Source organism: Bos indicus, chromosome 15, assembly GCF_029378745.1.
Source record: "Bos indicus isolate NIAB-ARS_2022 breed Sahiwal x Tharparkar chromosome 15, NIAB-ARS_B.indTharparkar_mat_pri_1.0, whole genome shotgun sequence".
NCBI classification, from domain to species: domain Eukaryota; kingdom Metazoa; phylum Chordata; class Mammalia; order Artiodactyla; family Bovidae; genus Bos; species Bos indicus.
Window position 1 is genome coordinate 48743580 of NC_091774.1, and position 61638 is coordinate 48805217.

Genomic DNA, 61638 nt, shown 5'->3' on the forward strand with positions numbered 1-61638 from the left:
TTAGAGGAACAGGCCTTCTGCTAGGGAAAAATACAGTTTTAGAGTTTGAGATAGAGGAGATGCCTGCAGGCTGAGGTTACTGAAAGGGCAGGCCTCCAGAGATGTCATAGTTGCAGTCCCTGCTCTGACTCTCACACTGCATCAGCTGGGCCTTGGAAGGACTCTATCTAAGAGGTTGGGTGGAAGAAAGAGAAGCAGACTCATAGTTTTGGTTATACTGGGCCTAGTATGACCTGAATATTCCCGAAGAAAATGTACCTCTTCCTCAGACCAAGAGGTTTTCTAGCAGGCCAAAGAGCAGTGAAGCTTGAAATGCTGATCTGCATCATAAATAGCCAGCCAAGTAGCTGGACAGCAATTTAAGAGAGAAGTATTAAAAACCAGAAAGTGTTTTTATGCATTTATGTTTTTTTATCATTTGATGATGTTTCCCTAATATCTCTGTTATAAATACATGGGTACATTTTTTTCTGGATATCTTAGGGTTTTATTACTTACATTTAATTTTAAACAATTGATGTTATTGAGGCTTTCCTCTAGCCAGCCCCTCATCCAAGCTCTTTACATCTGAATCCACACAATTATCTTTTATTCCTAACTTCAGATGAGAAAAACTGAGGCATAGACAGAGAGGAAGTATATTGCTTAAAATTGTACAATTTTTGCATAATAGAGCCAGGATTTGAAATTAGACAATGTACTTCCAGAGTCTACAATCTTAGCTGCTGTAGTAAATCAAGTTAATTAATGCTTTAATTCTTACCCATGGAAAGTGAAAAGGGGCAGGATTTGTGGTATTTGATTGGAATTTTTACACCTCTGACTCCTGTCACTATCTACACTGGATTGAAATATTTTCATTACTATATCCAGTGTATGTGTACATGTGTATTTCTGGCATAAAAAAAATGAACAACATGAGAGTCACAAGATAGCCGGGGACACAGCATTTCAGATGTTAATCACTCTGAGAAACTGCTCCAAAGAGGTAGGGGGAAGGCAAGTGTATAGGTGATTTTGGTGAATGGGTGAATGGTGAATTTGGTGAATGGTACATGCAAAATCAAGAACGTATTTTTACAGAGGGTCTGATAAGGGTTTCTGCTAGTCCTGAGGAACAGACATCATCATGAAGAAATTTAGTGCTTTTCTAGGTATGAGGAGATGCAAAAACTGGGCTAATTGGCTCCAGAAAATAGTTATCTGAAGACCTGTCTTGCCACTTTTTCCAGAGCACAGAGTGCCTCATTTCTGTTCTCCACCCTGAACTCCCTTCAGGAGCTGTTGCAGGTCAGCAGCAGCACACAATTTAATCCTTGTAGAGGTAGATGGCATGTGCCAATGGCAAGTGTCCATTTGTAGCTGACTATGTTTTTTTTTTTTTTTTTTTTAATTTAATCTGCTAGTTCTACATGAAAGAGTTAAAGTTTAAGCAGGCAGTCCAAGGCCTTTTAAGGAGGAAGTGAACATCCTCACTCATGCTTTCCTAGCTTTGTGCAGCAATATATGTTACCCAAGAAGTGGCCTTTCTTTAGCTTAAGTCACACAGCACACTAATGATCACACAGCACAATGTCTTACTCAGGGAAATGCTTTTCTTAGGCTCCATGCTAATGATTATAATTGTAACAACCCTTGCCTGGGAACCTGTTTCTTAAGACTTGTACCCCTGATTATACAGCAACAGTATATCTAGCCCAGAAACATTGCCTGGAACCGTTCTCCTTGGCTAATCTTGTGCCAAAGTTATCTCAGGATATATGCCTTGGGAAAGGGTCTGGTGGGATTCTTATAATCTTGAGGTATTCTTTTTATCTATTCTCAGCAGCTAGTTGAAAAGTATATAAGGCCCTGCTTAAACTAGTGAGGCAGGTACTCTCCTGCCCCCTTCTGATGTCTGTGTCAGAAGCTTTCTCGGTCCTGTCACTCCAAATAAAATTTTGCACACAAAGCTCTCAGTGACTGAGACCTGTCTTTGGTCTCGGAGTTATATCTTCTTCGGAGATCACGAATGTAGTGGCACTTTCACAATTCACCGTAAGCTATCATCTTGGGGACTCATCCAGGATCTTCAAGACAAGGTAAGACTACTCAGAGCTGGGACTCTTTTGCTGTTTTACTGTAAAGTCTCTATTAACTTGGAAGCATACACACTGAACTTTTTTCCCCCATCAGCTTTACCTGGTTTCTCTGACCATTTCATAACTGTTTGGGGAATTAAAGCTACTGACCTAATGTGCCAGATTATAGACTTTCAGGGGACTTGCAATCCATGCTGTTATTGTGTTTTTCTAGCAAGACCCTCATTCCAAGTTTTATAGGACACTGCAGGCAGGAACACATTAGGGAACTAGCTGGAGCTCTAGTTCCAGGGTCATCTCTCATCGGAAATCACCATCCTGACCCCAGAGACCCAGAGGCAAATTCTCGTCATGGCTATGCCTCCGGACTGTATGGAAGGAGACATTACTGGTGAGCATGAGATTCCTGAGGACACAGATCAGGGAACCCCAGATTTGGGCAGATTGGAAATGCAGCAGGCTTTTTCCCTTGGTAGCACTAGCTCTTAGAAGACCACAGAAAGCCCTCCAGTGGTCTTGTTTCAACTCGTTAGGTATTCTTTTTGTACAATCTGCTGGACAGGAATAGAAAGATTGGCCTTGAAACTTCATGAACATGAAAGATTATTTTTTCCTCACAGGCTGGCCTTCTATCACTTCCTTTGTTATCACATAGACTCATGTGGCAACTCCCAGAAGGGACATCTTGGGTTTTCTCTTCATCCCTTTGTGACTCCCTTTTTGACTTACAGCTTCGACTGTGGTCAGGAATATGCTCAAAGATGTGCTGCTGCTACTGCTGCTAAGTCGCTTCAGTCGTGTCCGACTCTGTGTGACCCCATAGACGGCAGCCCACAGGCACATAAAAGATGGATGTTTCCCCTAGTGGGTCTTAGCTTGGGAGACATTCCAGAAGGCTACTCTGTTCCACCCCGGGTGGCACCAAAGGAAAAGGGGAAATCAAGGCAAGGTTTTAATAGTGAGAAACTGGACATCAATCTGGGATGCCATCAGGCCTACCCCTGGTGCATCTCCACCCCTCCTCAGTGGTAGAACAGGGAGGGATGATAGTGAGACACCTGTGTCAGTAAGAGACAGGTTAACTTTGGCCAGGGAAGGAAGCTTAGGTGGAAGACCTGTCTCCACACCATCTAGAGCGTGGAGGGACGCCTCTGGTAGAAAAAAGCCACGGCACTGGGCACTGCTTTTTTCTCTCATACAAATGGGAACTAACAGTTCCAGAACCACCCCTTTGAATTGTATCTTAGAAAAACTGGGGTAAGTTTGATCTCCGGAGCCGAAGAAGTCCCTTATATACAGGCTTTCTTTGTTATAAGAGAAGACCTCACCTGCCCAGAGAGACAACCCCTGCTGGTACAACATCTCATCAGCCAGTCTACCCCTGTCATCAGAGCCAACTTGAACACACTCTGGTTTAAAAATTTTAGATATGCCTCTGTCTCTTCATCTTGTTCAAATTGCTGAGTTTGGGGTGTCCTTTCTATATTCTGGCAGTTTGTGGAGTTCTCTTTATTGTGGCGTTTCCTCACTGTGTGTGGGTTTGTACAGGTGGCTTGTCAAGGTGTATGGAACAGTCTTATGGACTCTGTGGGAGAGGGAGAGGGTGGGAAGATTTGGGAGAATGGCATTGAAACATGTAAAATATCATGTATGAAACGAGATGCCAGTCCAGGTTCAATGCACGATACAGGATGCTTGGGGCTAGTGCACTGGGATGACCCAGAGGGATGGTATGGGGAGGGAGGAGGGAGGAGGGTTCAGGATAGGGAGCACATGTATACCTGTGATTGATTCATTTTGATATTTGGCAAAACTAATACAATTATGTAAGGTTTAAAAATAAAATAAAATTAAAAAAAAGAAAAAAAATTTAGATATGAAATTATGACTACAAAAAGGAAGGATGACATTTTTGACATTGAATGGCCATGATATTCTTCAGCCTCTGGAGAAAACTGGTTAAAATGAAATCTTTTTGAAACTGCAAAGCAGGTATTTTTTGCATGTGTAATTAGGAAAAAGCTGGCTTATTAAAATACTTTTTTTGGAGCTCCAACCCTGCCTGAGAAACAGAAACATACCTGGGAAAAAACCTGAAGTTAACTCTTGTCATGTCCTTGAGATACATAGCCCACTCTGTCTGGGACTCCTGCCATGACCAAATTGGTAGAACTTCAAGCCAATGGGAAAAAAAGCAGGGGGGGTGGGCATGCAAAGAGACATTTTAAATTTTAAGCAGAAAACTGTGAGGTCTCTGTCCAGATTTATGTGTCTTAGTGTATCTCCATCCTTGGACAAAATTGCTTAAGGTTAATTGATCAGTGAGCTGTATTTAATTGGCCTAAGGAGAAGAGCTTAGAAAGCAAACAGTTCTAAATTCAAGAAAATTAAACAAAATGAATTTCAGTCTTGTATAAACTGGGAAATATTCACTATTGAATTGACACCTGGTATTGATGTCTGTTTATTGATCTCATTAACACAGATTGTGAAGATACTTTTACAAATGACATAACTTTGGGTGATTTATATTTTCCAATCTACAAAATGATGATATAAAGTACTGTTCATGATTGCTAAAAGAAAGTAAGATGTGTGTTTTTAATAAAAAGGTATAAGAAATGGAATTACATTCTATTAAGGAAAAAGAAAGTAAGTCTAAACCTACAGGTGACTCATCTCTAAAACTGGCAAAGGATGTAATAAGTGCAGAAAGTATTAAAAAAAAAAAAAAAAAGGTTTGTGACAAGTGGAAGAGAGTTTTGTGCTTGGTACATGTTTCTTAAGACATTAACCTGAGCTTTGAATTCTTATCGTTACTTTAACTAAGTGAATAACTATTGTTTCACAGTGAATTAAGCTGGAATTTGGTTTTCTCTCCCTGTTAAAAGAACAAAGTTTTCTTGGAATATGGCTTTTGATAACAAACTATGTCACACATAGAAAAAACTCACTGTGCTTCTACAAAAATTAACCCCTCATCAGGGAGCTTAAAATGGATAAACAATGGCTATAAACCAAATAGTTGGGGCTACGGGAAATCCAAGATGGCCACTTGGCTTTTCTCGGCTCCCTGACAAACTCACTTTCTTTTTTTTTTTTTTTATTAATTAATTTTATTTTATTTTTAAACCTTACATAATTGTATGAGTTTTGCCAAATATCAAAATGAATCCACCACAGGCATACATGTGTTCCCCATCCTGAACCCTTCTCCCTCCTCCCTCCCCATACCATCCCTCTGGGTCGTCCCAGTGCACCAGCCCCAAGCATCCAGCATCGTGCATTGAACCTGGACTGGCTTCTCGTTTCATACATGACATTTCACATGTTTCAATGCCATTCTCCCAAATCTTCCCACCCTTTCCCTCTCCCACAGAGTCCATAAGCCTGTTCTATACATCAGTGTCTCTTTTGCTGTCTCGTATACAGGGTTATCGTTACCACCTTTCTAAATTCCATATATATGCGTTAGTATACTGTATTGGTGTTTTTCCTTCTGGCTTACTTCACTCTGTATAATAGGCTCCAGTTTCACCCACCTCATTAGAACTGATTCAAATGTATTCTTTTTAATGGCTGAGTAATACTCCATTGTGTATATGTACCACCACTTTCTTATCCATTCATCTGCTGATGGGCATCTAGGTTGCTTCCATGTCCTGGCTATTATAAACAGTGCTGCGATGAACATTGGGGTACACGTGTCTCTTTCCCTTCTGGTTTCCTCAGTGTGTATGCCCAGCAGTGGGATTGCTGGATCATAAGGCAGTTCTATTCCCAGTTTTTTAAGGAATCTCCACACTGTTCTCCATAGTGGCTGTACTAGTTTGCATTCCCACCAACAGTGTAAGAGGGTTCCCTTTTCTCCACACCCTCTCCAGCATTTATTATTTGTAGACTTTTGGATCTCAGCCATTCTGACTGGTGTGAAATGGTATCTCATAGTGGTTTTGATTTGCATTTCTCTGATAATGAGTGATGTTGAGCATCTTTTCATGTGTTTGTTAGCCATCTGTATGTCTTCTTTGGAGAAATGTCTATTTAGATCTTTGGCCCATTTTTTGATTGGGTCATTTATTTTTCTGGAGTTGAGCTGTAGGAGTTGCTTGTATATTTTTGAGATTAGTTGTTTGTCGGTTGCTTCATTTGCTATTATTTTCTCCCATTCTGAAGGCTGTCTTTTCACCTTGCTAATAGTTTCCTTTGATGTGCAGAAGATTTTAAGTTTAATTAGGTCCCATTTGTTTATTTTTGCTTTTATTTCCAATATTCTGGGAGGTGGGTCATAGAGGATCCTGCTATGATGTATGTCAGAGAGTGTTTTGCCTATGTTCTCCTCTAGGAGTTTTATAGTTTCTGGTCTTACGTTGAGATCTTTAATCCATTTTGAGTTTATTTTTGTGTATGGTGTTAGAAAGTGGTCCAGTTTCATTCTTTTACAAGTGGTTGACCAGATTTCCCAGCACCACTTGTTAAAGAGATCATCTTTAATCCATTGTATATTCTTGCCTCCTTTGTCAAAGATAAGGTGTCCATATGTGCGTGGATTTATCTCTGGGCTTTCTATTTTGTTCCATTGATCTATATTTCTGTCTTTGTGCCAGTACCATACTGTCTTGATAACTGTGGCTTTGTAGTAGAGCCTGAAGTCAGGTAGGTTGATTCCTCCAGTTCCATTTTTCTTTCTCAAGATCGCTTTGGCTATTCGAGGTTTTTTGTATTTCCATACAAACTGTGAAATTATTTGTTCTAGCTCTGTGAAGAATACTGTTGGTAGCTTGATAGGGATTGCATTGAATCTATAAATTGCTTTGGGTAGTATACTCATTTTCACTATATTGATTCTTCCAATCCATGAACATGGTATATTTCTCCATCTATTAGTGTCCTCTTTGATTTCTTTCACCAGTGTTTTATAGTTTTCTATATATAGGTCTTTAGTTTCTTTAGGTAGATATATTCCTAAGTATTTTATTCTTTTCGTTGCAATGGTGAATGGAATTGTTTCCTTAATTTCTCTTTCTGTTTTCTCATTATTAGTGTATAGGAATGCAAGGGATTTCTGTGTGTTGATTTTATATCCTGCAACTTTACTATAATCATTGATTAGTTCTAGTAATTTTCTGGTGGAGTCTTTAGGGTTTTCTATGTAGAGGATCATGTCATCTGCAAATAGTGAGAGTTTTACTTCTTCTTTTCCAATTTGGATTCCTTTTATTTCTTTTTCTGCTCTGATTGCTGTGGCCAAAACTTCCAAAACTATGTTGAATAGTAATGGTGAAAGTGGGCACCCTTGTCTTGTTCCTGACTTTAGAGGAAATGCTTTCAATTTTTCACCATTGAGGATAATGTTTGCTGTGGGTTTGTCATATATAGCTTTTATTGTGTTGAGGTATGTTCCTTCTATTCCTGCTTTCTGGAGAGTTTTTATCATAAATGGGTGTTGAATTTTGTCAAAGGCTTTCTCTGCATCTATTGAGATAATCATATGGTTTTTGTTTTTCAATTTGTTAATGTGGTGTATTACATTGATTGATTTGCAGATATTGAAGAATCCTTGCATCCCTGGGATAAAGCCCACTTGGTCATGGTGTATGATCTTTTTAATGTGTTGTTGGATTCTGATTGCTAGAATTTTGTTAAGGATTTTTGCATCTATATTCATCAGTGATATTGGCCTGTAGTTTTCTTTTTTTGTGGGATCTTTGTCAGGTTTTGGTATTAGGGTGATGGTGGCCTCATAGAATGAGTTTGGAAGTTTACCTTCCTCTGCAATTTTCTGGAAGAGTTTGAGCAGGATAGGTGTTAGCTCTTCTCTAAATTTTTGGTAGAATTCAGCTGTGAAGCCGTCTGGACCTGGGCTTTTGTTTGCTGGAAGATTTTTGATTACAGTTTCAATTTCCGTGCTTGTGATGGGTCTGTTAAGGTTTTCTATTTCTTCCTGGTCGAGTTTTGGAAAGTTGTACTTTTCTAAGAATTTGTCCATTTCTTCCTCGTTGTCCATTTTATTGGCATATAATTGTTGATAATAGTCTCTTATGATCCTTTGTATTTCTGTGTTGTCTGTTGTGATCTCTCCATTTTTGTTTCTAATTTTATTGATTTGATTTTTCTCCCTTTGTTTCTTGATGAGTCTGGCTAATGGTTTATCAATTTTATTTATCCTTTCAAGGAACCAGCTTTTGGCTTTGTTGATTTTTGCTATGGTCTCTTTTGTTTCTTTTGCATTTATTTCTGCTCTAATTTTTAAGATTTCTTTCCTTCTACTAACCCTGGGGTTCTTCGTTTCTTCCTTTTCTAGTTGCTTTAGGTGTAGAGTTAGGTTATTTATTTGACTTTTTTCTTGTTTCTTGAGGTGTGCCTGTATTGCTATGAACTTTCCCCTTAGGATTGCTTTTACTGTGTCCCACAGGTTTTGGGTTGTTGTGTTTTCATTTTCATTCGTTTCTATGCAAATTTTGATTTCTTTTTTGATTTCTTCTGTGATTTGTTGGTTATTCAGCAGGGTGTTGTTCATCCTCCATATGTTGGAATTTTTAATAGTTTTTCTCCTGTAATTGAGATCTAATGTTACTGCATTGTGGTCAGAAAAGATGCTTGGAATGATTTCTATTTTTTTGAATTTACCAAGACTAGCTTTATGGCCCAGGATGTGATCTATCCTGGAGAAGGTTCCATGTGCACTTGAGAAAAAGGTGAAATTCATTGTTTTGGGATGAAATGTCCTATAGATATCAATTAGGTCTAACTGGTCTATTGTATCGTTTAAAGTTTGTGTTTCCTTGTTAATTTTCTGTTTAGTTGATCTATCCATAGGTGTGAGTGGGGTATTAAAGTCTCCCACTATTATTGTGTTATTGTTAATTTCTCCTTTCATACTTGTTAGCATTTGTCTTACATACTGTGGTGCTCCCGTGTTCGGTGCATATATATTTATAATTGTTGTATCTTCTTCTTGGATTGATCCTTTGATCATTATGTAGTGACCTTCTTTGTCTCTTTTCACAGCCTTTGTTTTAAAGTCTATTTTATCTGATATGAGTATTGCTACTCCTGCTTTCTTTTGGTCCCTATTTGCATGGAAAATCTTTTTCCAGCCCTTCACTTTCAGTCTGTATGTGTCCCCTGTTTTGAGGTGGGTCTCCTGTAGACAACATATGTAGGGGTCTTGTTTTTGTATCCATTCAGCCAGTCTTTGTCTTTTGGTTGGGGCATTCAACCCATTTACGTTTAAGGTAATTACTGATAAGTATGATCCCGTTGCCATTTACTTTATTGTTTGGGGTTCGAATTTATACACCATTTTTGTGTTTCCTGTCTAGAGAATATCCTTTAGTATTTGTTGGAGAGCTGGTTTGGTGGTGCAGAATTCTCTCAGCTTTTGCTTGTCTGAGAAGCTTTTGATTTCTCCTTCATACTTGAATGAAATCCTTGCTGGGTGCAATAATCTGGGCTGTAGGTTATTTTCTTTCATCATTTTAAGTATGTCTTGCCATTCCCTCCTGGCTTGAAGAGTTTCTATTGAAAGATCAGCTGTTATCCTTATGGGAATTCCCTTGTGTGTTATTTGTTGTTTTTCCCTTGCTGCTTTTAATATTTGTTCTTTGTGTTTGATCTTTGTTAATTTGATTAATATGTGTCTTGGGGTGTTTCGCCTTGGGTTTATCCTGCTTGGGATTTTCTGGGTTTCTTGGACTTGGGTGATTATTTCCTTCCCCAGTTTAGGGAAGTTTTCAACTATTATCTCCTCAAGTATTTTCTCATGGTCTTTCTTTTTGTCTTCTTCTTCTGGAACCCCTATGATTCGAATGTTGTAGCGTTTAATATTGTCCTGGAGGTCTCTGAGATTGTCCTCATTTCTTTTAATTCGTTTTTCTTTTATTCTCTCTGATTCTTTTTTTTCTACCATTCTATCTTCTAATTCACTAATCCTATCTTCTGCCTCTGTTATTCTACTATTTGTTGCCTCCAGAGTGTTTTTAATTTCATTTATTGCATTATTCATTATATATTGACTCTTTTTTATTTCTTCTAGGTCCTTGTTAAACCTTTCTTGCATCTTCTCAATCCTTGTCTCCAAGCTATTTATCTGTGATTCCATTTTAATTTCAAGATTTTGGATCAATTTCACTATCATTATTTGGAATTCTTTATCAGGTAGATTCCCTATCTCTTCCTCTTTTGTTTGGTTTGGTGGGCATTTATCCTGTTCCTTTATCTGCTGGCTATTCCTCTGTCTCTTCATCTTGTTTAAATTGCTGAGTTTGGGGTGTCCTTTCTGTATTCTGGCAGTTTGTGGAGTTCTCTTTATTGTGGCTTTTCCTCGCTGTGTGTGGGTTTGTACAGGTAGCTTGTCAAGGTTTCCTGGTTAGGGAAGCTTGTGTCGGTGTTCTGATGGGTGGAGCTGTATTTCTTCTCTTTGTTCAGTCGCGCTGTGGGGAGGGAGGGAGGGATGCTGCAAACAAATAGCACTGGCTTGCGCTCACAGTGCCTCAGCCACACTGGGTCTGCCCCCGCTCACGGTGCGTGTAGCCTCCCTGCCCACACTGCTCGGGCTCTAGGTTGTTCTGCCGGGAACAATCCGAGGCTGGCCCTGGGTTGCATGTACCTCCCAGGTCCAAGCCGCTCAGGTTCAGGCACTCGGGTAGTCCTCAGAGGCGCAGACTCAGTTGGGCCTGAGTTTTGTGCTCTTCCCAGGTCCGAGCAGCTCAAGTGATGAGGTGTTTGGCGAGCGCCAATGCTGCTACTTATCGCCTCCCCGCCACTCGGTTATCTGGGTGTAAAACCGGTGCACCTTCTCAGGCAGATGTTAACCGTCCAGACCCCCAAAAAGTTTTAGTTAGCAAAGAAGCCTGCTTACAGTTTTATAGATAATGTCTCTCTGGGGCTGCGATTGCCCCCTTCCGGCTCTGGCTGCCTGTCACCGGAGGGGGAAGGTCTGCAGCCGGCTATCTCTATTCAATTCTTTGTTCCGTGCGCGGGCCTGGCGGTCTTAGGTTAGGGCTGGTTTTTCGCATGGTAGATATCCCACAGTCTGGTTTGCTAGCCCAAATTATTTCGCTCAGATAGTGCTCAGGGTATTCAGGCCAGATTCTTACTCTCAGCGATGCAGCCCACGCCGCACCTCCCTGCCCAGCCCCTGCTTGATAATGGCGCATGCAGGTGTCTGCGCTGCTTCTCCGCTGGGGGAGTTACCGTAGGACTCACAATCTTCGAGTTTTAATTGTTTATTTATTTTTTCTTCCTGTTATGTTGCCCTCTGTGCTTCCAAAGCTCAGCACAGATTCGGCAGTGAGAAGGTTTCCTGGTGTTTGGAAACTTCTCTCTTTTTAAGACTCCCTTCCCGGGACGGAACTCCGTCCCTCCCTCTTTTGTCTCTTTTTTTGTCTTTTATATTTTTTCCTACCTCCTTTCGAAGAGTTGGATTGCTTTTCTGGGTGCCTGATGTCCTCTGCCGGCATTCAGAAGTTGTTTTGTGGAATTTACTCGACGTTTAAATGCTCTTTTGATGAATTTGTGGGGGAGAAAGTGTTCTCCCCGTCCTACTCCTCCGCCATCTTGGCTCCTCCCCGACAAACTCACTTTCATTTGACAAGAAAAAGCCTTTCCTGGCTTCAGGGTTAATGTCTCACAATGGAGAAGACATGGTTAAAATGTGTTTTCTATAATCTCCAGTGATTGGAGCACCCACTTTGCTGGACAGGTCATACCGACTTTGGCAAAAAAAACTTCACAAGTTGGGAGACTATCGCTTTCATGGGCATCCTCTGTCATTGGGCAAGGATGGCAGAACAGAGGGATCAGTTGCATGAGATTAAATAGATGCCTAAATATGATTGCAAGTTTCATGATTTTTTGTCTGACATATTGCTGGCTTCTAATCTTTGTTTTCACATATAAAGAAATTCTTCTCAAGTCACTGATGGCTTAAAACAGTTTAGTGATTTACACCTGTGGGTAAAATTAAAATATTTTTCTTTTCTCTCTGCCTTGTCCCTCTAGAAATTGAGACACTTGGGTTCTGAACAGCCTCATCAAGGTAAAAAAGACTGTCTCCCGACATATACAAAAATCTCAAAGTATACTGGGGACCTCTAAAAGAAAAATCCACCCAAATGATATCAGGCCAATAGCATCTATTATGTTTCACTGCATATTAAGTTCTAGTTTTAGGAGTTAAGGACTGCATTTACTAAGATTCACTTTTGAGTTCCTTGTGGTTCTGTTATATTGCTAAGAGGTTTAATTCAGTTATTAAAAATGACACCCTGAGTTTGTTTCTAAAGCTTATTTCAGTAACCCATCTTTGAATAAAGGTCAGATGCTCTAGGATCTACAACCAGAAGAATAACAGCAGGCTATAGTCATTTAACAAACTTAAGTCAGATGACCCGGAGATGTCACTAGCCTATACCTAAGTTCTTGACTTAAGTTCTTACTCATGATTTTACTATTGCTACTAACTATATTGTTTTCTATATTGCTTGTTTCAACGTGTTGTCCCTTACATGATCAAGTATGTGACTGAGCCACTGATATAATGATGGTATACAGTTCCATATGAAATCCATAGCTATAATGGTGTGACTTTGTATATAAGAAGAAACAACAAGCGGGAATATTTTCCTGGACCAAGAGACTAGTGAGACAGGTGCTGTCCAGAGACTTTTGCTAGTCACAGGGCCTAGTCTGGTAACAGGACATTGAGTGGTCTATCGATGAAATCTGTGATAGACTTGGGAATGAGCCTTCCCAGCACCATAGGACAAGATGGTCATGAAATGCCCCCCAACCATGGTCAAACTCATGGCCATAAAGGGGCCCTATGACTGGAAACTGGCACTTGCCATCTGCCTCTACAAAGATTAATCATGGACACTACAGCTGCTGACCATCAACATCCCCTGAAAGGGGTTCAGTGTGAAAACCAGAAATTAGGCACTCACTCTGTGTTCTGGAAAAAAAATGGACCAAGCAGGCCTTTGGATGGTTAAGTATTTTCAGGTAAAGATTTTCTTGCACCCAAATTCTTGCATCTTCTCATATTTAGAAAAACACTAAAATTGTTAATGGTGACAGCTATTTTGGCTTATACGTTAATACCACAATAAGAGGCTAAAGCCTACTTGGACAAACTTAGACAATTGGCTACCTGGCTATGCTGCTAAGCTGCTAAGTCACTTCAGTCGTGTCCAACTCTGTGCGACCCCATAGACGGCAGCCCACCAGGCTCCCCCGTCCCTGGGATTCTCTAGGCAAGAACACTGGAGTGGGTTGCCATTTCCTTCTCCAATGCATGAAAGTGAAAGTGAAGTCACTCAGTTGTGTCCAACCCTCAGTGACCCCATGGACTGCAGTCTTCCGGGCTCCTCCGTCCATGGGATTTTCTAGGCAAGAGTACTAGAGTGGGGTGCCATTGCCTTCTCTATAAGTCTCCTTAAAACAGCTGTGTATGTTGTGGTTCAGATTAATTCTCCTAAAATGAAATGGTAAAATATATTTTGTCTGTTAAGGCTCAGGTTGTCACTCTTTCAACTACTAACTGGGTTTGTTATACCTCTATTCAAAATGTATATGAACATGCCAAATGGCTCCATTCTTATAAACAGGGCAGCCCAAGTGTTGACTGTATCTAGACCAAGATCAAAGTTACTACCAAATGTAACCTGATTCCTATTCTTGCTTGGACTGCTGATTACAGTAATTCTTTTACTGATTTTTGGTCTCTGCTTTTTAATCTACTTGTCTAGTTTGTTCCTTCTAAAGGATACAATGACTTCAAAGACAAATTAATGGTGATGTAAAGATTCTGGTCACTCTTCAAAGTGGACTACCTTGATGTTTCACTCTGGTCACAGATGCAATCATGGTTTACAAGCTCTCCTTGGTGGAAAACTATCTTGAGTGTAGTAATTGTAATCATCTTATTCTTGCTGTTTGCTCCTTATATCTGTAACTGTATAATGGATTTTGTATCTAAGCAGTATGAAGCATTTAAGGTTACAAATGATTATTCAAGCTCCTATGATTGTCACAGACTCTTCCAGCTATTACTTGGGGCTCCTGGATCAGAGATCCTCAATATAAAGGTAAGGAGAATATGCTGCCTCAACAATTTATTGTCTGTGCCCCTTACCAGCAGGAAGAAATGATAGAATGATTTCTCTACCCCTTTCCCTGCCAACCATATTCTCCTAAATAAAAAAAGGGGTGAGGAAAGAGTTAAAGCTTAGGCAGGCAGTCCAAGGCCCTGTAAGGAGGAGGTGAACATTCTGGCTCATGCTTTCCTTAAGCCTTGTGCAACAATGTATCTTACCCAAGAGCTGGCCTTTGTTTCCCTAAGGAACTAATGATCACACAGCACAACCTCTTACTCATGGAAATGCTTTTCTTAGGCTCCATGCTAATGATTATAATTGTAACAAACCTTGTCTGGGAACCTGTTTCTCAAGACTTATACCCCTGATTACATAGCAACAGTATATCTCACCCAGAGATGTTGTCCAGAACCATCTTCCTGGCTAATCTTGTGCCAAAGTTATTTCAGGATGTATGCCTTAGAAAAGAGTCTGGTGGTAGTTTTAGGAGGATCTAGCTGTTCATGTTGCCCACATCTAACAATATTCTAGAGGTGGGCGTCTAGGCAACCAAATCCTACCTTTGTAGTCCTTTGAAACTCTAGAATCGGAAAAAAATGGTCAAGTATATAATGGAAAAAGGCTCAGACAGCTTGATGTACCCATCTTCACAGTGAAAAAACATTATTTTTGCAGGTATTAGAATTTACTCTTGGGGCTCACCCCAAGCGTAAATTCTTGGGGTAAATTTACTCCCCAAGTAAACGGGACAGTCAAAACAGTGCCTTAGACAGTCACCGTTACCTGCTTTTAAAGCTGAAATATGTACTCTCCCTAGGCACAATTCTATTTGTCATATATACCTCAAATTATGTAACTTCAGTCAAAGATGAGGATCCATCCAGTCCATCCTAAAGGAAACCAGTCCTGAATATTCATTGGAAGGACTGATGTTGAAGCTGAAACTCCAATACTTTGGCCACCTGATGCAAAAAACTGACTCATTTGAAAAGACCCTGATGTTGGGAAAGATTGAAGGCAGGAGGAGAAGGGGATGGCAGAGGATGAGATGGTTGGATGGCATCACCAACTCAATGGACATGAGTTTGAGTACACTCTGGGAGTTGGTGACAGACAGGGAAGCCTGGTGTGCTGCAGTCCATGTGGTCACAAAGAGTCATACATGACTGAGTGACTGAATTGAACTGAAGTAAAAAAGACCTTAAGTCAAACCGTTACTTTTTCATTAATTTCTCTTGTTTTAGCTCTGACCCTCTGGGATTTGAGATCATAGTTTATCTCTCTGGGAACAACTGCATTTTCAAGTTCTTTGCAAACATTATGCCGTCTTACTTAAAACCGTGTATAACAGATGGGTTACCCAGCTTGGGGAGCCTCAGAAATGCAAGCTGCCTCAAGACCCCTGTGAGGCTGAGTGGATTAATTATACATATTTTGAGTCTCTTCATATAGAAATAGAAACTTTATGCCTGACTAGGGCATAGGTAGTATATAGTGACTTAGTAGAAGTTGTGTGTGTGTGTGTGTGTGTGTGTGTGTGCGTACACACATGTTCAGTCTTGTCCAACTCTTTACAACCCATGGACTGTGTAGCCCACCAGGCTCCTCTGTCCACGGGATTTCCCAGGCAGGAACAGTGGTTTGTGGATTGTCATTTCCTATTCCAGGATATCTTCCTGACCCAGACTGAAGCTTTGTCTCTTTGGTCTCCAGTATTGGCAGGTGGATTCTTTACTACTGTGCTACCTGGGAAGCCCTAGTACAAGATAGGTGACTAGAATTAGCCCTTCCTAAGCTAATAACTAGACCATTCAGGTATGACCTAAATCAAATCCCTTATGATTATACAGTGGAAGTGAGAAATAGATTTAAGGGCCTAGATCTGATAGATAGAGTGCCTGATGAACTATGGACTGAGGTTCGAGACATTGTACAGGAGACAGGATCATGACCATTCCCATGGAAAAGAAATGCAAAAAAGCAAAATGGCTGTCTGGGGAAGCCTTACAAATAGCTGTGAAAAGAAGAAAAGTGAAAAGCAAAGGAGAAAAGGAAAGATATAAGCATCTGAATGCAGAGTTCCAGATAATAGCAAGAAGAGATAAGAAAGCCTTCCTCAGTGATCAACGCAAAGAAATAGACAAAAACAACAGAATGGGAAAGACTAGAGATCTCTTCAAGAAAATTAGAGATACCAAGGGAACATTTCATGCAAAGATGGACTCGATAAAGGACAGAAATGGTATGGACCTAACAGAAGCAGAAGATATTAAGTAGAGGTGGCAAGAATACACAGAAGAACTGTACAAAAAAGATATTCATGACCCAGATAATCACAATGGTGTGACCACTGACCTAGAGCCAGACATCCTGGAATGTGAAGTCAAGTGGGCCTTAGAAAGCATCACTACGAACAAAGCTGGTGGAGGTGATGGAATTCCAGTGGAGCTATTTCAAATCCTGAAAGATGATGCTGTGAAAGTGCTGCACACATATGCCAGCAAATTTGGAAAACTCAGCAGTGGCCACAGGACTGGAAAAGGTCAGTTTTCATTCCAATCCCAAAGAAAGGTAATGCCAAAGAATGGTCAAACTACTGCACAATTGCACTCATCTCACATGCTAGTAAAGTAATGCTCAAAATTCTCCAAGCCAGGCTTCAGCAATATGTGAACCGTGAACTTCCTGCTGTTCAAGCTGGTTTTAGAAAAGGCAGAGGAACCAGAGATCAAATTGCCAACCTCCACTGGATCATGGAAAAAGCAAGAGAGTTCCAGAAAAACATCTATTTCTGCTTTATTGACTATGCCAAAGCCTTTGACTGTGTGGATCACAATAAACTGTGGAAAATTCTGAAAGAGATAGGAATACCAGACCACCTGACCTGCCTCTTGAGAAATCTGTATGTAGGTCAGGAAGCAACAGTTAGAACTGGACATGGAACAACAGACTGGTTCTAAATAGGAAAAGGAGTACGTCAAGGCTGTATACTGTCACCCTTCTTATTTAACTTCTATGCAGAGTACATCATGAAAAACGCTGGGCTGGAAGAAGCACAAGCTGAAATCAAGATTGCCGGGAGAAATATCAATAACCTCAGCTATGCAGATGACACCACCCTTATGGCAGAAAGTGAAGAGGAACTCAAAAGCCTCTTGATGAAAGTGAAAGTGGAGAGTGAAAAAGTTGGCTTAAAGCTCAACATTCAGAAAATGAAGATCGTGGCATCCGGTCCCATCACTTCATGGGAAATCGACGGGGAAACAGTGGAAACAGTGGCAGACTTTTTGGGCTCCAAAATCACTGCAGATGGTGATTGCAGCCAGGAAATTAAGACACTTGCTCCTTGGAAGGAAAGTTATGACCAACCTAGATAGCATATTCAAAAGCAGAGACATTACTTTGCCAACAAAGGTCTGTCTAGTCAAGGCTATGGTTTTTCTTGTGGTCATGTATGGATGTGAGAGTTGGACTGTGAAGAAAGCTGAGGGCCAAAGAATTGATGCTTTTGAACTGTGGTGTTGGAGAAGACTCTTGACAGTCCCTTGGACTGCAAAGAGATCCAACCAGTCCATTCTGAAGGAGGTCATCCCTGGGATTTCTTTGGAAGGAATGATGCTAAAGCAGAAACTCCAGTACTTTGGCCATCTCATGTGAAGAGTTGACTCATTGGAAAAGACTCTGATGCTGGGAGGGATTGAGGGCAGGAGGAGAAGGGGATGACAGAGGATGAGATGGCTGGATGACATCACTGACTCGAAGGACTTAAGTTTGAGTGAACTCTGGGAGTTGGTGATGGACAGGGAGGCCTGGCATGCTGCGATTCATGGGGTCACAAAGAGTCGGACATGACTGAGTGACTGAACTTAACTGAAGCTAGTTATTAGATTAGTACCATTTTGGCTGAGCTATATTCATCTATCAAACTCCAGGTGGTATGGTTTTCAATAGTGAGATAGATTGGCACCAAACATGTTTTTAGACGTGCTACATGCTGTCGCTTCAGTAGTGTTTCAGTCTTTCCTATGGATTGTAGTCCTATGGCTATGGACTGTAGCCCTCCAGGCTCTTCGGTGCATGGGATTTTTCCAGGCAAGAATACTAGAGTGGGTTTCCATTTCCTCCTCCAGGGGATCTTCCCAACCCAGGGATAGAATGCACATCTCTTATGTGTCCTGCATTGGCAGGCAGGTTCTTTACCACTTGTGCTACCTCGGAAGTCCTGTTTTTAAACAGGAGCATCTAAATTATTTTTACTGTTTTTTAAATTAAATCTCATAGAAAGCCAACTTTAGACAGGTGGTAGAGACTACTGCCCTTCCCCCATTCAGGTCTACTTCTCAACTGTGACCTCATCACTGACATCATCTCCCCTGAGCCTGCTCGGGAGAGGGCAGCTGCCACCCCATGGGAGCTGGGTGGCTCCGGGACTACACTTGGAGGTGGTGTCCACAGGACTTGGGTGAGAAGACATCACGGGACACCTACTGGTCTCTGTGCTCAGGTGTGCTCAGTGCTACATCTAGATTTCTTAAGGTCCTCGGGGGGCCTTGAATTCTGCTCTCGAGGAAATATGTCACGGGCTAGGGAAGAAGCAGGGGACAGTCAGCTGGTGTCTGGTCGGGAGCCACCATCACGCATCATCAGAGTGTCTGTCAAGACCCCACAAGACAGCCAGGAATTTATGCTGGCAGAAAATAGCAGCATCCGCCACTTTAAGAAGCAGATCTCCAAACGCTTTCACTGTGATACTGACAGACTGGTGCTCATCTTCACTGGAAAGATCCTCCGGGATCAAGACATACTGAGCCAAAGAGGCATCCTTGATGGCACCACGGTCCACCTGGTGGTGAGGAGCCGTGGGAAAGGCATTCTGCCCGGTCCCAGCACTCTGCCCAGCCCTGCTGGCCACTGCACCCATCGTCCGGATCCATCCACCTCAGAGAGTACTAGGATGCTAGCCAGGCTGGGCCAGCTGGCCCGGACCTCTCCTGAATTAGCTGACTTCTTTGGCCAGCTGGCTCAACTCCTCATGGTTGTGCCTGAGTCCATGGGGCCATCACTGGAAGACCCTGTGGTTCAAGGTCCGGTGAGTGAGAAACCAGCCAATGCCAGCTATGTTCCTGAATCCTCAAGGCCAGTACCGAAACCTGAGCCCGCTCTCAAGGCTCTGGAAAACTTGCAGAACCCGGCCCGGCAACAGGAACTCCTGCAGGTGGACAAGCGGGGGCTGGAAGCCTTGAAGGCAGTGCCAGGTGGGGACAATGCTATGCGTCCGGTCTGCTCTGATATCCAGCATCTCATGCTGTCCACTCTGGCCCCTCTGGTTGCCTCCAAAGGCCACAACCCAGATTCAGAGCCTTGCAGAAGGGGCATCAATCCTCACAGTTGTCCTAACATCACCACCACGGCACCCACAGTCTCCATACCTGCCAGGCCACTGGCACAGGAAGTCAGTGCAGGAGTAGCTGCTCAAGCAAGGGCTGTGATTTCAAACCAGGCCAATGCAGTTTGTAGGACAGGACTATCAGACTTATACTCAGGCCAGGATCTTCCCTCCCAGGAGAGCCAGCAGCCCATCGGGAAAGCCACTCCAGCGAGTCAGCTGAGACCATCACCCTCTGTCTTGCGCAGAGGCTTACATGTCCTGCAGCAGAATCCAGCTCTGCTACACCAGCTGACAACAGGCAGCCCTCTGCGACATCATATGCCACTCCTTCCCATACTCACTAACCCACGGGCACTGCAGGCATTGATCCAGATAGAAAAGGGCCTGCAGATATTGTCCAGGGAGGTACCTGGGTTGGGACCATGTTTATGGTGTCCAGGTAGACCACATGGGGCCAGAGGAGTTTCTGAAACTAGGGGCGGAGGACAGGGTCACAGAGCAGACCCTGTGCAGCCCACCTTGGCTGTTCTTCAGCTCCTCCATGCTCTGGCTAATGCCTGCCCTCAGTCTACCCAGTCCTCATCGTCCTCATGTCCCCTCGCTGAAGACCACTACCAGCAAGAACTGGAGCATCTGAAGGCCATGGGCTTTGCTAATCGTGATGCCAATCTTCAGGCCCTCATGGCCACAGGAGGAGACATTCATGCTGCCATTGAGAGGCTTCTGGGAATACCGGAGGCCTGGGTGCCTCCAGCTGATGTGCCAATGCACCATCCCATGGAGAGGAGGGGGGAAAGGAAAGGGAAAGAGAGGGAGGGGGAGTAGCTTATTTTGGGAATTTCTCCTGCTCAGATCACGTGCACACTTACACAGCCTCCCCTCACATCCCAAGCCTATTCCACATTAAAAAGGATTGCATGGATCTTGTGTCTTGTGTCAGTTTCGGAGCAGGTGGGCAAAGAGAATGTTGTTTGGGGGAGCGATGGATCATGTTACATAGCCTTGGGTCTGGGCTTCACCTATTCTCATAACCATCTCCTCAGAGTAGGGGGAAACCCTGAGTTCTTTTTAGTATCTACTCCTGTCCAATGGGCAATGCAGTTTTCCACCAACATTACCATCATCACCACAATTCCAATTCCACGGTGATTCTGAAGGAATCCTGACGTTTGCTCTCCCTGGAAGCCATGGGTTTCTTCACAGACTCTGAAAGCCACCTATTCTTTGACAGTGTTTCTCTGTCTTGAGGTTGTCTCCTGATATTTCAGAAAAGTTGTTTAACTTGCCTTTCAGTTAGGGCTTCTCCTTTGCTATCCACCTCAATGGAGTAACAGACCTTAATAATAATGTTGGCAGTTCTCCTGGGAGCTGGACTTGGCTACCTCCCGGCTGGTAGCAGCTACTGGTTTCTATAAATTAATTTCTCCTTCTAGGAACTACTGCATTCTATCCTTAGAATACTATTAGAACAACAGAAACCCCCACCCCCCACCACCCAAATTCCTAGAAGAACTTCAAGGAGTAGAGTTTGCAGCCAGGGCTGCAGAATCCTCCGTCTGTTACTTATTGTATGTGAAAGCTGAACTTTGGTCAGAGATAGGAAACTATGGAGAATAGTCCTGTGCTACATCCACAAGTCATCAGCCCAGAGTAAAGGCCATAGCTAGATCCATGTACCCGGCTATTAACAAGTGCGTGGTCCTTGCATCTCGTATTATTTCTGTAGACAAAACATGGGGAGGTGAAATGCTGCTGAAAAAGCCACAACTGGAGAAGAGGGTTGGATGGAGGGTCTTTGCTGAAACAATTCCTCCTTTCTGTAATATCAGTGTTGGAGTGAGATTAAAGGTTTAGGGAAGAAGGAAGGGTGCTGAGCAGAATGGGTGAATCAATTCCCACAGTGTTCACATGAGCATATATCAATCCCCAGAATAACACAAGGAAATATACAGTTCATGAGATGTATAGTTGAATCCTAAAGTCAGACTAGAACACATGGAGGATATCACACAGTCCTATCATCATAATACTGTAGAAAATAAGCTTGATAGCCCTATGTATAAATTTTCAGTCAGACACAAGAATTAGAGGCTCAAAGATAAATGATCTGTACTCAGTACCAGCTATTGATTGGATGTCTACCAGTTGTAGATGTGTATCACAAAATCATACACAATTTCAATCTGACACACAGCCAACACACAGACCTCTATTCACACACAGAAATGTAAAAAGAATTGAAAACCACAAATTAAGATAAACTGGCTTTTCAGTTTTTCTAGGAAATGAAACTAAAATTATTGACTGTATTGCTTAATATAATACAGTTAAGGACTTAAATGTCAGTGTTAGTTTTCACTGGGAGTAAAATATTGAGAATTTCAGAAGTTACTCCTTGGATTTCTTTCAATGTAGAGTACTTGAGGGAGTACTCAAAAACCCAGGGAGCTGGGGGATAAAAATAAAACTAGCAACCACTCTGTCAGAATGAGAAGCCATTCACTTTTGAGAAAGTATAGCTATTCCTTTGAAATTCCTAAAAGATATGAAAGTTATTTTCATCTTAAAGCTAGAGAAACAGACTCCAAGGGGTTAAGTGACTTCCCACACACCTGTGGTTGAAATTCTAAGCTGATTTTCCTGGCTCCAGCATCCTTATTCTGTGCACATGATAGTCAGATGATGAGAGTGTGGGATTCAGAGTGAAGATTAAGGGAAAAAAGATCTGGTCAGATTGGAAAGGCTTGAATTTATTTTATTATTTTTAAATTAATATTAATTTAATTTTTATTTGATATTGGAGTATAGTTGATTTGCAATGTTATGTTAGTTTCAGGTGCACAGCAAGTGATTCAGTTATACATATACATATATCCATTACTTTCAGATTCTTTTCCCAAATAGGTTATTACAGAGTATTGAGTAGAGTTCCCTGTGCTGTATAGGAGATCCTTGTTGATTATCTATTTATATATATAGTAGAGTGTATATATCAATCCTAAACTAATGTATCCCTCCTTGCCACATTTCTCCTTTAGTAGCCATAATTTTGTCTTCAAAGTCTGTGAGTCTATTTTTATTTTGTAAATAATTTCATTTGTATCACTTTAATCAGGATGATGGAAAGACTTAAGGTTCTGCCCAAAGTGTGGAATCTTATGACTGCTAAAATCAGTGGATCATAGTTGTGGTCTGTGGAGTAACTTCTTCAGAAGGATCACTAGAAACAAGACCAAGGGTTGAGCAAAGGACAGATATTCAAATGAATGATGCAGAAGGCTGGAGTAGGTCAGCTACACAAGGGAGCTGAGGAAAAAGTAAGAGATATATGTTGAACTTATTTAAAAGCATGTAGATATAGAAGTGAGAGAATATAATCCAAGAATAAAAGTGTAGTGATTAAAGAATTAAGATGTGTGTATCTCCCTGCTGTGCACTTCTATCTGCTCTATGTGGAGAATAATATCTAGGCAGATATCTTCCAACTTGACTTTATATTTAAAAAAAAATATAGGGGCTATGCAACATTGGATAAGAGAGTAGACAGGAATGAATATCCAGATCACTGCCACTGGAGTGGATATACCTTATACAATTCACTCAATTTCTTGGATTCCACTAAAGTCAAAAGCAACCAGTTCCCATTTTACTGAGCTGCTGATTTTGCAGAAAATACAGTTCAATGATCACTATTCATATCCCAAGCACTAAGCATTTTAATATAGTTATATAGCATAATTATCACAATAAGCCTGAGAAGTAATATAAAAAAGTCCTAAATATGTTTCAATGTAGCTAGCAATATTAGAGAGATTGCATAGCTTTCTCATATTTATTTAGTGAGCATTTTACATGTTAGACACTGTCTTAACTTTTCGACATTCATTGATTTCTCTATTCCTCACTGCAACATTGAAGTGAAGTGAAATGAAGTGAAAGTCACTCAGTCGTGTCCGACTCTTTGTGATCCCATGGACTATACAGTCCATGGCATTCTCCAAGCCAGAATGCTGGAGTGGGTAGTCTTTCCCTTCTCTAGAGGATCTTCCCAACCCAGGGATTGAACCTAGGTCTCCCACATTGCAGGCGGATTCTTTACCAGCTGAGCCACAAGGGAAGCCCAAGAACACTGAAGTGGGTAGCCTATCTATCCCTTCTCCAGCAGATCTTCCTGACCCAGGAATCAAACTGGGGTCTCCTGCATTGCAGGTGTATTCTTTTCCAACTGAGCTATCAGTTAGATGTTAACATTATTCTCTATTTAATCATTGCCCAAACTGAGGCACAGATATTTAGCAGCATGCTCAAAGGTCACAAAACTAGTAAGTGGAGAAGGAAGATGAAAACCTAGATATTCTAATGTAATTTATTTATTTTTTTTTGTGTGTATGCACACACATTTTTTTTTAGTCGAAGTACAGTTGATTTACAATATTTCAGGTATGTGGCAAAGTGATTGGCACATGCATTATTTTTCATGTTCAAAAAATTTAATTTTTATTCTTTCCATTCTTTTTCAAATTCTTTTCCCATTTAGGTTACTACAGAATATTGAGCAGAGTTCCCTGTGTTATACAGTGAGTCCCTGTTGATTATCTATTTAAATAGAGCAGTGTATATATGTCAATCCCAAACTCCTGTCTATTGCCACCTCCAACCTGTCCCCTCTGGTAGCCATAAATTTATTCTCTAAGTCTGTGAGTCTATTTCTCTTTGTAGATAAGTTCATTTGTATAATTTTTCAAGGTTCTGAATACAAGTGATATTATATAATATCTGTCTTTCTCTGTGTGACTTACTTCACTTAATATGATAACCTCCACATACATCCACATTGCTACAAATAGCATTATTTCACTCTTAAATTTTTTTTTTTCTTTTGAAGTTCTTTTATTTTATTTTTTTATTTTTTAACTTTACAATATTGTATTGGTTTATTTCACACTTTTTTATGGCTGAGTATTATTCCATTGTATATAAGTCAGATACTCTGACTTTAGACCATGTGTTTTTAATCACTGCCCAAATTTCTTGGATTTGGATTAGATATACATTAAATGTTCTTGTCCTTTTCTACTAGGACTCACAGAAGATAGTCCCACCGTGGCACCTAGACACTTTTTAAGAACAGGAACTGCTTTGCTTTCTAGTAAATCACAGATGCTTTAAGGCAAAGGTAAAAATATTAGGAGTTTTGTGCAGTAGCAGTATCATAGCTAATGAGGTTTATGCAACACATGATTTTTTCTATTTAAAAACTTCTTCTAAAAGTAAAAATATTATTACCTTTCTGGGTTATTCATAATTGCTCAAGGAGCCTCAGAAGTAAGGTATCGTCAATGTGATTATCAACAACTTCAGTTCATTCCACCTTTCTTTAGCCTTCCAGGGCTTCCTCCCATGGAAACACATTCCACTTATATCAGAGGTCTCTATCCAGGAAAATGCATTCAGATAGCCATACATACTTTTTTCCCCCCTCATTTCTGATCTCTGCTCAGAATTCATATTGAAATTTTCCCCAAGTGAAGCAGTCTTGGAAGTCGACTCCGAATCTCCTTGGTCCTAGCCCCATAGATGATTGGGTTGAGCACAGGAGGCACCAGAACATAGAGATTAGCCAGAAAGATGTGCACATGCCTGGGGACTCGGTGTTGGCCAAAACGGTGGGTGAGGAAGGAGAAGAAAGCGGGGATGTAGAAGACCAGGATGACCCCAAGGTGGGAGCCACAGGTACTCAGAGCCTTGTACTGGGCATCACGGGATGGAAGGTGAAAGACAGCATGGAGGATGAAGCCATAGGAGACAGAAATAAGAATAGAATCCAGACCCATGGCCAGAAGGGCCACGGTTAGCCCATAGACTATATTGACAGTGATGTTGGCACAGGCCAGTCGAGCAATGCCCATGTGCTCACAGTATGTGTGTGCCATGACATGGTGCTGACAGTAGGGCAGTCGTCTCAACAGGAAGATGAAGGGGGAGACAATGGCCACACTACGAAGTATCCCAACAAGGCCGATTCTGCCTATGACAGTGTGGTTGAGGATGGCTGTGTATCTCAGTGGGTTGCAGATAGCCACGTATCGATCAAAGGCCATGGCAAGAAGAACCGAGGACTCTAGAGCATAAATAGAATGGACACAAAACATCTGGGCCAGGCACCCATCAAAGGAAATCTCACCTGCTTGGAACCACAAAATGGCCAGCATTTTTGGCACAGTGGTGGAGCTGAGAGCCAGGTCAGTGAGTGAGAGGAGGCAAAGGAAGAGGTACATGGGCGCATGAAGGGCACTGTCTGTCACTATGACCAGGATGAGGGTGGCATTCCCAGCCAGTGCTACCATATACATGGCACAAAAGGGGATGGCAATCCAGACGTGAGCCCACTCCAGCCCTGGGATGCCCGTCAGGAAGAGAGTGGCTGGGAGATGGTCATCACTGATGTTGGAAGCTGGCATTCTGCTTGGCAAATAAAAGGGGTGCGGGTACACCTGTCCTGTAGCATGAGAGATCTGGTTCCTTCACATAAAATGATGACCTTTCTGTGAAGTAGTCTTTCTTAGGCTGAGAAAAATATTTGTTATTAACTTGCTTAAGGATCTTAAAATACTCCTCCACATATTTTATGCTTTCCCTTCTGCTGATTTCTATACTCATCAATCATATTTTGAATTCTATATCCCAAGCAGCAAGCTAAGTATTTAAGCATCTGTTCAACCTGATGCTTCAGGGATCATCTCCTACGTTCTTTTCCCATGCCTACAGAGACTTCTTTATTTTCCTTTTTTCCTGTTTTTTAAATTTCAGTGAAAGTTTCCCTGTCTTCCTGACACCCTTTTATTTTTTATGTCCATACTTGTCTCATTCTTTTTTCCATTCTTCTGCTTACAAAATTCCATTGAGTGAGAGTATGTCTTCGTTATGGTATCTTCTACACTGACTGTAATAGTATATCTAGTCATTTTGGTCACTGTTCATTAAGCCTCAATTTTTACAACTTAATAACATTGCATTGCTTTTTAGACTTAATGATATAATAATGTGTTCAGTTTTTGTGTGTGTGTGCTTGTAATGCACCTTCCCAGATATATACCCAAAGAATCTCTTTGTATATCTCACTTGAAATGCCTAGAAAAAATATAGGAAATTATGAATATGCTTATATATCTCATGATTGAATATGTACAGCAAGTTGAATATTCAAGAAGTATAATAGAATAAAGCAAAATATACATCAACATGCTAGTTGGCAAAACAGCCCTCCCTACTATGGCAAAGCCAGCCAAAGTCCAGCATGCCCACCAGTGTAATGTCTGGATACCCTGGCTAGATCAGAATACCAAGTACTCACAGAGGCTGACTAAGGGATAAAATCTGTGGCCCCAAGGTTGCTAACAGTGAAGATATCCTGAAAGAGAATCTGTTTCTGGCTGTTGAAGGCTAGCGAGTATTTACAGACACTCTTCCTTGATAGCATACTGTTGACCCTTGAACAATGAGGGTGTTATGGATGCCAATCATCTGGGCAGCTGAAGATTCTTATATAATTTATTACCTGCCCTCCATATAAGAGCTTTCTCATAAAGTGGCTCATCACATCTACTAATTAGCATTCACAAATTCAACCAACCACTGATCAGTAAGTAGTACTGCAGTATTTATTATTGAACAATCCACTCATAAGTGAATCTGCACAGTTCAGACCCTGTTATTTGTATTGTGTCCTTAAGTCTGTGTAGAATTTGGAAAAGCTTGAATTTTAACCCTGCTTCTGTAACAAAGTTGATATGTGAGTGGAAACAAATCTCTCTCTTTCCTAGCCAATCTTCATTTGGAAAGAACAATGACTCTCTCTTTTCTATCTGCTCATGTTGCTGCATTGGAACAATCGCTGCAACACTTTTTGCCTTTAGTTTTTTGTCTCTAAATTGGAAATGGCATCACTTGATCTACCAGCTTCACAAGATTTTATGGTAGAGCTTAAAATAGTATTTATGTGGTTACAAATATGGACATCCCAAATAATCTTCTCTTCCTTCCTTTCTTTGTTTCTTTAACACTTTCTGTATACTACAAAGATAATAGACTATACCTATCATTTGAACCCCTAATCACTGGGAAGACCAAGTCCAGAGAGGTGAATATATGTAGTCCAGATTTCAAAGCATGTTAATTGCAAAACTAAAATTAGATTTTATGTGTTCTGATTCAGAGTTGCAAGCTTTTACTTCACCCAAATGTCCATTAATATGAGCAATATCTGAATTCCTATGTCTTTTGATCAAAGCATTATGTCAATAATTCAAAACGCTGCAATCACTTTATTACTTATCTGAATTCCAAAGTGGCAAAGAGAATTAGGAAGCCCACCCTATTTGTGTAGAGGCTTCCACTGAAGACACCAGATGCTTTTGGGCTCCGTACACAGGACTGAGACACCAGGGGAGAGAAGCTTGGATGGTAGAGGGCAGAGGGCTGGAATCACTACCGTCTTCCTGCCTCCTTTCTTCCCAGCTTTTTCATGGCCCCCTAAGGAAGATATCAAGTGGTTACAGTAAGACAGCCATTACTCTGTGTCCATCTGTGGGTCTGAGGATGAAAAAGATTGAGATAATTCAGCTGGATTTTTCCTCCTTGGGAAACAATGGGATAAGGATATTGGACTGGAGCTTCATTCTAGCCCACAGTGCGAGCGTCCTTCCCAGATTGTCCAGGATCTGGTTCTTTGAGGTTCCTTTCTCTCATAAGACCTCAATAATTATGCTCTGTGTCTTTCCACTGAACACAGACATCAGGCAATCTGATTTCAAGAACTGTGTGGCAGGTGTGCATTTGCAGGTAGACCACACTGAGTTTGAATCCTATGAGCGTGTGTACTATGTGAGTGTGAGGCTGTATGGATAGAACGCAAGGTTGTGCAGGTGTGCATGTGAATACAAAATGTTACTTAAGTGTGTAAAAGCTGTTTCTGTGCAGGTGCAAGTGGGAGCAGTAAGGAAGCAAAGGGCTCTGAATGTGCAATCTGGGCTGAGATGTGTGACCTTTTATCTGATGTGTCTGGGCTCAGTATATGTCCTCAGCTCATCTCTGTGTTCCCACCTCCTCTGGTCCAGGGACTTGTAAGTAAGGTTATTTATTGATTCTCCCCGTGATGCTCAGGTGTGAAATCAAAGAGGACTCCTCTAGGGATTTGGTGCACCTTTTGAGAGACAGAAAGAAAAGGAAGGTAGATAAAGTAACTGAGGTAAGAAAGGGAAATTTTCCTTCATGACTTTTCAAAGAAAGTGGAAATTAAGCATCTAGTGTATGATGGATTATATTTTATCCTCCCTTCTAATTTTTTGCTTCCCCCTCCCCCATCCTCTCATTCTCTTCTCTTTGCTTTATTCCTGTGTGTCTCCTTGAACTCCCTCTCTTGTGGGTACACCAGAATTCTGTGCTTATGAGGCGTGGTGAGATAATCATGAGAAAGGGACAGCAGGTAATGGTAGTGGGCCTGTGCACACATCATTGTGCTATCAGATTTCACTTACAAACACAAGTTCAAAGGTAAAATTATCACGAATTTCATGATGATGACAGCAGAGTGGTCAGGAAAGCCAGAGGCCATTCTGAGCATGGATGTTATGTAACTGCCCAGGTCATATGCCCATGAAGCCAGTCCTGATAGGGAATGACATCAGTGCTGCAGGTAGATTACCTAAGATCCCTTGACATCAACCATCTGTCATGTCCTGCACAAGCATCGCTTCCATCAACCCCTTCCAAGACTAGTTATTCTCTCCTCCTAACTTCAGAATACTGTAACTTTCCTTCTAATAGACCTCTCTTGAATAACTTTAAACTGTGGTCTTCATTGGAGTGTCTAAAAGAATATTCAAAACACTATATGCCCCCTTCAGAACTTTGACAACTAAAAATTATCATTCAAAGTTTAAAAGGTAGAAATAGACATAATTTTCAGTATATTGTGAATATTGACATTTAAAACTCCCATATGACCATTTAAAGTGGACCGTATGGACTCTTTATGCCCTAGAAATTGTTAACTCACCATTATTTATTTCAAAGTAAATAAACAAGCTTTTCTTAACTGTCAGGAATTTAATATACTGCTTTGTTTCCTTGACTCTGCTCCATTTTCCCACATATATTTTTACACGAATCTTTCATGACAATTACTCTTTTATTCATGTAATAGTAATTTTTATGCGTGTTGGAATTTTTGTTTCCTTTAACATTAGGCTCAAATGTTTAGCCAAGTTGCTCAGTCATGTCTTACTCTTTGCAACCCCATGGACTATACAGTCCATGGAATTCTCCAGACCAGAATACTGGAGTGGGTAGCTTTTCCTTTATTCAGGGAATCTTCCTAACCCAGGGATCAAACCCAGGTCTCCTTCATTTCAGGTGGATTCTTTACCATCTGAGCCACCAGGGAAGCCCTAAAATGCTTAAAATATTATTAATTAAAAAAACAGATATTATTGATTTATAACCTATATAAGTTTCATGTGTACAACATTATATTTCAACTTCTGTGTACACTGCAGCTTGCTCAGCATCAAACTTTAGTTTCCATCTGTCAGCCAACCTTTTCCAGTCACTTTCCTCTTTGGTAATCACTATTCTTTTCTCTCTATATATGTGTTTGTTTTAGTTTGTATTGGTTTGCTTCTCTGGTTGTTTATTTATTTGTGTATTTCACATGTGAGTGAAATCATATGGTATTTATCTTTCTCCGTTTGGTTTATTTCACTTAGCATGATACCCTCAAGGTCCATCCATGTTGTCACAAATGGAAAGATATTATGTTTTTTTATGACTTAGTAGTATTCCAGTCGACATACACACTGCATCTTCCTTATCCATTCATCCATTTATCAGAAGTTAGTTTCCATATCTCAGCTGTTGTAAATAATACTGCAGTGCACTTAGTGGTCTATGTATCTTTTGGTCACTCAGACGGGAAAGAATCTGCCTGTAATGCGGGACACCCAGGTTCGATCCCTGGGTCAGGAAGATTCCCTGGAGAAGGGAATGGCAAACCACTCCAGTATTCTTGCTTGGAGAATTCTGTGGACAGAAGAGCCTGGTTGGGTATAGCCTATGGGATCGCAAAGAGTCAGACACAACTGACTAGCACACACATATCTTTTCAAATTAGTGTTTTTGTATTCTTTGATAAATACCCAAATTTGAAAAGCTGGATCATATGGTCTTCCTATTCTTAAGTCTTTGAAGAATTTCCATACTGTTTTCCATTGTGACTGCATCAATACACATTCCTAGAAACAATGCCCCAGGGTTCCCCCTTTCCCTGTATCCTCACCATGTTTATCTTGTCTGTTTTAGTTTTTAGAACAACTTTTTACTTGTTACTTGATTCATCCTGAAGCTTTTTATAAAGGTAAAAATAATTTTAAGGATAAATATTATCATCATTTTATTTGATCTCTTTTGATTTTCTATGAGCCTTGGGAAAACAGACTGTGTCTTTTTTTAAAAAAACATGTATAATACCATATATGAAACAAGTCGCCAGTCCAGGTTCGATGCACCATACTGGATGCCTGGGGCTGGTGCACTGGGACGACCCAGAGGGATGGTATGGGGAGGGAGGAGGGAGGAGGGTTCAGGATGGGGAACACATGTATACCTGTGGTGGATTCATTTTGATATATGGCAAAACCAATACAATATTGTAAAGTTAAAAAATAAAAAAAAATTATCTATAATTGATATACAATGCTGTGTTAGTTTCATGTGTACAGAAAAGTGAATCTGTTATACATATGCATACACAATACATATATCCACTCTTTTTAAGATTCTTTTCCCATATAGAGCATTGCAGAGTATTGAACAAGAGTTCCCTGTGGTACATAGCAGGTCCTTATTAGTTATCTATTTTATATGTAATAATGTCTTGTCATTTTTTATATTAATCATCCTAACAAGTGTGATTGATACCTCATTGTGTTTATAACTTTTATTTCCCTAGTAATTAAGTGACACTGAACTCTTTTTGTATGCTTGAAGGCCATCTGAGTCTCTTCTTTGGAAAAATGCCCATTCAGAACCTCTGTCCACTTTTAATATGTTTGTTTGTTTTTCTGCTGTTAAGTTGTATGAGTTATTTACATATTTTCAATATTAACCCCTTATTGGATATATGATTTTCAGATATCTTCTCATTTTGTAGGCTATCTTTTTGTTTTGTTTGCTGTGCAGAAGCTTTTTAGAGAAGCTTTTAATCATTTATTTGTTTATTGAGCATTTTCAGGCATTGTTCTACATGTTGTACATACATTCAGTAATTTACTTAATCCTCACTGTAATTCAAGTGTTAGATATAATTAATCATTGTCCCAATTTTACAGTTCACCAAAATAGACATAGAAATGTTTAGTAACATGCTCAAAGTAGAAAACCAACAATAAAGGAGAAAGCATTCAAACTCAGGCCCTCTGATTTCAGATCTTGTGCTCTTAACTACTGTCCAAAGTTTTGGAGTTCAGATTCAAGTTCACTCCAGATGTTTCATCTTTGGTTTTCTTTTTTTGTCACTTAACATTCCAATAGAAAAACCCACTGTGAGATGCAGTGTCCACTCCAGAACAGAACTGACTAGCATTTTGGAAAGCTACTGTCCCTTCTGAGATGATACAGAAACTACCTTATTACCTTGTTCTGAGCAATTCAGAATTGCTCAAAGAGCATATTCAGTGTAATCCTTAACAAGTCCCATTTATCTGATCATTCTTCATAAAGCGCTTCCTTCCATATCACCATTTCTCTCACATCACAGGCTTTATCTATGTAAATGTAGCTGGATAATTATCCTTCTCATTTACCTTTCATTCTCATCTCCAACTGCTGCAAGAACTCATACTGAGACCTTCCACAAGTGAGGCAGTCTTGGAAGTCGACTCCGAATTTCCTTGGTCCTAGCCCCATAGATGATTGGGTTGAGCACAGGAGGCACCAGAACATAGAGATTAGCCAGAAAGATGTGCACGTGCCTGGGGACTCGGTGTTGGCCAAAACGGTGGGTGAGAAAGGAGAAGAAGGCAGGGATGTAGAAGACCAGGATGACACCAAGGTGGGAGCCACAGGTACTCAGAGCCTTGCGCCTGGCATCTTGAGATGGAAGACGAAAGACAGCATGGAGAATAAAGCCATAGGAAACGGCAATGAGGATGGAATCCAGACCCACAGCCAGAAGGGCCACAGTTAGCCCATAGACTATATTGACAGTGATGTTTGCACAGGCCAGTCGAGCAATGCCCATGTGCTCACAGTATGTGTGTGCCATGACATGGTGCTGACAGTAGGGCAGTCGCCTCAACAGGAAGATGAAGGGGGAGACAAGAGCTATACTCCTGAATATACCCACAAGGCTGATTCTGCCTATGACAGCATGGTTGAGGATGGTTGTGTATCTCAGTGGGTTGCAGATTGCCACGTATCGATCAAAGGCCATGGCAAGAAGAACCGAGGACTCTAGAGCATAAATAGAATGGACACAAAACATCTGGGCCAGGCACCCATCAAAGGAAATCTCACCTGCTTGGAACCACAAAATAGCCAACGTTTTGGGCACAGTGGTGGAGCTGAGAGCCAGGTCAGTGAGTGAGAGGAGGCAAAGGAAGAGGTACATGGGCGCATGAAGGGCACTGTCTGTCACTATGATCAGGATGAGGGTGGCATTCCCAGCCAGTGCTACTATATACATGGCACAAAAGGGGATGGCAATCCAGACATGAGCCCACTCCAGCCCTGGGATCCCTGTCAGGAAGAGAGTGGCTGGGAGATGGTCATCGCTAATGTTGAATGCTGGCATTCTGCTTGGCAAATAAAGGGCTTTGTCCAAGGGCTGAAGGTACACCTGTCCTGCAGCATGAGAGATCTGGTTCATTCACATAAAATGATTTTTCTGTGAAGTCATCTTTTTGAAGCTGAGAAAAATATTTATTGTTATAACTTGCTTAAGAATCTTAAAAGTTTCTATAACATAAATCAATTTTTCATCTGCTAATTCCTATACTCATCAATCATGCTTTGAGTTCTAAATCCCAAGAACCATGATAAAGATTTAAGCATTTGCTCTGTCTAACCCCTCTAGACTTATCTCCTACCACATTCTGCTCATCATTCAGTTGTTTTTTTTTTGTCCTGATACATCTAGGAATATTTATTCTCTCTCTCTCTTTTTTAAAGTTTACAATATCAGTATTTCCTTTGCCCAAGGAGACTTTTTCTTTTTCTTTCTCTCTAATTTTTAAACTCTGGGCAAGTCTCTTTGCCTTCCAAAAGCTTTTCCTCTCTAACTTAGTCCTTAGTTGTCTATTTCTGTTCATTCATCACTTTCCAAAATCCTATTGAGCTAAGACTGCATCTTTATGCAATTGCAACCTCCAGACAACATGACTGTGTGTCTGTACCTAGAAAGTTTGATCAATATTCACCAAAAGACTTAATCCTAGTAACTTCTTAGCAACATAGTATTGACTTCTTGTCTTAATGCTACAATATTTTGCTTACTTACTCTGTTTTTATAAGATAACTGCCCAAATACACACCAAATGACTTATTTTTATGTCTCACCTGAAGTGCCTATAAAGAGATTGAAAATGAAAGTGAGAGTGAAGTCGCTCAGTCGTGTCCGACTCTTTGCGACCCGCTGGACTGTAGCCTATCAGGCTCCTCCATCCATGGTATTTTCCAGGCAAGAGTGCTGGAGTGGATTGCCATTTATTAGGCAGCCTGAATATACAGAAATACTCAATAACTGCATATCTACATTATTTTGAGTACATATGTGAGTTCAGAGGAAGAAAGCAAGAGGTGTAGTCGGCATGCTATCTAGGGAGACAGCACTTCAAACTATGCAAAGGCAGCCTGAAATCTTATAGTCCCACCAGTTAATGGTTGCATGTAACAGCCAGATCAGAATGCCAAGTGCTGATAGAAGCAGATTGAGGGAGGAAGTAGAGTGTCCTAGAATTCACCCACGGTAGACATCCTGAGTGAATACATGACTATTATAGAGTGGTAGTATTATATACATCTTCCCTCAGTAACATTGTACACCTAAAAACATCCTTTGTAAAAGGCCAGGAATCCTGAGCTTTAGTTCTGAGTTTGTCACAAGAGTGTTACTTAATCTTAAGAAAATCCCTTCCCTTCTCTGCTGCTGCTGCTGCTGCTGCTAAGTCGCTTCAGTCGTGTCTGACTCTGTGCGACCCCAGAGACAGCAGCCCACCAGGCTCCACCGTCCCTGGGGTTCTCCAGGCAAGAACACTGCTCTGGGAAGTCTCAATTTATAAAAGCAACAATTCTGGAATCCTCATCTTAGCTTTTCTGCCTATTCACTATTTAGCATTAAAAAGTACCACAACCTTTTTGAGACTCAATTTTTATATTTATAAATTAGAAATGGAAACACCTGGCTGACTTTTTAAATGGGTGGTAAAGAGTAAAGCGTATAGTCTTTTAAAAATTTATTTATTTTTAATTGAAGGATAATACATATAGTTTTATTAAGTTTGTACACCAAAAACAATGTGTTCCCCATTTTTTACAAGCTCTTGGTCCCATAGCCACATATAGGAGTGATACAGAATATAATAATTGTATCTCTGTCTTAGCAAAATGAAATCCAAGTTCAGAGAAATGAACTGATGTAATTCAGATCATAACATATCTTACTTTAGAAGTGAAATTAAGTCTTGGGTCTCCTGATTCAAAGTATGGTGTTTTTCCCTCACTTAACTGTCCATTTATATAGCCGATACTTTACTTTCTATCTTTTTCTTTCAAGGCACTCCAGTGTCATTATCTGCATTGCTATACCATTATTTATTACCTGCACTCCAAACAGTCACATAAATGTGAAAAGCCCCTCTTATCTGCTTTGAGTTTTTCACAGATGGCCGCAGCCACTAAAGGAAAGAAGCTTGGGTACCACACAAGGGAGCTAGAGTCTCTTCTCTTCCTCTCTTTACCCAGTCTAGTCTTGCCCATAGAGGAAGATTTCAAATAGTTATTTTAAGGCACCTGCTACTCTGTGATCATCTATAGATAGGAGGACCAGAGAGATTAGGTATAATCAAGATTGCTTTCCAGGTAAAGTCATAGAAAAGAGACGTTGTGCCAGAGCACCACTCTGGGTGGAATGAGGGAATTGTCTCCAACTTTTCCCACTCAGCCTTGTTTCTGGGTCACTATGATGGCTATGTGTTTGAGGTCTTCTTCTAAGATATAAAATTCAATCACTGAACTTGGAGTTCTTTCTCAGAACATAATATTTTCAATTCAAAAACATACCTGTGTGATTAGCATGCATTCACAAGTGAAGCGCACTGAAGTTGAACTCTGTAATGCATGTCATAAATGAGTGTGAGGTTCTGTTGGAGGGTGTGTGGAGGTTTGTGCAGGTATTATGTTCCAGAATGTAATTTTTTTTGAGATGTGAAAGTTGTGATTTCATGCATGTGTGCAAGTATGATTTAGAGGATGGTGGGATCTGAGTATGACACCTGAAGTTTGATCTCTTCTCAGTTTTAAGTCTTATCTGTCCTCAGTGAGTGTGTTCATCTTAGCTTGGGGATTCCAGCCTCCTCATGTCAACAGCCTTGGTAAGTGCAGTTATTTATTAACTCTCTGTGACTCTCAGGTATGAAAACCCAAGGGGATTGCTCTAGGGTTTTGGAAGAAGCAGGGATAATTGGATATCCATATGCAAAAGACTGAAATTGGGCTCCTCTCTCAAACTTAATTCAAAATGAATCAAACATCTAAATGTAAGACGAATCTACAACATCTTTAGAAAAAACCTTAAGTGTAAGTCATTGTGTGCTTGTGTTACATGGTGATTTTATGACACACCAAAAGCACAAGGGACCAAAGGGGGAAAAATAGATAAATTGGACTTTATAAAAAATATATTTTTAGTATTTAGTCAGTGTCAAGAAAGTGAAAAAGACAAACCACAGAATGGGAGAGAAGTTTTACAAATCATATACCTGATAAGTACCATGGTTGATTCATGTCAATGGATAGCAAAAACCACTACAGTGTAAGAGGGTTCCCTTTTCTCCACACCCTCTCCAGCATTTCTTGCTTATAGACTTTTGGATCGCAGCCATTCTGACTGGCGTGAAATGGTACCTCATAATGGTTTTGATTTGCATTTCTCTGATAATGAGTGATGTTGAGCATCTTTTCATGTGTTTGTTAGTCATCTGTATTTCTTCTTTGGGGAAATGTCTGTTTAGTTCTTTGGCCCACTTTTTGACTGGGTCGTTTATATTTCTGGAATTGAGCTGCAGGAATTGCTTGTATATTTTTGAGATTAATTCTTTGTCAGTTGCTTCATTTGCTATTATTTTCTCCCATTCTCAAGGCTGTCTTTTCACTTTGCTTATAGTTTCCTTTGTTGTGCTGAAGCTTTTAAGTTTAATTAGGTCCCATTTGTTTATTTTTGTTTTTATTTCCAATATCCTGGGAGGTGGGTCATAGAGGATCCTACTGTGGTTTATGCTGGAGAGTGTTTGCCTATGTCTTCCTCTAGGAGTTTTATAGTTTCTGGTCTTACGTTTAGATCTTTAATCCATTTTGAGTTTATTTTTGTGTATGGTGTTAGAAAGTGTTCTAGTTTCCTGCTTTTACAAGTGGTTGACCAGTTTTCCCAGCACCACTTGTTAAAGAGATTGTCCTTTCTCCATTGTATATTCTTGCCTCCTTTGTCAAAGATAAGGTGTCCACAGGTGCATGGATTTATCTCTGGGATTTCTATTTTGTTCCATTGATCTATATTTCTGTCTTTGTGCCAGTACCATAGCGTCTTGATGACTGTGGCTTTGTAGTAGAGACTGAAGTCAGGCAGGTTGATTCTTCCAGTTCCATTCTTCTTTCTCAAGATTGCTTTGGCTATTTGAGGTTTTTAGTATTTCCATATAAATTGTGAAATTATTTGTTCTAGTTCTCTGAAAAATACTGTTGGTAGCTTGATAGGGATTGCATTAAATCTATAGATTGCTTTTGATAGTATACTCATTTTCACTATATTGATTCTTCTGATCGATGAACACGGTATATTTCTCCATCTATTTGTTTCCTCTTTCACTTCTTTCACCAGTGTTTTATAGTTTTCTACATATAGGTCTTTTGTTTCTTTAGATAGATATATTCCTAAGTATTTTATTCTTTTCATTGCAATGGTGAATGGAATTGTTTCCTTAATTTCCCTTTCTGTTTTTGCATTGTTAGTGTATAGGAATGCAAGGGATTTCTGTGTGTTGATTTTATATCCTGCCACTTTACTATATTTATTGATTAGCTCTAGTAATTTTCTGGTGGAGTCTTTAGGGTTTTCTATGTGAGGATCATGTCATCTGCAGACAGTGAGAGTTTTACTTCTTCTTTTCCAATCTGGAAGTAGAACTGCCATATGACCCAGCAATCCTACTGCTGGGCATACACACCGAGGAAACCAGAATTGAAAGAGACATGTGTACCCCAATGTTCATCGCAGCACTGTTTATAATAGCCAGGACATGGAAGCAACCTAGATGTCCATCAGCAGATGAATGGATAAGAAAGCTGTGGTACATATACACAATGGAGTATTACTCCACCATTAAAAGAATACATTTGAATCAGTTCTAATGAGGTGGATGAAACTGGAGCCTATTATACAGAGTGAAGTAAGCCAGAAAGAAAAACACCAATACAGTATACTAATGCATATATATGGAATTTAGAAAGATGGTAATGATAACCTGTATGCAAGATAGCAAAAGAGACACAGATAATATAGAACAGTCTTTTGGACTCTGTGGGAGGGGGCGAGGGTTGGATGATATGGGAGAATGGCATTGAAACATGCAAATTATCATATGTGAAATGAATCGCCAGTCCAGGTTTGATGCATGATACAGGGTGCTTGGGGATGGTGCACTGAGATGACCCAGAGGGATGGGATGGGGAGGGAGGTGGGGGGGAGTGTTCAGGATGGGGAACACATGTACACCCATGGCAGATTCATTTTAATGTATGGCAAAACCAATACAATATTGTAAAGTAAAATAAAAAATAAATAAATAAAATGAAAAAAAAAACACTACAATATTGTAAAGTAATTAGCCTCCAATTAAAATAAATTAATAAAAAAAGAATTTAATATCCAAAATATATGAAGAGCTCTTACAACTCAACAACAAAAAGACAAATCAATTAAAAATAGGCAAATGATTTGAACATACATTTCTGCAAAGTGAGATAGACAAATAGTGAATAAGCACAAAAGAGATGTTCAGCTTCATTAGTTATTGCTGCTGCTGCTGCTAAGTCGCTTCAGTCATGTCCGACTCTGTGTGACCCCATAGACGGCAGCCCATCAGGCTCCTCTGTCCCTGGGATTCTCAAGGCAAGAACACTGGAGTGGGTTACCATTTCCTTCTCCAACGCATGAAAGTGGAAAGTGAAAGGGAAGTCGCTCAGTCGTGTCCGACTCTTAGCGACCCCATGGACTGCAGCCTACTAGGCTCCTCCGTTCATGGGATTTTCCAGGCAAGAGTACTGGAGTGGGTTGCCAGTGCCTTCTCCATCATTAGGGAAATGCAAATCAAAACCACTATGAGATATCACTCCATGCATTAAAAAGGTTATAAATGAAAATAAAATAAAAAACAAAATCAGAAAATAACAAATGCTAGAAACATATGGAGAAAATGGATTCTTCATACTTTGCAGGTGGGAATGTAAATTTTGGTGAAGCCATTTTGGACAACAGTTAGGCTTTTTTTCAAACAGATATACATTTCAAACAGTTACTAGTGACTCAGAACTTTTATTGCTAGGTATTAATAAATACTCTAAAGAGCTAAAAACCTATTTTCACATAAAATTTGTTTACAAATATTTTAAGAAGAATTATTTCTAATAAATAAATAATTTGCATTTAAATAAAATTTTCAGAATAGACACGCCTACAAAAACTGAAAGTAAATTAGTTATTGTCAGGGTCTGGGATAAATGAGAATGAGGAGTGACTGCTAATGGTAATGGGATTTCATTTTAGAGTGATTAAAAATGTTCTGCAAACTTTGCAAATATGCTAAAAAAAACAGTGAATTTACAACTTTTATGGTATATAAATTACATATTAATAACAAAATTTTAAAAAATCATAGAATTGTGTAATCATTGAAACTTGAAAGTTCAACTGCCTAGAATCCATTTACATATGTGATACTACAGACAAGGCAAGCCCTGAATCTGGGTGAAGGGTACAGAGGAAGGGGCCAGGTTTGTATTCCACATCTTAGCTGGTAGCCCTGTGGGAAAGCCAGAAATTTATGGTCATGAGAATGAGAAAGATTGATTTAGCTTCTTTTATTCTTTTCCTTTTTAGTTTCCTCTACTTTTGAGGGATGTTGCAGAGAGAGGCACAAGCAGAAAGACAATCAATTAAGTAGGAAAAAAAGGATAAAAAGGAAAAAAGGTAGAGATGGTAATGATTAACAGGTAGATGAAACATGTTCCAGGGTCTTTACTGGATAAAAATTCTTATTAGGTTTTCTGAAAATGTTAAGTGATTAAATGAGTGATCTATGTTTGAATGCAGTTCTGCTTTTGCTCAGTCACTTCAGTCATGTCTGACTTTTTGTGACACCATGTACTGTAGTTCCCCAGGCTCCTCAGTCTGTGAGATTCTCCAGGCAAGAATACTGGAGTGGGTTGACATTCCCTTCTCCAGCATTTCTGCTACACTATGGTATTATAACTTTGAACTTAATTTGACCTCCTGGGCAATTAATTTCTCTCACCAGTAAAATGGGAAGATAACATTTCTCTCCAAATTTGGTTTTTAAGATTGAAAATGACAATGCTTAAGAACTTCTTGATGGAGTCCAAGGAAAATTATAAACACGGAGTATTATTGAGGATTATTGTGTTTCTATCACTTACAATTCTAACCAACTCTACATTTTGGCTTCTGAAAATTCAGAAGAGAAGGGAGACTTGGCATGGAGAAAAGAAACCCCAGAGCTGAAGGTCAGGAGGAATTAGTTATATTCTTGGCATCCATACTCTTCATCTTTCAAAGCCCTTGGAACCCATCCTGGAGAAGATCTAAGGGGTCATGAGGACCTGGTGTGGGGGCAGCTAAGCCCTGCTTAGCTGGGAGGAGAGAAGGTGTTACTGAAGGTAAACTTAAGTGCACTTGCCTACAGGCAGTAAAGCCAGTCCACTGATACCTACTGACACTGGCTGGTGGTAAAGGAAGGTTCAGCATTTATTGTTGGAGGAAGGTGCCAGGCAGGAGTCTGGGGCAGCTAGTGCTCAAAACCCAGAACTCCCCAATGGGTTTCAGCAAAGCATTTTTAAAGGCAAGGTGAGGGAGGGGGATTGCAGGGTCTGTGGTCAGCTTGTGCCCAATTCTCTGATTGGTTGATGGTGAGGTATAAGACGGTGTCACAGTGTTAACATTATCAGTCTTTGGGCTCCAACCAGTCTAGGGGCTACATGCTCATGGTCATCCAGTAGTTAACTTCCATTTGGTGGGGAGTTTAGCATCTGTTTAACCACTCAGGAAATGTGCATCAGATACAGTTGTCTGTGTATTTCAGGGAGGAACTAAAGATTCTGTAATTGCCATAGGACTGATTGAATTGTTACCAGTTCTCCTGGACCAACTGCTACTTTTGTCACTGCATGCTCATATCAATTATTATTATTAATTCTTGAGCCAAATTTTTTGTAACTCAGGGGAGTCCTGGGACACTGCAGCTTTTGTACAAAAAAGAAGCAGGCAAAGGACATGGGGGAGGAGTCTGCCCTAGGAAGGCCCCACAGGGTCCTGCTCAGTTACAGTTGTGTTGCCTTGGCCTTTGCAGACAGGTCTGAAACAACCTTGGGAATAGATTGCAAGAGGTGTCTACTGGGCTCCCACTGTGAGGAGCCTATTCCCAAATGGGTTTAGCTGGGGACATTATGGCTTTACTATAGCTCTTTCATGGCTCAGAGCCTGAGAGGCAGTTCCTGTAAAATGTGATGTGCGTTGCCCTTGCTTGGAGAAAACATAGCCCAATCCTCTTGGAGCACCAGAGTCCAGCTGGGGCATTTTCCTATCACTGTTCTTCTGTCTTCTTTTTTATTTTCTTTTTCTTCTCCCTCTCTAGCTTTAATTTTCCAACCACTGTCTACCTAAAATCCCTTCTCTGGTCTTACACTTCCTTTCTCTCACCCAAGCTGTCCCTTTTCTGTGTTACTTCTCCTATGTTTACCCTCTGTTCTCTGCCTCTTCCTCATTCTCTGTGTTTCTTCTTGCCCTTCAATCCTTCTCCTTCTATCACTTCCCTCTCCATCTTCTGCCCCCACTTTCTATTTGGCATGAACGTTGAGAAAAAAATATTAAGGAACAGAGAAGAGCACTTGCTGAACTCAAGCAACATCTCTAATTAGGACAGGAAAGAGGTACTAAAACTGGCCCTATTCTGGAGCAGGAAGTTTTTAGTTAAGGAAATTCTAGACTTCCTTATAGTAGAACATGTGACATGATAAAGTGGAACTCAAGAGTGGGGTGCTCAAGAAGTGGGTGACCCATGCATGTCCTTAAGATTGTCTCCTCTAAAATCTTCAGTGACAGTTTCTCTATGTGTACTAGAGAGGTCATTACATTATACAGGTTTCCAAGGGCTTATCTGGCTCATCTTCCCTAATTCTTCAAACCCAGTGCTGCTACTCAGCATCCCCATTCTTCAGCAGTAATTCCCTGAAAACTTTGTTCCAGACACTTATCACACTGATAGAGAATTTCTCTCTGATTTCTAATCTGATTTTTCATTGATGTGATACTAAGCTTCTGGAAGAAAAAAAGCAAAATTTCCCCCAGGGGTCACTTAAAATAATAATCAGTGGTGGGTAATTACACTTAAGTGTTAGAAATTATCCATGAGAGACAAAAGTGTATTAAAGGGTTTTGGACATGTCACAGAAATATTATAAAATATTCCTAAATATAGTTTCTTTCCCAGATAGTTGAAACTCCCCTGTGCGAGAGACCAAAGGAAAAAATGCAAGATGCATTGATTACCCTTTTAGCACCCCTTCTCACAACCTTATTTGGTCCGGCGTCAAGGAAACATTTCTCATAATCTACTCTGGTTGAAATTTGAAAGTCTGTGAGATGAAAAAATATGATCTATTGTGGAAATTAAAGAATGCTGTTTTTAACCACTCATAGGAAAAATAAGTTAATGGATAGGATGTTTTTAATGTTATAATTTTTTCTCTCCTAATTTTTCTTAAACTTTTACAATTTACTTTTGCTTGTCTCTACCATAATTTATTATGTGATAATATGTGACTTAAAAATGCATATTTAAGTTTAATGTAAATATATTCCATGAATCTTGTCAAAGGAAGCATACTATATAATTTATTTTCCATCTAAAAATGATTTTAAATGATAATAATAGCAGTACTTCTATAATTCTTACTATGGATAGGACATGTTCCAAGTTCAAGTTTTTTTTTTTTCTCTCTCTCCTTTTATCTTATATAGCATATATGCATATGCATAGGGCAACTCTACTTTATCTTTATCTAAAAAATAAAGAAACCGAAGAAGAGAGTTTAAGAAATCTACCTAATGCCACAGTGCTATTAAGTGAAAGCATTAGAAATCAAACCCAGTGTGTTCTGATTCTATATGCTGTACTAATAAAGCTATGATGCCTTTTGAGACATGCTGACTTCCCAGGCTTCCTTCATGTATACTTCCAGTGTGAAATGTGGGACTCTGGATCACAAAGTCACCTCAGGATGGGAACTGAATTACTAAGTTACAGCTCTAGCCATGTAACTGCTTCCCAAGAAAACCTGGAGTAATTCCTTTTCCTTCCTTGCACCCTTGGTTCCTAGTCTGTCAGGCTGGATATTAAGTGTTTACATCTCTTGGGAGGTACCTAAGATCATGACTGTGAAATTTGGGGACATTTGAAGGGGAGCTGTGATAATGATCATAAGGAAGTCAACTAGAAGACTACCAGTAAGACTTAAAGAGCTGGTCAACCACCTTGAGTACTTATTGACTCTTTTCTGAAAGATGTCTAAGAAAGAACTCTTTTTCTCAGCTACTAGCATTTCATGACCTCCTGGTCAACCTCCCAGTGTATTTTAAGAATAAAATCTATGAATAATCATGATTTATGAACCTAAGTGTTTCTTTTCCTCCCTGGGAACAATATAGTCTTAGACATATGATGTAATTTCTCCAAAAAGTCATACTGGCTGATGACAGTTGTCCCCAGCCTCTCATGGGCAACTTCAAGATCAATGTCTCTGATGCTCCCTTCTTTATCTTGACGGGCTTCCCAGGAACGGAGGCCATGGAGCCCTGGCTATCTTTTCCTCTCCTTCTGCTCTATGCCATCGCCATTGTGGGAAACATCCTGATCCTCCTCATTGTTAAGGAGGAGCCGAGTCTGCACCAGCCCATGTACTACTTCTTGTCCCTACTGTCTGTCAACGACTTGGGAGTATCCTTTTCCACACTGCCGACTGTGCTGGCTGCCCTCTGCTTCCAGGCCCGGATGATTGCCTTTAATGTCTGCTTAGCCCAGATGTTTTTCATCCACCTCTTCTCTTGGACAGAGTCTGGCATCCTCTTGGCCATGAGCTTCGATCGCTACGTCGCCATCTGCAACCCACTGCACTATGCCGCTGTGCTCACCAATGCCCGCATTGTGGCCATGGGCCTGTGTACTGTCCTACGAAGCTTTGCTCTCATCCTGGTCTTCCCACTGCTGCTGCACAGACTACCTTTCTGCCATCCCCGGAACATCCTTTCCCATGCCTACTGCCTTCACGTGGATATGATTAAGCTGGCATGCACTGATGTCTCCCTCAATAGCCACTACGGACTGTCCATTGTGCTTTTCACCTTTGGCCTGGACTCTGCCCTCATTCTTCTCTCCTATGTACTTATCTTTCGCTCAGTGCTAGCCATTGCCTCCCCAGGGGAGTGCCTCAGGACACTCAACACATGTGTGTCCCATGTCCTAGCTGTGCTCATCCTCTACGTGCCTATGGTGAGTGTGTCCATCGTACATCGCTTTGGTGCTGGCCTGTCCCATGCTGTTCACACCCTCATGTCTCTTATCTACCTCTTTGTGCCTCCCATGCTCAATCCCATCATCTACTCCATTAAGACAAAGGAGATACAGCGCAGGCTTTTAAAGATGCTCTTCAGGGTCAGGTCCTGACTGGTTTATCTAGAAGCCCTGAAGGATTTGGTGTTGGGGGGCAAAATCATTTGGATACCCAAAGAGGAGAGGGTCACTCTGGAGGATGCTGGTTCTGCACTTTACATGTTATGATCAAACTTGTAGTACATTGGGCCAGTTCTTGCCTGGATCATCTTGGGTTTTATCCAGAAATCAACTATATCAATGTTCTCTAGAGACATAAAAATGGTCTCTTTTTAAGAATAAACTAGAGAATGACAAACACCACTACAAGGTAGGGGATTTTTTCCTTGGAACTCATTTCAGGACACTTGGTGATATGGCTGGGATTTCTGGTTATGGGCCTGCACAATTCTGAAAAAGACAGAGGCACAGTTGGAATAATTATGGGCTGTTTATCATTTCATTACTAGTATGCAAGTTAAGCTTGGGTGATTGATTTTCAATGTTGTCAGAAACCAGAGACCTTGTTATGGTGCTGTTTGAAAAGTTTTAGAGTATGACAGTTGTGATGGTTAATTTTATTTAATTTGACTGGGCCTCTGCCGGGGTCCAGCCCCGGCTGATCCAGGGTATTCGAAGGAGAGATGGCATCGGCAACCTATTTATTTAAATATTCATCAAAGATATAAAGAGTAATAGAATGAGGATAGCTCAGTGAGGAAATTCAGTGGAGAAAAGAGGCTGAATAATTCAGCCAGAAGATGAGAGAAAGAATGACATGGGGAGACCAAGTTTCGGTGAACAAGGCCCGCACTTTGTTTTCCAAAGTAGTTTTTATACCTTAAGTTATGCATAGAGGATAATGGGGGAAGGGGTAGAGTCATGCAGTAAGCCAGGCTTTCTTCCTGCAAACTTATCATATGCAAAAGTTTAGGTGATTTGCATCATCTTCTGGCCCGGAGGCCTGTTAACATTTTAAGACCCTTTCTTCAGAAAACTTATTTTTCTCTAAAGGTGATTATTCTAAAGTCAGGCGCCAGCCTCCAAAAAAGCATTGGATAAAGTTGCATTCCTATAGGGCAAAGGTGAAGTGGGCTCAATCAAGAAAAGAATTAACTCAAGGGTCCAAGGTTACAAACATTAAAGCTACTACTTACACCAATTATATTAATCAATACACTGCCAGGGACACAGCAGGTAAGGGATATGGAGACTTAGCAGCAAACATTGGCCCAAAAAGTGAAAAACCCTTCACCAATACAATTTCTAATCAATCTTTTAACTGCTCAAAGGACTCTGTATTTAGACAGTTTAGAACATCTCATGCCTCTCCCAGTTGGGAGGTTCTGAGCAATCACATGTGGCCAGAAAAACCTATTCAGGCAGGCTAGAGGACTTCCAAAGGAGTTTGTAGGTTGAAACACTATCACACCCAGTAACTTTATTAACTGGAGCTATAAGTCAACTCTTTTTTCAGAGAGAGGTAGTGGGGGACAGCCCCCTCCGTAAAGTCAGAGGTGTAGGTGAAAGCACAAAGCAGAAAGTAGGCAGACTCTGGTTTTGGGGGTAGATGCTCGGGAATTTCCAGGGGGACTCCTGAGGCTCGATCCCGCCTTTGCGTAAGCCGAGCCTCCTTCCTCATGACCTTTGCCACGGGCGGAGTTCCTCACGCTGGCTCCCGGCAGTGATAGAATTCCAGTTGAGCTATTCCAGATCCTGAAAAATGATGCTGTGGAAAGTGCTGCACTCAATATGCAATATGCCGGGAGATAGCTCCCGGCAGGCCTCAAGGCTAGGTATTTGGTTGAACATTATTTATGGGTGTTTTAGTGAGGGCATTTCTAGGTGGGTTTATTATTTGAATTGGTAAACTGAGTAAAGCATACTGCCCTCCCCAGTATGGGTGGGCCTTATGCAAACTGCTGAATTCCTGAATAGAATAAAAAGCAGAGTATATAAGAAAGGAATCTCTGTCTGAATGTTTTTGAATTGGGACATTAGTCTTCTCCTGCCTTCAGTCTCAGATTTGTACTTACACCATTGGCTCTCGGATTCTCAAACTTTCAAATTTGGACAGGAACTATACCATTGACTTTCCTGGGTCTGGACTTCTTGGTCTCTGTAATTGTGACAGCCAATTCATTATAATAAATTTAAGATATCTAGTTACACACATATTCTATTGGTTCTGTTTATCTGGAGCACCCTAATACAATGTTACAATATTTAAGCAGTCAAAATTAGATTTTAGGATTCCCGGGAATGTCCTTTTCACATGGGAGACCCTGAAATATGTAGGCACTTGACCCTGCCAAAGTGCATTGAACTTAATGACCCTTTGTTTATATCTCTCCTGAAACTTTCTCCTACTCTTTAATATCTATCTGCTTCCCTTCAAGAAATCTGAGCTCCCTAAAGGAGCAACTGTGTCAAAAACTTTGTCCATCCACACTGGACCACTATAGAGCCTTCATTAAAATAGTGTCTAATGATGTGACAGCAATATAAAAGAATAAATGAAAAAAAAAGGATGAGTAAACAATAATGAATGAATAGCAGAAGGAAATCAAGAGTGAAAAATTAATAGATGAATATATGAATTATTAATGAATTTCCTTAAGTCAGAATCTCATATTAGGAAATGTTTCCTCTCCTTCTGTGCTCCATAATTCCCTGCACGGAGAGAAATGAAAATGAAAGGTGACATATTTTCCCCTTATTCTTGTATTCTCCCAGATTTATTGAGATGTAATTGACATATACTTGCAGTAAGTTCAAGGTGTAAAATGTGATGATTTGCTGCACATATGTACTGTGAAATCTTCACCACAGTAAGGTTACTTAATCCATCCATAGAGGTGACTTCTTGAATAAGTGAACTAAACTCAGTCTTAATTTCCTCATCTGTAAAATGGGATCTCTGATTCATCTACCTAACATGTTTGTTTTAAGGAGTACATAAAATGAACTGTTTAAAAATTTTTAATTTTAAAGTAGTAATAATAATTTTAATAATACACATGACTTATTGATTCATTATTTTTATTCAGCAAGAATCAATGTAAAATTCAATGTTTGGCTTCAAAATATCATGTGCATCAGCCATAGTCTGAAGAGGTATTTTGTCTAAGATTTTCTTGAATCCCAAGTAGAACTGTTCTATACATGCTTTCTGTCTCCATTGTACTTGAAATGTACTATAGTCATGTCAGATAGTTTGGGTACTTTGTCTCCTCAACTAAATTGTAAGCAATTTCTTGGCAGGGACTGTTTTATTTATCTTTGTACACTTCAGTCTCTAACAAAGGGCTTGAAACATACCTAACATATACGGTAGTTGAGGAATGAGTTAATAAATGATTATGTTTGCATACCAACCATCTCTTTATGCTTCACTGAATTACCATATGGTACAATGTTTTACCCTAAAACTGATCATAATCTCATTAAAGAATAATTTTATATAATGATCATATTGTTTATTATGTAAATACTATATGCATTATAATCTGAATATAGTGAATAAAAAATAAATTGTACTTGAAATCTTCAAACATGTCATAAATGTATCTTATATTTTTATATTGCTCAGACTTTATATACTATAGAGAGTATATCCATAGATTAATAGAGTGCTAATATTGTGTCTCACCTTTAATAGGTGCATCAATAAATATTCTTTGAAAGAATGTTACTGTATAGTGATTTTGGCTCTGTTACAAGTATAACTTATAAAGAAGTTGCTGCCATAATAAGTGGATGATATGTTTTTAGTGCCAGTATTTTTCTTGCTTCTTTAAATCTGAGGGACTTGAAAGCAACAATTTGGCTCATTTAGATACATGTGAAAAGCTGTTTGGGAACTTCTGGGCTAATATTTTCCACATCACATTCTATAATTAAGATACTCAGTATCCTTCTCTTGACTTTAGAAATCTGCATCATCTGAAAGAGGAATAACAGATGATTTCTGGTGACAGTCTTTATCTATTTAGCACATTAAGTAGGAAGTTAATGGCTCTGCCTGGATTTATAACTTGCCAGCATGGAGAAAAGGCTCAGACTCTGTTCCACTTTCGCTGGTGTGGACTGTGATTACAGTGATTTGCTCACCATCATAGGGCTCTGCTCAGCCAGGTCATCAGATACATCTGAAGAGAGCTTTGGGCTTCTTTGCTGCTGCTGCTTAGTCACTCAGTCATGTCTGACTCTTTGTGACTTCATGGACTGTAGGCCAGCAGGCTCCTCTGTCCATGGGATTCTTCAGGCAAGAATACTGGAGTGGGTGGCCATTCCCTTCTCCAGGGGATGTTCTTGACCCAGGGATCAAACGCAGGTCTCCCACATTGCAGTCAGATTCTTTATCATCTGAGCTACCAGGGGAAGACCCTGGGCTTCTTTAGCCTCTTCCTATTATTTAACTTCCACTGTTCATGTAGTTTTATTGGTTTAATATTCCATTCTTTTAAAGTTATAAGATGAATTATACCTAGTCTCTTTAAGCAAGATTAGGGTCACCCATCTTTTATGAGCTGGAAGTGGGTCCAGAGTCCATCTAGTCTATGTGTCTGCTTGAGCCACTGGAAGCAAATGCCAGAATATTTACTCTATGGAGCAGAAAGAGAAGACATTTTCTCCATTGCTGCTGGTTCTTGGAGAGCCTTCAGGAACCACAAGATTGGAGGAGTATAGAGCATAGGAGGAATTAGTGTATTGGATCTGGGTCCTGTGGAGGGTTATTCGACCTTTTGCCTTTTTGAATATATAGCTACACAATTCTATACCCACTCTTCTCTGGTGTTTCCTTTTAAGGTCTCATACCTGTGTTCATACTTTTACATCTGCCATATTTTGACATCCTCTGACATTCTTCCTACTGCATTTACTTTAAAAATATCTGCCCATTCTTTGAAAATCAGGAGAGCTATTACATGCACCTAGAAATCTCATCTGATTGCCCTAGAATATTGCAGATTCCCTTCCTTTGTTCTTCTCTAAAATCTCCTTGTATCTATTATTATCGCTTTCACTGAGATATTATAAATGTTTCCTTAGAAGTCTCCCAGACCTATGAATTATTATATTGATTCATCTATAAATTCCCAGGAATAAATTTGTGTCTAGTACTAAGCAAATAACTTGATTTATAGTTACTTTTGTTAACATATATCTACTGTAGACCTGTAGGGTAGGGATTGTGACCTTGTCATAAATAAAAATGAAGTATCTTTTTTTTTTTTATTTGAGAAAATTAAAAAAAAAAAGACCAATGAAAAATGAACAATAGAGAATTCACATAAATCCATGCCTGTTGATTAGGGCTTGGGTGGTTCCTGACCTTTTCCCATGACAATCAGTGTGACTATGAGAAAATCTAGGGGTATATTAGGTGATGCGCTAAGTCCTTTGATCTGACTTATGTATGAGTGGGATTGTTGAGAAGCTATTGCATTTTCCCACCTGTTTAGTTTCAGATCAATATTAGGTATATGAGAGGTTCTTTCTAATCCCAACCCTTTATACCCTCCCTGATCTGGTTCAAGTATGCATCTCTTGCTACTAATTACTATTCCTTCTAGGTATATCTGCCAGTATCTTCCTAGAACTGGGCTATTTAAGCTATTCAATAACTTATTGTTTGGTATACTTAGGTTAATACCCACTCTCAGTGGTTTTACTTTCAGGACATAATGTTTGAGTTTCTTTTTATATTATATTTTATTTTTAAACTTTTTATTTTGTGTTGGGCTATAGCCAATTAACAAACAATGTTGTGATACTTTCAGGTAGACAGCAAAGGGACTCAGCCATACATATACATGCATCCATTCTCCCCCAAACTCCCCTCCCATCCAGCCTGCTGCATAACATTGACCAGAGTTCCCTGTACTATACAATAGGCCCTTGTTGGTTATCCATTTTAAATAGAGCAGTGTGTACAGGCCCATCACAAACTCCCTAATTATCCCTTTCATCCTGGCAACCGTAAGTTTGTTCTCTAAGTCTGTCTCTATTTTGTAAGTTCATGTTGTATCACTTTGTAGATTCCACATGCAAGGAATATCATATGATTTTTCTCCTTTTCTGTCTGACATACTTCACTCAGTATGACACACTCTAGGTCAATCCATGTTGCTGCAAATGGCATTAGCTTGTTCTTTTTTATGGCTGAGTAATATTCCATTGTATATATGTACCACATCTTCTTTAAAATGTTTAGGGTTTAAATAACCAATTGTTGTTCAGTCACCTAGCCATGTCTGACTCTGACCCCCATGGACTGTAGCACACCAGGGTATCTTTTTCCCTTACCATCTTCTGAAGTTTGCTTAAGTTCATGTCCATTGCATTGGTGATGCCATCCAGACATCTCATCCTCTGATATCCTCTTCTTCTGCCCTCAGTCTTTCCCAGCATCAGGGACTTTTCCAGTGAGTCAGCTGTTTGGATCAGGTGACCAAAATACTGGAGCTTCAGTATTTTGGTCACCATCTATTAAGTGTTATATGGCAGCCAATAGGTTAAATATTTTTGCCTATTTTCTGTTGCTTAGTCATCCTGATCAGTCTGTGACTAAAGTATAATTAGAACCTATTTTACAGGTGAAGAAATGAGGCTGCATGTATGTTGGAAACTTTCTCAAGGTAAGTGGACTGAAGCTCAGGTACAGTGAGCTCAAAACCTTATCAGTTAATCCTCATTACCTATGTTGTCACCCTAGTAGGTGTTCAATAAATATTTGTGAAGAAGGCAGCTGTATACATTAACACTTTCTTAATCGAGCCAAATACTTTTTATAATTTGACCTGTAATTATGCAATGTGTCTGGTCAGCCACAGTAAACCAGTGCTTCTTATCATGCTTGGGGTCAATTTCAAGGATAATCCAGGAGAGAATTTCACAAGATATAATAAATCCAAATGGCTGACTTACATGGGTTTTAAGCACTTTTTGTAGGATATAGCATTTCTTGTATGTATTGATCATAGTTGTAAAGTGGAAAAGCCATAAACTAACCTAGAAGACCTAGTTTTACATGTTCTGCCACTAACAAACTGTATAAAATTGAGATGCCTCTTTTCCTTTCTAGGCTCTAATGATCTCTTTTATAAAATGAGCAACTAGATACAATATCCTCGCATGTCATTTCCAGTTCTGATCATTCCTATTCCCACATACCCATGTAAGCAACAAACTATTAAGTCAGAGAGGAAAGAACACTGCAGATGCTCCATATTCCCAGCAGTCCACGAGCTCCTGAGCTGATAAATACTCAAGGGACTTCCTGGATGCAGCCTTATATTGCTCAGCCCAGGGAGTTGGCAGAGGAGGCAGGCGTTATGGGCAGGGCCTCCACAACTGCTCTTGCTTCCTCTGCACCCTCCATGAGCTCTCTCAGGTAGGTAAGGTGGAGTGTCAGACACTCCAGACTCAGGCACTAAGGGACTCTGACTCAGCTTAGAAATCCTGAGTGCTATGACAATCTGAAGACAGAAAGGCGGTCCCTATAAGAGTCAGGTGTTTTTTTTGTTTTTTTTTTTTTTAATTTTTCTGCATATTTTCACTTTCCTGGTTCTATATTTTCTCCTTAGTCCTCTGGTTCTCTGAAATCTTCCCATGCTTTTAGATTCAGATATTCATTTCTCTGCAGGGATACTACAATGGGCTGTAGTTTGGAGGTAGATGTTCTGCAATAAATAAGCACTCTTATTCATTTCTCAAAACAAACTGGTATGGCGGTGGGGAAGGGGATGGTCTATACAAAGACACTGGCTGCTTTGGAAGCCACTTGGCAAGACTCTATTTAGTGCTTAAAAAATTATCCAAATCAGGGATATTGCATATTGCATACAGAAATGTTTAGGAAGAGCTTGCATATAGGAAAAACAAAGAGATTTTAAGAATGCAGAATGGAGGGAAAAATGCACCCTGAGAAAAAAGGATAGAGGAGTCCTAATACAGGTAGAGAGACAAAGCCAGATGAAAGCCTGGAGGTGTGGATTTAGAGCAGGTTTAGAACTCAGAGTTGCAAAGTATTTGATCCTAAGGGTTTTCACAGTAGTTTACTTTTGGATTTTCACTACCCCATTAGCAAAGTTCCTTAGCCTCTCCAATTTACAAAGAGAATCAAAATCCTGTGGGATCAGTGACTTACTGAGTGCATCTCCTGTGTTTGGCCTTGCACTGAGCACAGCAGGGACTGAAGCAATGAATAAGTGTCAGTGTTGATCTCTTGAAGCTGGTGAGTCAGAAGGGGAGATAAGTTTCATAATTCAACAGGAACTATCATAACTCCATAACAGGAAGCTCTAATGCAGAACAGGCAGAGAAATAGGCACAAAAGCGATGCAAATCTACAGCTTCTGAGAGTGGTGAGGAGAGGAGAGCAGTTATCTCCATTACAATGACTGGTCAGATTTTAACAGAAGAGGAGGGCATAGTTGATCCTTGGCCACAGATGATGGGTTAAATAGATATGTTCAGACATTCTGGGAAACTCTGGAAGCTGGGGAGCTGTAGTTAATGTTTGAATAATAGCAAAGAATATTGCTATTATTAATATGGATAACCAGTCTGGGTGTTTGAGGTACAAGTAGGAAGTTCTGAGAATTGCGACCAAAAATATTGATATAGTACTGGACTACAGAGTACCTTTAACTCTAGACTTGTGAGTTTGGTTTTGACACTTTGGTAGTGAAGGGGCATTCAAACTTTCTTATCAGAATGGTCCCATTTGCAGAGCTACCCTTTGAAAATATTAGACCTATTCCAGATTAGAGAATGATATAGAGGAAAGAGATTCATTAAGAGGGCATTATTATGGGCATACGAATGTGATGTCTTCGATACAAAGTATAAGAATGTAAGTGGAAGGAAATGCAGAAAAGTGCTGGCAGATGGACTTAGGGTTCAGTATTTTCATTGACTGTGGTCTAATTTAATGTAGTAGGTAAAGGAAAGACAGAAACAATATAATGTTTGGATTTCTGAGTCTTAGTCTCAGGCACAATTACAGTATTATTCAAAGAAATGGAGAACACAGATAAGAACCAGTTCCATGATATATAGAACTGATTATTAATGCTGTGGTTTTCAGTAGCTAGATACAATTCAGTTGGAAGGAAATTATTAAGAAAAGACTTCCAGTATACTAAGTTATTCAGGCAGAAACTTAATGCCATAGGATAAATGGATAGAAGGATGAAAAGATAAAGTGGGGGCATCTAATGCATCCTGATGAAAGTGTGGAAGGTTAGTGCTGTGGACAGTTATCTTTCTATTCATCTACCTTCTAACTAGAGGGATGGAAGGAAAAACTGGGAGACTAAATATGAGTGAAAGAGCTGGGGAGTCATGATAAGCAGCATATTCAGTAGAGTGAGAGAGTGGAAATAGAAAAAGTTTACAGCTTGGTAAGTAATTGGAATGTTCAGAACAGTCCAGGAAGTAGTCATCATGAGAATGATGTCTTAGGTCTTGCGCAAAGTGATGCCTGTTGATTGATAACAAGTTCATAGCTTTGAATGTGAAGAAGAGCATGGTGGGGATAGGCACAGGTACAGAGGAAGGTAATGTGACCTGTTGAGCCAGCTGGATAACCTGAAAACACTTAGACAATTCCAGAAACCACAGAGAGCAAGAAGGGCAAGGAGTGATGTGGTAAACAAAATTGAGTAAGCTCTAAAGTAAGGGTCTGGATGGCATAAGAGAGACTTAAAATAGATCATCAATAAACTGTACGTCTGTCTTCTCTACAGGTGGTGGTCCTACAGTACAAGTCTTACAGTACAAGTCCCTCCAGCATGGGAGGTATCCTCTACAACAGCTCAGAGTTGCCAACGTTCACCCTGACAGGGCTCCCAGGGCTGGAGAACTCCCAACACTGGATGTTCTTGCTCCTCGGTACCCTCTACATTGTCTCCATTGTGGGCAATGCCCTTATCCTTTTCATTGTCAAGGAGGAGCAGAGTTTGCATCAGCCTATGTACTACTTCCTATCCCTGCTCTCAGTTAATGATCTAGGTGTGTCTTTCTCCACACTGCCCACCGTGCTAGCCACATTTTGCTTCCACTTAAGGAAGATCAGCTTTGATTCTTGCATGGCTCAAATGTTCTTTATCCACTTCTTCTCTTTCATGGAGTCTGGGGTCCTGCTGGTTATGAGTTTTGACCGCTATGTGGCCATCTGTAACCCTCTGCGCTACACCACCATGCTCACAGATTCCCGTGTTGTATGCATGGGCTTGTGGGTAATTACCCGCAGTTTTTGCATGGTTTTCCCACTGCCTTTCCTTCTGAAGAGGTTGTCTTTCTGCAAGGCCAATATACTGTCCCATGCCTACTGCCTTCATCCAGATCTCATCCACCTTCCCTGTGGTGACATCACCGTCAACAATATTTTCGGTCTCTTCATTGTCATGTCTACCTTTGGCCTGGACTCTGCACTCATTCTCTTCTCATACGTGCTCATCCTGCATTCTGTACTTGCCATTGCATCTCGGGAGGAAAGGTTAAAGACATTCAACACGTGTGTGTCACATCTGTGTGCTGTGCTCATATTCTATGTTCCCATGGTGGTGTGTCCATGACTGCCCGCTATGGGAGGCATGCCCCCCTACTTGTGCACACAGTCATGTCCCTCATTTACCTCTTTGTGCCTCCCATGCTCAACCCTGTCATCTATTCCATCAAAACCAAAGAGATTAGAAGGAGGCTTGTTCGAATGCTAGTGGGAACCAAGTTTTAAGCCAGAAACATGGAAAGTCCAAACCTCAAAGGATATTTACTATTACTCCATAAATTGGAGTTTCCATAACCTGTTTTAACAATTTCTTAAACTTCCTTTTCGTATTTCTGCCACCAGATATATGATGACCTTGTACTAGTTAAGATCTGCCAAAAGGTTTTGGCGAGGTACACTGGGTTGTAATTTAGAAAAATAATTGTTCAATTTTCTTTTTTAATCCCAAAATGCACATCTTGAAAATTAGTCCTTCATTTTATCACAATGCATTTCTATTGTCCATGGTTAAAGTGAATCATCACAGAAAAAATGACTAATTACAATGGGACCATTGTTATAATGGTTAGTGAGTCTTTCCCCCCAAGTCTATGTTGAAGGTAGTTCTATTTTTAATTCTTTGTAGACTCTTCATACTGCTTTCCATAGCAGTTGCATTATTTTGCATTTCCAACAACATTGTGCAATGGTCCTCATCAACACCTCTTATCTTCTGTTGTTGTTTTTAATAGCCCTTGTGCTTTCATAGGGGATTCCCTGGTGGCTCTGCAGTAAGAATCCGCCTGTAATGCAGGAACAGCAAGAGATGTTGGTTCAGTTCCTGGGTGGGGAAAATCCCCTGGAGGGGGAAATGGCAACCCACTCCAGTATTCTTGCCTGGAGAATCCCATGGACCAAAGAGCCTGGTGGGCTACAGTTCATAGGGCTGCAAAGAATCAGACACGACTGAAGTAACTGAGCACAGATGCAGACATACAGGCATATGTTTTAAATATGCATTTTCCTGATGATCAGTGACACTGAGCATTTTCTTTCCTATACTTGTTGCCTTTTGTATATTTTCTTTGGAGAAATTTCCATTCAACTCCTCAGTGCATAGTAAAATGTGATTACCAGGTATGTTTCTGTTTTTGTTTTTTCTACTGTAGGAGTTCATTACATGTTTGGGAGGTGAACCCCTCATCAGATGCTTACTTAGAAGTAAAACTGAATGAATGGACACATTCATGAATGCCTTGGTGGAAAGATATTGAAAGTGCAATTCCTCCCCTCCCGCCCAGTAAATTTGACTTAATTCTGAATAATCTGGGTACTACAACATGATTTAAACATTAATTTAGAACTCTTGTAAAATAGAGATCACACCCCCTGCCACCAACATTTCTAAAAAAAAAAAAGAAGAAATGAGACAGAATTAGAGTAGATTTCCCAAATGGGCTTTCCTTGTGGTTCAGCTGGTAAAGAATCTGCCTTTTCAATCCCTGTGTTGGGAGGATCCCCTGGAAAACGGAAAGGCTACCCACTCCAGTATTCTGCCATGGAGAATTCCATGGACTATATAGTCCATGGGGTCGCAAAGAGTCAGACACGACTGAAGTGACTTTCATTTTCACCTCTCAAATGTTAAAATATGAAGAAAAAAAAATTACTAATCAAAAAGGGAGATCTGGCTGCAACAATAGTTTCTAGGATAAGATAGCTTAGAAGAATGTATAAACCACTGTAAAGTCATATTTTAAATAAAACATTTTATGAAAAGTTTTTATACCATACTCTCAAGATATTTTGTTGGTAAACATTCTAAGATATAATATTGTTAAACATTCATATATTTCCATAGAAAAAGTATTTGGAACATGTAAAAAATATTAATAGTTGTTTCTGGTTAGTGAGCATTGAGATTTATTACTTATTTATCTGTGTTTTCTACTTTGCTAAAGAATGTACACAAGTTTTGGTAAAATCAGAGTGAGAGTGAGGGGGTGGGGAGAGAGAGAAAGAGAGGGAAGGAGGCAAATAAAAATAACCTGAGAGTTATAGAAGGTGAGCCTCATAAGGGAGAAGTCTGAGTGTTGGTGCCCGTGCTGACATCCTACCAAAGTGCTTTCCACATGGCCCTCTCAAGTGATAAATGGTTCTATCCTGGGAGAGCTATTCCCTTTCGGATGTGACTATGGGCTGTGATGGGCCCATGTCTCTGTCTATGGGGCCTGATTCTGGGCCCCAAGAGACTCATTTTCCCTGGTGCATAGTGGAAACACCTCAAACTTTTGCTCCATTTATCCAAATTCACCAGAAACCTACTCTGCAGTCAAAGGATAATATAGGATAATTAGTTTAAAACAAAATAACAGTATTTCTATTTGTTGCAGGTCCAATTGTCAGGCAAAGGGTCTCTTTATTCAACTGGATTAACTACACCAGTCATTTAAAGTAGTCTAAGCACAGCAAGGACCATGCTCATTTTACCAGCTGCAAAGTATACTAAGGATAACATTTCTTGGTAGCTTATTATGTGACAGTCAAGGTTCAAAGGTTATTTTATTATATGTTTTATTATTAACACTCATTATGTCTTATCCTCAAGCCTATGAAGTAGCTAAATTATTATTCTTGCGTTAGAGGTGAAGATGCTAAGATGCACAGTACAGATTAATTGACCAGGATCACATAGCTAGTCAGTGAAGGACAGGAGGTGAACTCAGACATTTTGATTCCCAAATCCAAGTTGGTGTGATTTCAATCAGTGGTGCTGCTTTGAAAAATGTTGCAATTCTTATCCTTTATGTGTATTGCTTTCTCTGGTTAAACATATGTAACATCGATGGTCTTAGTTTCACTGGAGACCTGGGAGATACCAAGTGACAAAGAAGTCACGTCTACTCATTCAGTGGTTGTTTATTGAGCATCCTTGGTGTGCCAGTCCCATGGTAAGCTAAGAAAGAATCCATGGAGAAGGAAACAGAGGCACTTACCATCTGAACTCACAGTATGGACATACAACATAAGGGTTCAGAGCACCTATGTTCAAATGTTAGTCCTGCCACTTATATATTTTGTGACTTTGAAAATTTTACTTAATTCACTGTGCCTCAGTTTCCTTATGTGCAAAATATAGATAATAATAATATCTGCCTAAGACACAGATAGGACACAGCATTTCTTGTGGGTATTGGTCATAGTTATAGAGTGGAAAGGCCATAAACTAACTTAGAAGATGTAGGTTTAAATATTCTGCCACTAAAAAGCTGTATAAAATTGCAGTAACTCTTTTTCTTTCTAAGTTTTAAGGACATCTTCTATAAAATGAGGGACTAGATACAATATTCTTACATGTCACTTCCAGTTCTGATCATTCTGTTTCTAAATATCCCTTTGAGCAATGAACTACCAAGTCAGTGAGGGAGGGGCACAGCAGACGCTCCATATTCTCAGCAGTCCATGATCTCCTGGGCTGATAAATACTCAAGGGAATTCATGGATACAGCCTTATATTGCTCAAGCCAGGGAGTTGGCAGAGGAGGTGGGGGGTATGGGCAGGGCCCCAATTGCCCTTCCTTCCCTGCAACCTCCATGCACAGAGATCTTTCAGGTAGGTAAAGTGAAGTGTCAGACACTCCAGACTCAGGCTCTGAGACACTTTGACTAGCTTAGAAATTCTGATTGTTATAATATGACAATATGAAGACAGAAAGGCTGTTTTTACAGGAGCCAGATTTTTAAATTTCTTTTCTGCGTATTTTCACTTTAAAGAATCACTTTATGGTTCTCTATTTTCCATTTGTTATTCTTGTTCTCTGAAATCTTGCCATGATTTCCATTTCATATATTCCTTTCTCTGCAGGGATTCTCCCTTATTAGGCTGTAGTTTGGATGTAGATGTCTTCTAAGAATAAGCACCGCCTCACTCCCTCACTCATTTCTTAGAATAAATGAATGGGGTGGATGGTTATAAAAAGACTGATTGCTTTGGAAGACACTTGGCAAGACCCTAAGTAGTGCTAAAAAAACCCCCCTCCAAATCAAGGGTATCTGCATATTGTATACAGGGACAATCAGAAATGTTTAGGAAGAGCCGAAGAATTGATGCTTTTGAACTGTGGTGTTGGAGAAGACTCTTGAGAGTCCCTTGGACTGCAAGGAGATCCAACCAGTCCATTCTAAAGGAGACCAGTCCTAGGATTTCTTTGGAATGAATGATGCTAAAGCTGAAACTCCAGTACTCTGGCCACCTCATGTGAAGAGTTGACTCATTGGAAAAGACTGTGATGCTGGGAGGGACTGGGGGCAGGAGGAGAAGGGGACGACAGAGGATGAGATGGCTGGATGGCATCACTGACTCGATGGACATGAGTCTGGGTGAACTCCGGGAGTTGGTGATGGACAGAGAGGCCTGGCGTGCTGCGATTCATGGGGTTGCAAAGAGTCGGACACGACTGAGTGACTGAACTGTACTGAACTGAAGGAAAATGTTGAGAACTGAGAACAGAAATATTGATTTAGTACTGACCACAGAGGACCTTTATTCCTAGGCTTATGAGTTAGGTTTGAACTGTTTGATAATGAGGGGGCATTCAAGGTTTCTAATCAAAAAAGTGCCATTTTCAAATCTGCCCTGTGGAAATATTATCCTAACCAGAATAAAGAATGAAATAGAGCCATGGCATTCACTAGAATAAGATTGTTATGGTATAAAAATGTGATTTCTTGGATCTGAAGTGTGAGGCTATCAGTTCAGTTTAGTCGCTCAGTCGTGTCTGAATATGCAACCCCATGAATCGCAGCATGCCAGGCCTCCCTGTCCATCACCAGCTCCTGGAGTTTACTCAAACTCATGTCCATCGAGTCAGTGATGCCATCCAGCCATCTCATCCTACGTCATCCCCTTCTCCTCCTGCCCCCAATCCCTCCCAGCATCAGAGTCTTTTTCAGTGAGTCAACTTTTCACATGAGGTGGCCAAAGTATTGGAGTTTCAGCTTCAGCATCAGTCCTTCCAACGAACACCCAGAACTGATCTCCTTTAGAATGGACTGGTTGGATCTCCTTGCAGTCCAAGGGACTCTCAAGAGTCTTCCCCAACACCACAGTTCAAAAGCATCAATTCTTTGGCGCTCAGCTTTCTTCACAGTCCAACTCTCACATCTATACATGACTACTGGAAAAAACCATAGCTTTGACTAGATGGACTCTTGTTGGCAAAGTAATGTCTCTGCTTTTGAATATGCTATCTAGGTTGGTCATAACTTTCCTTCCAAGGAGTAAGCGTCTTTTAATGTCATGGTTGCAATCACCATGTGCAGTGATTTTGGAGCCCAGAAAAATAAAGTCTGACACTGTTTCCACTGTTTCCCCATCTATTTCCCATGAAGTGATGGGACCAGATGCCGTGATCAGTTTTCTGAATGTTGAGCTTTAAGCCAACTTTTCCACTCTCCTCTTTCACTTTCATCAAGAGGCTCTTTAGTTCCTCTTCACTTTCTGCCGTAAGGATGGTGTCATCTGAATATCTGAGGTTATTGGTATTTCTCCCAGCAATCTTGATTCCAGCTTGTGTTTCTTCCAGTCCAGCATTTCTCATGATGTACTCTGCATATAAGTTAAATAACAAATGGGCTAAAGTGCTGGCAGAGGCTGCTGGGTCATTGTTTTCCTTATCTTGACCCATTTAATATAGTAGCTGAAGGATGTAAAGAGTCTCTTGATAAGGGTGAAAGAGAACATGAAACTAAACATTAAAAAATAAAGATCATGGCATCTGATCCCATTACTTCATGGCAAATATATGGGGAAAAGTGAAAACAGTAACAGATTTTATTTTCCTGGGCTCCAAAATCACTGTGGATGTCATTGCAGCCATAAAATTAAAAGATGCTTTCTCCTTGGAAGGAAAATTATGACAAATCTAGACAAGGTATTAAAAAGCAGAGACATCAGTTTGCCAACAAAAGTCTGCCAGCCAAAGTTATGATTTTTCCAGTAGTCATGTATGGATGTGAGTTGGACCATAAAGAAGGCTGAGTGCTGAAGAACTGATGCTTTCAGATTGTGGAGAAGACTGTTGAGAGTCCCTTGGACAGCAAGGAAATCAAAACAGTCGATCCTAAAGGAAATCAGTCCTGAATATTCATTAGAAAGACTGATGCTGAAGCTGAATCTCCAATACTTTGGTCACTTAATGTGAAGAGCCAACTCATTGGAAAAGAACCTGATGCTGGGAAAGATTGAAGGCAAAAGGAGAAGAGGGTGACAGAGGATGAGGTGGTTGGATGGCATCACCAACTCAATAGACATGAATTTCAGCAAACTCCAAGAGATGGTGAAGAACAGGGGAGTCTG

The 61638-nt window shown here is 40.3% G+C and overlaps 4 protein-coding genes and 1 pseudogene across 4 annotated transcripts; 3 read left to right on the forward strand and 2 right to left on the reverse strand.

Moving 5' to 3' along the window:
• Positions 1-18327: 18327 nt before the first annotated feature.
• On the forward strand, positions 18328-21023 carry LOC109569483 (ubiquilin-1-like). Its single transcript, XM_019974843.2, has one exon. It carries the CDS (start codon positions 18756-18758, stop codon positions 20394-20396), a length of 1641 nt encoding a protein of 546 aa, XP_019830402.2. The 5' UTR covers positions 18328-18755; the 3' UTR covers positions 20397-21023.
• Positions 21024-25075: 4052 nt separating this feature from the next.
• Positions 25076-26045, reverse strand: LOC109569322 (olfactory receptor 52D1). Its single transcript, XM_019974657.2, has one exon. It carries the CDS (start codon positions 26030-26032, stop codon positions 25076-25078), a length of 957 nt encoding a protein of 318 aa, XP_019830216.2. The 5' UTR covers positions 26033-26045.
• Positions 26046-32463: 6418 nt separating this feature from the next.
• LOC109569390 (olfactory receptor 52D1-like) lies at positions 32464-33432 on the reverse strand. The gene has a single exon (XM_019974737.2). It carries the CDS (start codon positions 33418-33420, stop codon positions 32464-32466), a length of 957 nt encoding a protein of 318 aa, XP_019830296.2. The 5' UTR covers positions 33421-33432.
• A 10474-nt stretch (positions 33433-43906) lies between these two features.
• On the forward strand, positions 43907-44854 carry LOC109568898 (olfactory receptor 51I2-like). The gene has a single exon (XM_019974262.2). It carries the CDS (start codon positions 43907-43909, stop codon positions 44852-44854), a length of 948 nt encoding a protein of 315 aa, XP_019829821.2.
• Positions 44855-54541: 9687 nt separating this feature from the next.
• On the forward strand, positions 54542-56019 carry LOC109569399 (olfactory receptor 51I2-like; annotated as a pseudogene).
• The last annotated feature ends 5619 nt before the right edge of the window (positions 56020-61638 follow it).

Excerpts from the sequence above, each read along its gene's own strand:
- LOC109569390 (XM_019974737.2), bottom strand. The coding sequence starts at position 33,420 with ATGCCAGCATTCAACATTAGCGATGACCATCTCCCAGCCACTCTCTTC.
- LOC109569483 (XM_019974843.2), top strand. The coding sequence starts at position 18,756 with ATGTCACGGGCTAGGGAAGAAGCAGGGGACAGTCAGCTGGTGTCTGGT.
- LOC109568898 (XM_019974262.2), top strand. The coding sequence starts at position 43,907 with ATGGGCAACTTCAAGATCAATGTCTCTGATGCTCCCTTCTTTATCTTG.
- LOC109569322 (XM_019974657.2), bottom strand. The coding sequence starts at position 26,032 with ATGCCAGCTTCCAACATCAGTGATGACCATCTCCCAGCCACTCTCTTC.